At 39.8% G+C, this 72,089-nt stretch overlaps 1 protein-coding gene and 3 non-coding genes across 4 annotated transcripts; 3 read left to right on the top strand and 1 right to left on the bottom strand.

The window, feature by feature from the left end:
• Positions 1-4,113: 4,113 nt before the first annotated feature.
• Positions 4,114-4,221, bottom strand: LOC148574469 (small nucleolar RNA R71). Its single transcript, XR_015906014.1, has one exon. It is a non-coding gene; the product is annotated as a small nucleolar RNA R71 (small nucleolar RNA).
• Positions 4,222-19,962: 15,741 nt separating this feature from the next.
• On the top strand, positions 19,963-20,066 carry LOC148574468 (small nucleolar RNA R71). The gene has a single exon (XR_015906129.1). It is a non-coding gene; the product is annotated as a small nucleolar RNA R71 (small nucleolar RNA).
• A 29,498-nt stretch (positions 20,067-49,564) lies between these two features.
• On the top strand, positions 49,565-49,671 carry LOC148574467 (small nucleolar RNA R71). Its single transcript, XR_015905752.1, has one exon. It is a non-coding gene; the product is annotated as a small nucleolar RNA R71 (small nucleolar RNA).
• Positions 49,672-68,625: 18,954 nt separating this feature from the next.
• LOC107610974 (uncharacterized) lies at positions 68,626-69,318 on the top strand. Its single transcript, XM_016312947.1, has one exon. It carries the CDS (start codon positions 68,626-68,628, stop codon positions 69,316-69,318), a length of 693 nt encoding a protein of 230 aa, XP_016168433.1.
• Positions 69,319-72,089: the final 2,771 nt, after the last annotated feature.

The following is a 72,089-nucleotide window of genomic DNA, read 5'->3' as shown; positions in this document are numbered from 1 at the left end:
ATTTGTCGCGCGTTTGATGATTACAACGAATACCCGTGACTCCACCCACAATACCCTACTACCGTAAACATAGACGCATCACACTCCGAAAATGGAGCACACAAATGTCGGCATTTGCAAGGATCTTTGCAATTAAATAAACCCACCTACCCTTCTAAACCACCATTATTCGAAACCCAAACAACAATGGGCGACAAAGAAGCACGCTCGAGCTCCAACGGTGACACAGACAACAGGTTAAACAAGTTTCGTTTATGACTTTTAGAATACAACAAAATGCAGTACTGATGAGCGGATAATTTATACGCTTTTTGGCATTATTTTTACATAGTTTTTAGTATGATTTAGTTAGTTTTTAGTATATTTTTATTAGTTTTTAAATAAAAATAACATTTCTGGACTTTACTATGAGTTTGTGTGTTTTCTGTGATTTCAGGTATTTTCTGGCTGAAATTGAGGGACTTGAGCAAAAATCTGATTCAGAGGCTGAAGAAGGACTGCAGATGCTGTTGGATTCTGACCTCCCTGCACTCGAAATGGATTTTCTGGAGCTACAAAAACCCAATTGGCGAGATCTAAATTGCGTTGGAAAGTAGACATCTAGGGCTTTCCAGAAATATATAATAGCCCATACTTTGCCCGAGTTTAGATGATGCAAACTGGCGTTTAACGCCAGCTTTCTGCCCTATTCTGGCGTTAAGCGCCAGAAACAAGTTGCAAAGCAGAGTTAAACGCCAGAAACAAGTTACAAACTAGCGTTCAACTCCAAAAAGAGTCTCTACACATGAAAGCTCAATGCTCAGCCCAAGCACACACCAAGTGGGCCCGGAAGTGGATTTCTATATCATTTACTTATCTTACATAACCCTAGCTACTAGTTTAGTATAAAAACTACTTTTAGTGATTTATTTTATATCTTTTGATCATCCTTGATCAGGGATCAGTCTTTTGACCACCTTTAGGGTCTTGGTTATTCTGTTCCCTCTCTAGGGCCGAAGCCAATGAACACTATTATCACTTATGTATTTTCAACGGTGGAGTTTCTACACACCATAGATTAAGGTGTGGAGCTCTGCTGTTCCTCATGAATTAATGCAAAGTACTATTATTTTTCTAATCAACTCAAGCCTATTTCTTCTCTAAGATATTCATTCGCGTACAAGAACATGATGAATGTGATGATTATGTGACGCTCATCACCATTCTCACCTATGAACGCGTGCCTGACAAACACTTCCGTTCTACATGAAAACAAGCTTGAATGCATATCTCTTAGCCTCCTGATCTACGATCAGAGTCTTCGTGGTATAGGCTAGAATTATTGGCGGCCATTCTTGAGATCCGGAAAGTCTAAACCTTGTCTGTGGTATTCCGAGTAGGATTTGGGAAGGGATGGCTATGACGAGCTTCAAACTCGCGAGTGCTGGGCGTAGTGACAGACGCAAAAGGATTACTGAATCCTATTCTAGCATGATCGAGAACCGACAGATGATTAGCCATGCGGTGACAGCGCATTTGGACCATTTTCACTGAGAGGACGAGATGTAGCCATTGACAACAGTGATGCCCAACATACAGCTTGCCATGGAAAGGAGTATGAAGGATTGGATGAAGGCAGTAGAAAAGCAGAGATTCAGAAGGAACAAAGCATCTCCATACGCTTATCTAAAATTCTCACCAATGAATTACATAAGTATCTCTATCTTTATTTTACGTTTATTTATCTTTTAATTATTAAAACTCTATAACCATTTGAATTCGCCTGACTGAGATTTACAAGGTGACCATAGCTTGCTTCAAGCCGACAATCTCCGTGGGATCGACCCTTACTCACGTAAGGTTTATTACTTGGACGACCCAGTGCACTTGTTGGTTAGTTGTGCGAAGTTGTGAAAAAGAACTAAGATTATGAATGTGCGTATTAAGTTTTTGGCGCCGTTATCAAGGAATGAACGATCACGATTTTGTGCACCAAGTTTTTGGTGCCGTTGCCGGGGATTGTTCGAGTTTGGATAACTGACGGTTCATCTTGTTGCTCAGATTAGGTAATTTATTTTAATTTTAATCTTTTTGTTTTTTTTTTATTTTCGAAAAAACATCAAATGTTTTTAAGAATTTTTAAGACGGAATTCTAGAGTTTCATGAGATATGTTGAATGCTGGCTGGCTGTTAAGCCATGTCTAATCTTTTGGACCGAGGTTTCACTTATCCTTAGAGAAGAGCTTCTTTGTCTTTCTCAGCAATTTAGCTGTTGTATGTAATGATCTGCTAAAGCCTGGCTGGCCATTGGCCATGTCTAGTGTTTTGGACCAGAGCTTTCACTGAAAGCTTGGCTGGCTAATAAGCCATGTCTAATTCCTAGACCGGAGTTTTAGACTAACATTACATGATTCCTGGAATTCTCATTAAAAATTTTGAAATCCTTATTTTTCTTTTCCAATTAACTTTCGAAAAATCCAAAAAAAAAAAAAATAAATAAAATAAAATCATAAAACCAAAAATAATTTTGTGTTTCTTGTTTGAGTCTAGTGTCAAATTTAAGTTTGGTGTCAATTGCATGTTCTAATTTTTCATAAAAATTTTCGAAAACTCATGCATAATGTTCTTCATAATCTTCAAGTTGTTCTTGATGATTTTTCTTGTTTGATCTTTGTATTTTCTTGTTGTGCATCTTTTCTTGTTTTTCATATGCATTTTAGAATTATTAGTGTCTATAGAGTAAATTTTTTTTAAGTTTGGTGTCTTGTATGTTTTCCTTTTCTTAAAAATTTTCAAAAATAAGTTCTTGGTGTTCATCTTGATCTTCAAAGTGTTCTTGGTGTTCATCTTGACATTCAAAGTATTCTTGCATGCATTGTGTGTTTTGATTTATAATTTTCATGTTTTGAGTCTTTTTGTTGTTTTTCTCTCTCTTCATAAAAAAATATCTTTCCCTTATTCTCTCATAAATTTTCGAAAATTTGGTTTGATTTAGTCAAAAAGTTTTTAAATTTAATTGTTTCTTATGAGTCAAATCAAATTTTCAATTTAAAAATTCTATCCTTTTCAAATCTTTTTCAAAATAAATGTCAATCACATCTTTTTCAAAATCAATTTCAAAATCTTTTCTAACCTCTTATCTTTTCAAAATTGATTTTCAAATCTTTTTCAAATTAATCCTATCTTTTTGTTTGATTCTTATCTTTTTCAAAACTACCTAACTAATTTTCTCTCTCTAATTTTCGAAAATCACTAACCTCTTTTTCAAAATTTCTTTTCATTAACTAATTATTTTAAATTTTAATTTTAATTTTATTCCTTTTCGTATTTTCGAATTATAACTAATATTTAAAATAAAAACAAAAATATTTTTATTTTATTTTATTTAATTTTCGAATTCTTCTCCCTCTCATCTCCTTCTATTTATTTATTTATCTACTAACACCCCTCTTTTACTCAAAAATTCGAACCCACTCTTCTCCTCTGTGTTTGAATTCTTATCTTTTCCTTCTTCTATTCTTCTCTTCTTATACTCATATAAGGAATCTCTATACTGTGACATAGAGGATTCTATATTTTCTTTTCTGTTCTCTTCTTTTTCATATGAGCAGAAACAAGGATAAGAATATTCTTGTTGAAGCTGATCCTGAACCTGAAAGGACTCTGAAGAGGAAGCTAAGGGAAGCTAAAGCACAACTCTCTGGAGAAAATCTGATAGAAATTTTTGAAAAAGAAGGAGACATGGCTGAACTCAACAACAATGCAAGGAAGATGCTTGGTGACTTCACTGCACCAAATTCTAACTTACATGGAAGAAGCATCTCAATTCCTACCATTAGAGCAAACAATTTTGAGCTAAAGCCTCAATTAGTTTCTCCGATGCAACAGAATTGCAAGTTTCATGGACTTCCATCAGAAGATCCTTTTCAGTTCTTAACTGAATTCTTGCAGATCTGTGATACTGTTAAGACCAATAGGGTTGATCCCGAGGTCTACAGGCTTATGCTTTTCCCGTTTGCTGTAAGAGACAGAGCTAGAATATGATTGGACTCTCAACCTAAAGATAGCCTGAACTCTTGGGATAAGTTGGTCACGACTTTTTTAGCCAATTTCTTTCCTCCTCAAAAGCTTAGCAAACTTAGAGTAGATGTTCAAACCTTCAAACAGAAAGAAGGTGAATCCCTCTATGAAGCTTGGGAGAGGTACAAGCAACTGACCCAAAAGTGTCATTCTGATATGCTTTCAGAATGGACCATCATGGATATATTCTATGATGGTCTGTCTGAATTATCAAAGATGTCATTGGACCATTTTGCAGGTGGATCCATTCACCTAAAGAAAATGCCTGCAGAAGCTCAGGAACTCATTAACATGGTTGAAAATAACCAGTTCATGTACACTTCTGAAAGGAATCCTGTGAGTAATAGGATGCCTCAGAGGAAGGGAGTTCTTGAAATTGATACTCTGAATGCCATATTGGCTCAGAACAAAGTATTGACTCAGCAAGTCAATATGATTTCTCAGAGTCTGAATGGATTGCAAGCTGCATCCAACAGTACTAAAGAAGCATCTTTTGAAGAAGAAGCTTATGATCCTGAGAACCCTGCAATCGCAGAGGTGAATTACATGGGAGAACCCTATGGAAACACCTATAATCCCTCATGGAGAAATCATCCAAATTTCTCATGGAAGGATCAACAAAAGCCTCAACAAGGCTTTAATAATGGTGGAAGAAACAGGTTTAGCAATAGCAAGCCTTTTCCATCATCCTCTCAGCAACAGACAGAGAATTCTGAGCAGAATCCATCTAGCTTAGCAAATATAGTCTCTAATCTATCTAAGGCCACTCTAAGTTTCATGAATAAAACAAGGTCCTCCATTAGAAATTTGGAGGCACAAGTGGGCCAGCTGAGTAAAAGAGTCACTAAAACTCCTCCTAGTACTCTCCCAAGCAATACAGAAGAGAATCCAAAAAGAGAGTGCAAGGCCATAACCTTACTTGGTGTGGCCGAACCCAGAGAGGAGGAGGAGGACGTGAATCCTAGTGAGGAAGACCTCCTGGGACGTTCACTGACCAATAAGAAGTTTCCCTTTGAGGAACCAAAGGAATCTGAGGCTCATCTAGAGACCATAGAGATTCCATTGAACCTTCTTTTACCATTCATGAGCTCTGATGACTATTCTTCCTCTGAAGAGGATGAAGACATCATTGAAGAGCAGGTTGCTAAATATCTAGGAGCCATCATGAAGTTGAAAGCCAGTTTATTTGGTAATGAGACTAGGGAGGATGGACCCCCCTTGTTCACCAATGAACTAAGTGCATTGATAAGGCAGACATTGCCTCAGAAGAAATCGGATCCCAGAAAGTTCTTCATACCTTGTACCATAGGTACCATGACCTTTGAAAAGGCTTTGTGTGACCTTGGGTCAGGGATAAACCTCATGCCACTCTCTGTAATAGAGAAACTGGGAATCTATGAGGTACAAGCTGCAAGAATCTCACTAGAGATGGCAGATAAATCAATGAAACAGGCTTATGGATTAGTAGAGGACTTGTTAGTAAAGGTCCCTGCTGATTTCATAATCCTAAACACTGGAAAATATGGGGATGAATCCATCATCCTTGGAAGACCCTTCCTCACCATAGCAAAAGCTGTGATTGATGTGGACAGAGGAGAGTTGGTCCTTCAACTGAATGAGGACTACCTTGTATTTAAGACTCAAGGTTCTCCTTCTGTAACCATGGAGAGGAAGCATGAAAAGCTTCTCTCACTGCAGAGTCAACCAAAGCCCCCACAGCCAAACTCTAAGTTTGGTGTTGGGAGGCCACAACCAAACTCTAAGTTTGGTATTGAACCCCCACATTCAAACTCTAAGTTTGGTGTTGGGAGGCCCCAACATTGCTCTGATTTTCTGTGAGGCTCCATGAGAGCTCACTGTCAAGCTATTGACATTAAAGAAGCGCTTGTTGGGAGGCAACCCAATGTTATTTAATTATATTTCTTTATTTTACATTGCTATTTTATGTTTTCTTTAGGTTGATGATCATGTGAAGTCACAAAAACTACTGAAAAATCAAAAACAGAATGAAAAACAACATTAAAAATAGCTCACCCTGAAGGAAGAGCTTACTGGCTTTTAAACGCCAGTAAGAAGCATCAAACTGGCGTTTAACGCCAGAAAGAAGCATCAAGCTGGCGTTAAATGCCAGAAACAAGCACCAGACTGGTGTTTAACGCCAGAACAGAGCATGGAGTTGGCATTTAACGCCAGAAACAAGCAGCAAGCTGGTGATGCTTGGAAACTTGTCTCTCAACAATTTTCCCTCGGCAAGTATACCAAATTGTCATCAAGTAAAAACTCACAATAGAGTGAGGCCGAATCCCACAGGGATTGATTGGTCAAGCAACTTTAATTGGAGGAATGTTTTAGTTGAGCTAAGCAGAATTTGATTTGAGAATTGCAGGAAATTAAATGGCGGGAAAGTAAATAACAGAAAGTGTAAATGCTGGAATTAAAGAGCAAAATATAAATGGTGGAAAGTAAATTGCAGAATCTTAAATGGGGATTTGGGGAAATGAACATAAAAGTAAATGACATAAAGTAAAGAGAATGGGTAAGATCAGAAATGGGGGATTCATTGGGCTCAGGAGATGTTGTATTCTCCGGATCAAGTTCATCTCCATCTGTTCCTCAATCAATGCATTCATTGATCTCCTTGGCAATCTTAAGTGATTGAATTCCAATTCCTTGGTAATTCAATCTCTCAAATCTTGATCAATAGCCAATTCCTTGGTCTAATTGCTCATGAGAAAAGATGAAGAGTGGTCACTGATTATACCACATGTATTCCCAAATCAAAGTGTTGGTAGGATTATATGTCACTATATCCATCCAAACCCCAATTTTGTCCAACATGAGAAAGCATTTCTAGCATGATCTCTTCATTCCACTTCCAAGGTTCTGAAGAGATCCAAGTATGAATATCTTCTTTTCCAAGACAACTACCCAATTGGATGAAGATTGAAAGCTTTCTAGTAAAATCAAGAGAAAAGAAAGAAGAAGAATAATGAAAACTATTATTGATCCATCAAATTACAACAGACCCTAACCCAATGAAAGGGGTTTAGTTGTTCATAGCTCTGGGAATGGAAAGCAAAGATGGAGAATACATTCTGAAAGTAAAACTAGAAGTTGCAGAGAAAGTAAAATTATACAGAGAGTAGTTCTCCCAATGCCCAAAAGCTACTCCTATATATACTACTCTTCTGATCTTCTAGTTGGCTCTTCAAGTCTTTGGATATGGGCCTTTGGATCTTGAGTTTGAAGCAGTTTGGAATCTTCAGTGGGCTCAGCTTTACTTATAGAGAAAGTGTGAAGTAGGCATGGACTATAGCTAGGACGTTAGTGGCGTTAACGTTAAGTGAAAATGTGGGTTCGAGAACATTAGTGACGATCACCTTTTTCACTAACGTTCCTAGCCCAAGATGGTTCATGTTAACTTCAACGTTAGTGGCACTAACGTGACCACTAACGTTGCCTCTTAGTCCATCACAAGCATTATTGGCGTTTACCTTTGCCAATAACGTTGCTTTTAGCCCCCCTTTTCTCACGTTAGAGTCCACGTTCGTATAACTAACGTGGCTCTTAACGTGGGCATGCCTTAGCCTCGAGAGCATTAATGACACTTACCTTTGTCACTAATGCTCCAAACGCCCCTTCTCACATTAGTGCCTCACGTTAATTGTCTTAATGTGGCTACTAACGTTGGCTCATCATTCCTTCCTCCATGTTAGCTTCTACGTTAATGTAATTAACGTGGCGGCCAACGTGGCTCATAGTGGCTTGGTCCAACGTTAGTGACAAAGGTGAGTGTCACTAACGTTGGCGATTCCTTGCTCCTCCCACGTTAGAGTTCACGTTAATGTAGTTAACGTGATTCTTAACGTGGCCAATTGGGCTTAGTCCAATGTTAGTGACAAAGGTGAGTATCACTAATATTGGCATGGTCTTCCTTTCCACGTTAGAGTTCACGTTAACTAAGTTAACGTGGCTCTTAACGTGGCTAATTGCCAATTTGGAGCGTTAGTGGTGTTCACTTTTACCACTAACGCTGGAGCTCCCTTTTTCTCCACGTTAACTACCACGTTAATGTAGTTAACGTGACAATTAACGTAGGCCATGATGGTCCCGAAAGCGTTATTGGCAATCACTTTTCTCATTAACGTTGCAAGTTTATTCCCATTCCACGTTAGAGATCACGTTAATTAGATTAACATGGCTGCTAACGTGGCTCTTCCTTGCTTCCTTTGTCCTAAAATCAAGCAAATAAAGTGCATCAAAGCTCTAATCCAAGTTATGAGACATGCATTATCCAATTTGTCATTCAATTCATGCATAATTCTCATAAAATCACATGAAATTCATAATGTTTGCTTGAATCAAGATGTAAGTGATTATCTACCCAAGACTTGCTTATTAACTAAGAAAATGCATGAAACTACCCTAAAACAGTAAAGAAAAGGTCAGTGAAACTGGCCAAAATGCCCTGGCATCACAACACCAAACTTAAAGCTTGCTTGTCCCTAAGCAAGTACTGAAACATAAGAATGATGAATGAAATGACAAGAGAAATGAATCATTATTGTGGAAGTCATGTCCTTGGTTTTATGGGATTTCATGCATAGCAACTTAGGTTCATTCCTTTATTGGCTTTCAGACCTTTACCATGCCCTGGAATACTCACTTGATTGCACCCTATGAGAATTTTTTAAAACATTTACGTTGTAAGTATAGTTCTTAACTTGCCAGAAATATGCTCCTCAATTTAGAAAGGTGTCACGGAAAATTGAATTTAAAATACTGGGAGTATGAATCCCAGGTCGTCTCCCAACGAGTTGCAGAAAAGTGTGCTATTTTATTAATCAGAGGTTTTCAAAAAAAAAAAAAAGGTTTGAATTGGGCAAACAAGAAATTAAATTGATGAATTTGAATAATGTAAATAAAAGTCTTGACTGGGAATTGATTAGTTGGAATCCCTATTATTGTTGGAATGCTCTCAGGATTAATTGACAATTAAAGGTTATCTTGTTTAGTTATCCTTCACTAGGTGAAGGAAAGTTAAACAAGTTGGAATGCTACGTCCGTTCACAAGTTGCAATCCACTTAATTAAAAGGGATTGGTGTTAGTGATTAGGAGGCAATCCAACCATAAACCCAATTACAGTTTTTCCTTCAAGCCTTCCAACTCAAGGGTTCCTTTCAATCAATTCCCCATCAAGTTAGGGAACTACTCACTCATTGTAAAGGTAAAATTCATAGCATATGAAAAGAAATTAAGGAAAGACATTGTAAATAAAATTAAAATCGTCAATTAAAAATAAAAGTGATCCTTGTATTAAATAACCCTAAGAATATTCCAATGGTAAAATTAAACAAAGCAAAGAACATGGAAGAGTAAGACCAAGTAAAGAAAACGAACTAAAATGACGAAGTCTTGATGAGGTGATAACTCTTCTCAATATCCCAAACTATGTATGAGTAAAGAAAAAAACCTAGAGGAGGAGTAAAACTAGATCTAAAATTAAAAATTGTGTAGAATGAATGTTGTCTTTAGTTTCTGCATATTCTCTGGCTCTAGTCTGCTGTTCCGAGCCGAAAACTGGGTCAAGATAGGGCCCGAAATCGTCCCCAGCGAATCTGCAAATTATGCAGATCGCGCACGTCACGCGATTGCGTCGCTCATGCGGACGCGTCATTCGCGTTTCTGCTTTGCCACGCAGACGCGTCATCCATGCGGCCGCGTCACTCGTGCTATTCCATGCCGCGCGGTCGCGTCATCCATGCGGCCGCGTCACTGCGATTTGATCTTCTCCGCGCGGTCGCGTCGCCCATGTGGCCGCGTCGCTTCTCGCTGGTCATCTCCTCAATTTCTTGTGTTCCTTCCATTTTTGCTAGCTTCCTTTCTAATCTCCAACTCATTCATGCCCTATAAAGCCTAAAACACTTAACACACAGATCACGGCATCGAATGGAATAAGGGAGAAATAAAATACATAATTAAAAGTCTCTAGGAAGCAAGTTTTCAACCATAAAACATCTTTAGGAAGGAAATATAAATGCATGCTTATTTAATGAATAAGTGGGTAAAGATCATGATAAAACCACACAATTAAACACAATATAAACCATGAAATAGTGGTTTGTCAACCTCCCCACACTTAATCATTAGCATGTCCTCATGCTTAATTGAAAGAGATAAATGAAATGAGTAAGAACATGTAAAACCTACGAAATGCAATGCAACCTATATATATGAATGCAACTATATGATTCTTGTCCACTTGATCAAAAGTAAGTAAGTTCTTCAAAATAATTATAAGTCAAATTCCACTAATTCAATTCTTATAAAGTAAGAGCAGATAAAAATGCAAGAGGATAGCTCATGAAAGCAGGGAACATGAAAATTCAAGCATTGAACCCTCACTGATGATGTATGTACGCTCTAATCTCTCTAGTGTATAGGGTAATCATTCTATCCTTCTCTAATCATGTTTTCTAACTTTTGTTCTTCTCCTAACTAATCAACAACAGTTAATATACCAATGCAAACATCATGAGGTCTTTTCAAGGTTGTAATGAGGCCAAGGTAGGTAGGGATACATGTATGGTCAAGTGAGCTTATAAATTGAATCTTTAATTAACCCAAGCTCCAACGTAACCTATATAACTTGCGTAATCTTAGAATTCATACCTAGCTACCCAGAATTCCCCTTTTACATTCCATACTCATGTATCAACTTTTTATTTTAATTTTTATCATATGTGCATTGACTTTTGAATTCTTAAATTGGGGTAATTTTGTCCCCTTATTTATTTATTAGATATTTTTGGATTTTTTTTACATAGAAGCATAAGAATAAATATAGCTTATCAATGCATATAAATTTTTGATTCTTATAGTTTCACATGAGTAGGTATCCAAATTCCCCTTAAATTATCATGACACATTCCCTTAATAACTTTTGTTCCCACAATTTCCCATACTTAACTAGCGCACACAATTCTATCTTAAGCTAACCAAAGATTCAATTTGGGATATACAATTGTTTTTCCGCTTAAGGCTAGTAATGTGGTGAAATATAGAACAAATGGGATTTAAAGGCTCAAAGTGGTTAACAAAAGGTAATTGAAAAGGGTAGGCTTAATTTGGATAAGTGAGTTTAAATAAATAATAGCCTCAATCATGTGCAAGCATATAAATATAATAAATATTGGACATATAGGATGAAACAAAATACAGATTACAATCATAGAGAAGTAAACACACAGGAATAAAATAATTATGGTTAAATAATGTAACCATGCATAAAGGCTCAAATCTTCATAGGTTGTGTGTTCTTTAGCTCAAACATCATGTTCCAAATATATAACTTCAAGCAAATTTATCATAAAAATTTTAAAAATTAGTGAAATTTTGTTCCAAAGATAGAGTCTTAGAAGAAACTTATTGTCTTTTCAATCAAGTAGAGCATGCATGCAACTAACCTATTACTATGCAATTTATCCTATTCTATAAAAGAAAGAAAAAAACTAACTAAAATATCCTAATTTATTGGTGCTAGGGAAGAGAAGTTACCTCCGGAAGTCAGGTATTGACCGACCTCCCACACTTAAGGCTTTGCACCGTCCTCGGTGCCATCTGTCAGGAACAGGGGTGGGCTGGTAGCAGTATCTCCACAGTCGGGACCATCATGGCTCCCTGTGCTGGTAAAAGAAGTGGAGTCTGGGGTGTCTGAGTCCTTTAATTTTTCTTTGAGTAGCTCCTTGAGGTGTTTGAATCAGCGCTCGTTACGGCGCTCTCTTAACTTCGCTTTCTGTTCTTGCCGATCCAATCTTCTGATTATCTGCTGGAGCAGTTCATCAGTTGTAGGTGCTTGTGGTGTTGAAGAAGGAATATCTTCAACTGGAGCAGTAGGAAGGCTGGTAGTGGCTGTTGGAAGTCTGAGGTACTTCCCATTGGGGACATATTGATCATCCCGTGGGAGCATGGCTTTGGTGTCTCCAGCTCTGTAGGAAACTCCGGCTGTTGAGACAAGATCTGAGACCAAGGCGGGAAAAGGTAAGTTGCCCGCAATTTGGACGTGTCCCATGGCATTCCGGATATGTCTTGGTAGATTCAGAGGCTGGTCTGTAAGGATACACCATAGTAGAACGGCTATGTCCGCAGTGAAGGAGGACTCGTGAGTGCTCGGAAAGACGTAATGGGACATGATCTGTGCCCATACGCGAGCCTCCAAGGTAAGTGCTGAAGCCAATATTCCCTTAGGGCGGGTACAATGGTATCCATAGATCCAACGGCTACCAGGTAATGCGATAACTCTGAGAACATCTTCCCAGTCAAATTGGTACTGCTGGCGCTTGAGTGCGGCTTCTTGAAAGGCGTCCAGTCCTTCTGGAATAAGGGGAAGACTTATAGCTTATCGAATGGCCTCTTCTGTAATGGGGACTTACTTCTGACGTACATAGACAGACTGCAGAGTGGGCAGGTAGAAGTTAGAGTAGAACTCGACTACCCAAGAGAGATTGACCTGCCTTGGCTGTCTCCGTAGGAAACCTCATTGTCTTCGTTCAATTTGCGGCTCAATAAAAGTAGCAATGTTAGGCGGGAGGATAATAAGGTGTTTGTTGTTGTAACTCCTCTCAGCTAGAATAGGGAACATCTGCTCACAGTAGCGATTTGGAAATCGCGCAGTGTCCTTTGCTGGAAAGGCTTTCTCCTTTTCATCAATCTTGATAATCCTCTTAACCCTTTTTGTTGAGGGCTTGACTGCAGTTGAAGAAGGCTCTGCCACTCTTTTAGTTTCTCTTCTTGCTGGAGGTTTGGGAGTAGCTTTCTCTTTTTCTTTCTTGGTGGCCATCCTGAAAGAGGGAAGAAAAAGTAAATTAAATTTAAAGAGATATATAGCAATGAAGAGAACGGAAAAAAAATGGTTAGAAATGCACATTAAAGGGTAAATAATGTTAACACATGCTCATGAGTACATGTGAAAGATCATTAATGGAAAATAGTTAGTGCATATGATGACAAGTAAATGCAAGGTGTTTATTGGCATGCCGGAAAAGGGCACGAGTAGCATAGACCAAACATTACTTTGTAACAAACCATCACGTTTGTATTGACAATTAAATTCAATTAATATAATAGTAAGGGGAATTTGTGAAAAGCAAGCATTGAATATTAGAATAACATAGAGAAGTGCATAATGCCATATGAGCTTTTTCACAAACACATAGCATGCAAGGTAAATAGAGTATAGAAAGTATTAAGGTGAACATGCAAGCAACCCTTTAAAGAAAATAATATATAATTGTCAAGCAATTTGCAACAATCCACAAGCATATAAGAAAGAATAATGACCTAAATAAAATTCTAACACCTTGTAAAAAGGAAAGAAGAAGAAAGAAAATATGAATAATGAAAAGAAAAAGAAAAGAAAAGAAAATAAAAAATAAAATAAGAAGAATGATAGAAAAGAAATGGATGAAGAAGAAAATAAAAACCTTGTTAATGGAGGTGAGGGAGAAAGAGTGAGAGGTGAGATAGAAGGAAGAAGAGAAAAGGAAGAAATAAGGAGGGAAAAAAATTAGGATTAGAGAGAAAAAAGATAAGATATTTTGGCAATTCAGGTTGAGCTGTGCGGCGCAAGCGACGCGGCCGCGTGGGGCACGCGTTCGCGTGATTGCGCTACAAGTAAGGGGACGCGATTGCGTCGGTCACGCGGTCGCGTGACCCATGTTAGGCTTCTGGCGCAAGTGCAGCCTCGCGCTTGCACAACTCTCTATTCAAATTGATGTATTTGCCAAAATTGGGGTGACGCGATCGCGTGGGGCAAGCAATTGCGTGAGTGGGAAAGTTATGGGGTACAACGCAGTGATGCTACGATTTTAAGAAATTGCACGATTGGCAAAAATTCCTTCCGGCAAGTGCACCGGTTATCGTCAAGTAAAAACTCACAATAGAGTGAGGTCGAATCCCACAAGGATTGGTTGAGTGAGCAATTCGGATTAGAAGTGTGTTCTAGTTGAGCGGAATCAAGATTTAGATGAGAATTGCGGAATGTAAAATTGCATGAATTAAAGAGCGAGAAGCTAAATTGCTGAAATTAAAAAGGGATCGGGGTGATTGCATGAATTTAATTGCAGAATGTAAAGAGAAGTGATAGATCAGAAATGGGGAATTCATTGGGTTTCAGGAGATATTGAGATCTCCGAATCAAACATTTTTTTTTATCCCTTCCTCAACCAATGCATTCATTGAATTTTGCTTGGCAATCTTATATGATTGGATCCCAATCCCTTGGCTCACCAATTCTCTCTAAAAACAAACAAATTCCCAATCCCTTGGTTTAAATGTTCATAAGAAGAGATGATGCTCGATCACTGATTATACCATACAGTTTCATGAACCACAATTTGGTAGGATTACATGTCACAATATCCATCCAAACCCCAATCCAATTCACTGTGAGAAAGCTTCTCTAGCATGAATCCTCCATTCCTTTCCCAAGGTTCCGAAGGATTCCAATTATGGATAGTTTCTTTCCCAAGACAACTAACCAATGGAATTAGATCGAGAAGCTTTCTAACAAAAATTCAAGAGAAAAGATTGAAGAAGAAGATAAAAACTATTATTGATTCATTGAATTACAATAGAGCTCCCTAACCCAATGAAAGGGGGTTTAGTGAGTCATAGCTCTGAATTCAATTACAAAAAGTATGAAAACTAGAAAAAGTGATCCCCCAAAATTCCCCCCGAGTACCAACCAACTTAAATTCTATCCTATTTATACACTTTCTAAATTGAGCTTCTGTTGTGTTTCTTGGGCTTTGAGGCCTTTCCCTGATTTCCTTTTGCTTTGGGTTTATGATCCATAATCCTGATGAGGCTGCTGATCCAATTCTGTAACATTCATTGAGCCAACTTAGTGATAATCAAGTAATGACACATGACTCAACAATTTGAAATTCCAGACTCATCAATTCTTCAGGCCCAATCCCATAAACCATGATATTCAATTGGGTTTCATACCAGAGTACGTTTAAGTTAATGTTTGTGCTCAAATGCTAACTTAAACTGCAATATCTTTGGCCCAGAAACCTTTTCAATTAGTGGCGTTTAAGTTGCAGTTTAAGCTTAAACTGCAACTTAAACGTTGGACACTCCTGGAGGTGGTATAATTCAAGCACGTTTAAGCTTCAGTTTAAGGTTAAACTGAAGCTTAAACGTGGAAATGGAAGAAGGCAAGTCTGGAGTGTGGAGTTGTCGAACACGTTTAAGCTTCAGTTTAAGGTTAAACTGAAGCTTAAACGTGGAAATGGAAGAAGGCAAGTCTGGAGTGTGGATTGTCGAACACGTTTAAGCTTCAGTTTAAGGTTAAACTGAAGCTTAAACGTGGAAATGAAGAAAGCAACCCTGGAGGAGAATGGTCGAACACGTTTAAGCTCCAGTTTAAGCTTAAACTGGAGCTTAAACGTGGAAATGGCTCCCTGGTGCATTTCTCATTTCTGACGTTTAACTTCCAGTTTAAGGTTAAACTAGAGGTTAAACGCCACTTTCAGCTTTTCCTCAGCTTTCATGATTTTGGCGTTTAAGCTCCAGTTTAAGCTTAAACTGGAGCTTAAACGCCACTGATAGTTCCCAGCATTATATGGCTTGGTAGTTTGAGTTCCAGTTTAAGCTTAAACTGGAACTTAAACTCCACATGTGATATTCAAGCTTCCTTTATTGATTTTGTTGCTTCCTTGCCTAGCCTCTTCTTCCCTGAAATCATCCAAACAACTACATCAAAGTCTTGCAAAATTTCATGAGAAATCTTCCATTCATAGCATTCAAGTAATATAACTAAAAACTCATGGAATTTGCATCAAAATCATACTGTTTGGATGGTTCATTGCTTTGTTATTCATTTAACCATTCTTGGTTACTTTAAGCTCAAGAAAATGCATAAAACAACTAAAACTAACAGAAAAATGCTAGTGAAACTAGCCTAAGATGCCTTGGCATCACAACACCAAACTTAATGCTTGCTTGTCCCTAAGCAAGTCCTGAGTTATTTGAGAGGAAAGTATGAAACAGAAAGCAATTACATTGGTTATATTAGCAAGCATTTGAAGTTCATCAAAAGGGTTTTATGCAGAAAGTTGCAGCATCACTTTTTCATTCTTATCAGGTAAGATTATCACTTTTTCATTGCATCCATCAAACACTGCTATGGCCTCTTGTTATTCTTATGTCCTTGGCACTTTTCTCTTCTTTGTTTTTCTTTTCTTTTTCTTAGAGCTCCTTTGCTCCTTGTTTGCTTAGTGTCATGTGTTGCACAAGCCTTTGGCATTTTCTTTTTCTTATCAGTGCACTACACATATCCACTACAGGCATTTTAGTTCACATTTCTTCTTGAGACATTGGTGCCCAGCACCTCTTTGTGTGACTAAATGTTTTGTATTTAGGTTGCTCTTGATAATGGACTTTTGGTTGATAATCCCGGGTTAGTTAATCCAAGTTACCAAGTGTTGAAACACTCCTCAGAACCTATTCATCCAAGCATATCCTTAATACATAAACACCACAGGCATTTGTCTCAGAAGTTCAAACCATTGGTGCCTAGCTTATTTTCTCAAAATTTTTTTTTGTTGCCCTTTTTCAGTGGCTTTTTCTTCTTCTTTTTCTTTCTTTTTCATGGCCAAAGACATTTATTCATCAAGATCCATAGACAGTATTCAAACTTCTACACAAAAATGATAATTCTACACTCAATTTCCAGTGATCTGACTAAACAATCACGCATGCATACCACCACTTAATTCTACTTGATTTGTCACTAATTGAGCCAAGCTACTTTTGTTCAAACTTTTCTTTTATTTTTGGAAACAGAACAAGCATGGCAAGCATTTGTTTAAGAAGGTGAAGTTATATCCAAACATCTAGGCATTCACTTTATTCAAAGCAGTAAACAGACAAACATACTAGAAATTTCACATAAAACTTAAATGACTTAAAATGAAAGAAAGCTCATAAAGACACTTCACAAACTATTATTTGATTATTAAGGAACAAGACCACCTCTCATTTGTTGCTTGGTTCTTCTTGACTCTTGGGGTCCTGTTTCTTCTTGCTTCTTGTCTCTCTTTGACCACTTGTACTTCCTTTGTCTTTTCTTATGAGCTTTGTCCAGAATCCAGCTTTTTTCATTGTTTCTTCCACTCTTTCTTCAAGGATCACTGCCTTTTTCATTTCTCCTTCTTTTTGAATTGTAAATCAATGATTGACTTCCTGAGCTTATAGCCGTGACTCTTGTATTTATGCACACTTATTACTGGACACCAAACTTAGTGTTTGGTAATGTCTTCTGATGACATGAAATCCATGTTGGTTGTCCTTAATGAATGTGCATAATTCTAATAAATCATAGTCACTTTGGCTCTTTGATCCTAAACAATTTTACTACCTAAAGTAATTGAAATCAAAGTATTAAAACATGCAAATGGTATACTTGTCATGAATTTCTAAATCCAGAGGAACTTCTTGCTTTTCATTAACTGTGTTCAAAGAGGAACACCAAACTTAATGTTTGGTTGTGCACTTTGAATGAAAGATTGAATACAATTTGAATAAAATTTGGGGTGCCTTCAGGCACACCAAACTTAGAAACCAATTGTATTTTACATGCAATGTTTAGTGCACTCTTTCAACAGTTGTCCTGAGGATTCAAGTTCATGCATAAGAAACCATGCTTTATTAGATGCAAAGCAAAACAATAAAGAGTAAGGATACTAAAACATGGGTTGCCTCCCATGAAGCGCTTCTTTAACGTCACTAGCTTGACGGTTGCCCCTTGTTAGGGTGGATTGTAGTGCTTGATGTCCTCTCCTCTCACTATGAAAACGTCCCCATTTGATTCCTTCATGATTTCCAAATGTTCCATAGAAAGAACTTTCCTGATTGTGAACACTTGAGGGAGCTGGGAAGGAATGGTTTTGAGGCCAGGTGGAATCAGCAGATAATGACTTGATATCACTTTATCTCCCGGAGAGAAACCTTCAGTGGGAATTTTCTTGTTTCTCCACCCTCTTGGCAATTTCTTTACAATTCTTCCCTTTCTCTTGAGGATTTCTTCATTGACCCTTATGCCAGGAGGATCCTTCTGATCTGTTTCTATTGATTCTTGTGGCTTTAACTCTTGCAATTCTTGTTTGCCTTCCAAGGACTGTTTCAGAGTTTCAGCTGCTGGATTGCTTTCCTCCAAACACAGATGGCTACTATCATCCTTAGGCTTTTCAGGTTCTGGTTCAGGCTCAGATGCAGGTTTGAAAACATTGAAAATGAGCTGTTCATCATGTATTCTCAAAATTAGCTCTCCTTGTTCTACATCTATGAGCGCTCTAGCAGTGGCTAGAAATGGCCTTCCCAGAATGATAGGGTGTAGGTAGCTTTCCTCCATGTCCAAAATGACAAAGTCTGTGGGGAAGAAATAATTTCCCACTTTCACCAGCACATTCTCAACTACCCCTTCAGCTTGCTTCTGAGTTTTGTCAGCCAGTTGTATGATTACATCAGTGGATCTCACCTCATTCAGTTGTAGCCTCTTCATAAGAGTCAGAGGCATCACATTTATGCTAGCTCCTAGATCACAGAATCCTCTGTCAATTTTTGTTTCCCCTATGATGCAGGGGATATGAAAACTTCCTGGGTCTGTTTTCTTAGAGACTATGTCCTTCTTGATGAGGGCACTGCATTCTTTGTTCATTATTACAGTTTGTCCTCCCTTTAAAACTCTTTTCTTGCTCAGCAATTCCTTTAAATACTTGATATGTGTAGGCATCTGCTGGAGAATCTCAAGAAAGGGAATATTGATATGGAGAGACTTAAATGTCTCTAAAAACCTTGAATAGGTTTTCCCTTTTTCACCTCCTCCTAACCTCTGAGGAAATGGTGCTTTTGGTTGGTATGTTTCCAGCATGCCTTTTTGCAGTTCCTTGGCTTGCTCAGTTTCACTTTCCTGCTTAGCTTCTTCCACACCTTCCTTCAAGATTTCTGGCTCCTGTTCTGAGGGTCTGATTCCTTCTTCTTCTGAGACTTCCTTCAATATGGTGATGGCCTTGCATTCTTCCCATCTCACTCCCTTTTGTTCCCCTTTAGGATTCTTTTCTGTGTCACTAGGGAACACTGCAGTTGACTTGGGGGCCTGTTGAGATAGCTCTCCTACTTGAGACTCCATCCTCTTGAGTTTTTCACCATGGTTCCTTAAGGTAGATCTCACATCATCCCTAAAGCTTTTCAACTCACTTATGTCCTGACCCATGTTTGCCAGCATTCCTTCTATCCTGTTTAATTGATCTTGAAATTGTTGGTTCAGATTAGGTTGGGTAGGTTGATTATTTTGGCCATGATATGATGGTTGGGAGTAAGTGTTTTGTGTGGCTTGGTATGATCTTTGGTTGGAGTTTTGGTATGTGGACTTGTTATGTTGGTTTTGCTGGTTTTCCCATCCAAAGTTTGGGTGGTTTTTCCAGCCTGGGTTGTAAGTGTTGGAATGTGGATCATATGGTTGCCTTTGTTGATTTCCTACATAATTGGCCTCTTCCCAATCACCTCCTTCAGTGCTTACTTCCTCTTGATCTTGTGTGTGTATTGCAGCCACTTGCTTTGTTTCTAATTTCCTGGTGAGCTCTGCTAGTTGCTTGGCAAACACCTTGTTTTGGGCTAAAATTGTATCAACATGGTTCAGCTCCATGACTCCCTTAGTGTTGTGTCTCTCTGAAGCATAGTAGTACTCATTCTCAGCCACTGTCTTAATCACTTCAATGGCTTCTTCCACAGTCTTTTTCCTGTTCAATGAACCTCCTGATGAATGGTCTACAGCCTTCCTTGATTCATAAGAAAGTCCATCATAGAAAATATGCAATTGCACCCAGTCATGGAACATGTCTGGTGGGCATTTCCTTGTCAAATCCTTGAATCTCTCCCATGCCTCGTAGAGAGTTTCACCATCTTGTTGTCTAAAAGTCTGAACCTCAGATCGAAGCCTATTGACCTTTTGTGGGGGGTAGAAACGTGCCAGAAACTTGCTTTCCACCTCATCCCAGGTTGTTAGGCTCCCCCTTGGGAATGATTCCAGCCACTTAGCTGCCTTGTCCCTAAGTGAAAATGGGAACAAGAGCAGTTTATAGGTATCTTCCTGGACTCCATTGGACTTCACAGTGTCGCAAATTCTCAGGAATTTTGTGAGATGTTGGTTTGGATCTTCATTAGCACTCCCACCAAATGAACAATGATCCTCCACAAGTGATATTAGCTGTGGTTTGAGTTCAAAATTGTTGGCCTGAATGGGTGGTTTCTGAATGCTGCTACCACAATTCCCAGAGGTTGGGTTTATGTATGAACCAAGAACCCTCCTCTCGGGAATGGCATTGTTTCCATCAGCTCTCTCATGGTTGTGAACTTCTCTATCCATGTTGAGATCTAGAGCTTCCTCAAAATTGTCCTCAGATTCTCCTTCAGATTCTTCTTCTCCCAGTACTCTCTTCCCTCTTGCTTCCCTTCTAAGTTTATGAAGGGTCCTCTCTGGTTCGGTATAATGAGGAGTTGATGTCTCTCCTCTCCGACCTATCATACAAAAACACAGCACAGGCAACAAACAAGTGAAATACTCTTGGTTAATGGAAGAGTATGGTTAGAGCAGTTGAGGAATTAATTCAAATAGTTAGTGAGTCAGTGAGTTAGTTGCTTGAATTTAAAGGCATAAAGAAAGAAAGCATGTAACAGAGTGCAGAAATTAAAATTCAACAAGTAACTTGAACTGAATTAACAAAGCAAGAAAAATGCTCAATCTAGTTAACTTCCAATTTGAGAATTGTCAATCGAAAACCAATCCCCGGCAACGGCGCCATAAACTTGATGCTACGATTTTAAGAAATTGCACGATTGGCAAAAATTCCTTCCGGCAAGTGCACCGGTTATCGTCAAGTAAAAACTCACAATAGAGTGAGGTCGAATCCCACAAGGATTGGTTGAGTGAGCAATTCGGATTAGAAGTGTGTTCTAGTTGAGCGGAATCAAGATTTAGATGAGAATTGCGGAATGTAAAATTGCATGAATTAAAGAGCGAGAAGCTAAATTGCTGAAATTAAAAAGGGATCGGGGTGATTGCATGAATTTAATTGCAGAATGTAAAGAGAAGTGATAGATCAGAAATGGGGAATTTATTGGGTTTCAGGAGATATTGAGATCTCCGAATCAAACATTTTTTTTTATCCCTTCCTCAACCAATGCATTCATTGAATTTTGCTTGGCAATCTTATATGATTGGATCCCAATCCCTTGGCTCACCAATTCTCTCTAAAAACAAACAAATTCCCAATCCCTTGGTTTAAATGTTCATAAGAAGAGATGATGCTCGATCACTGATTATACCACACAGTTTCATGAACCACAATTTGGTAGGATTACATGTCACAATATCCATCCAAACCCCAATCCAATTCACTGTGAGAAAGCTTCTCTAGCATGAATCCTCCATTCCTTTCCCAAGGTTCCGAAGGATTCCAATTATGGATAGTTTCTTTCCCAAGACAACTAACCAATGGAATTAGATCGAGAAGCTTTCTAACAAAAATTCAAGAGAAAAGATTGAAGAAGAAGATAAAAACTATTATTGATTCATTGAATTACAATAGAGCTCCCTAACCCAATGAAAGGGGGTTTAGTGAGTCATAGCTCTGAATTCAATTACAAAAAGTATGAAAACTAGAAAAAGTGATCCCCCAAAATTCCCCCCGAGTACCAACCAACTTAAATTCTATCCTATTTATACACTTTCTAAATTGAGCTTCTGTTGTGTTTCTTGGGCTTTGAGGCCTTTCCCTGATTTCTTTTTGCTTTGGGTTTATGATCCATAATCCTGATGAGGCTGCTGATCCAATTCTGTAACATTCATTGAGCCAACTTAGTGATAATCAAGTAATGACACATGACTCAACAATTTGAAATTCCAGACTCATCAATTCTTCAGGCCCAATCCCATAAACCATGATATTCAATTGGGTTTCATACCAGAGTACGTTTAAGTTAATGTTTGTGCTCAAATGCTAACTTAAACTGCAATATCTTTGGCCCAGAAACCTTTTCAATTAGTGGCGTTTAAGTTGCAGTTTAAGCTTAAACTGCAACTTAAACGTTGGACACTCCTGGAGGTGGTATAATTCAAGCACGTTTAAGCTTCAGTTTAAGGTTAAACTGAAGCTTAAACGTGGAAATGGAAGAAGGCAAGTCTGGAGTGTGGAGTTGTCGAACATGTTTAAGCTTCAGTTTAAGGTTAAACTGAAGCTTAAACGTGGAAATAGAAGAAGGCAAGTCTGGAGTGTGGATTGTCGAACACGTTTAAGCTTCAGTTTAAGGTTAAACTGAAGCTTAAACGTGGAAATGAAGAAAGCAACCCTGGAGGAGAATGGTCGAACACGTTTAAGCTCCAGTTTAAGCTTAAACTGGAGCTTAAACGTGGAAATGGCTCCCTGGTGCATTTCTCATTTCTGGCGTTTAACTTCCAGTTTAAGGTTAAACTGGAGGTTAAACGCCACTTTCAGCTTTTCCTCAGCTTTCATGATTTTGGCGTTTAAGCTCCAGTTTAAGCTTAAACTGGAGCTTAAACGCCACTGATAGTTCCCAGCATTATATGGCTTGGTAGTTTGAGTTCCAGTTTAAGCTTAAACTGGAACTTAAACTCCACATGTGATATTCAAGCTTCCTTTATTGATTTTGTTGCTTCCTTGCCTAGCCTCTTCTTCCCTGAAATCATCCAAACAACTACATCAAAGTCTTGCAAAATTTCATGAGAAATCTTCCATTCATAGCATTCAAGTAATATAACTAAAAACTCATGGAATTTGTATCAAAATCATACTGTTTGGATGGTTCATTGCTTTGTTATTCATTTAACCATTCTTGGTTACTTTAAGCTCAAGAAAATGCATAAAACAACTAAAACTAACAGAAAAATGCTAGTGAAACTAGCCTAAGATGCCTTGGCATCACGCAGCCGCGTGGGGCACGCGGTCGCGTGAGGGGGATTGCGCGTCCAGCGCCAGTCCAGCACCAGTCTAGCACAACTTTTAGCTGTGCACCCGTTTTACGTCGAAAATCAGGGCACGCGGCCGCGTGGGGCACGCGATCGCGTGGGAGGCCATTATGCCCATATGACGCGGACGCGTCAGCGACGCGGTCGCGTGGGTTGATTTGTGCCACTGGCACGCCTCCAGCCATGCTCCAGCATGACTCTCTGTTTGTTTTTATTTTTCTTTCCTCTCCTTGCCACGCGGACGCGTCGCTGATGCGGTCACGTCGCATGGCATTTTCTCTTTCTCTCTTTTTTTTTATAGAAATAATGCAGATGCAGATGCACGAAGGTACTGATAGAGAGAAGAGTTATTAAATAGGAAAAACTAAAAATAAAGAAAAGAACGATCATACCATGGTGGGTTGTCTCCCACCTAGCACTTTGCTTTAACGTCCGTAAGTTGGACGCTCCACTAGCTCAATCTTCTGCTATGTGGGGATCTTCCAAGAGGAAGATCTCAAGCTCCTTATTTTTCTATATCTTCTCGCCATGGTATAGCTTCAAACGGTGTCCATTAACTTTGATAAGTTCAGAGTGTGAAGGATGGCTTAGGTGATAAACTCCGTACGGTTCGGCCTTCTCTACTCTGTATGGACCTTCCCATCTGGATCTCAACTTGCCTGGCATGAGCCTCAGACGAGATTTGTAAAGGAGGACTAAATCCCCGGGTTGGAACTCTTTCCTCTTGATGTGCTGATCGTGTGCAGCCTTCATCTTTTCCTTGTATAGTCTTGAGTTCTCATAAGCTTCTAGGCAAAGGCTTTCCAGTTCTTACAGTTGCAACTTCCTTTCAGCTCCGGCGTTCTCCATCCCCATGTTGCACTCCTTGACTGCCCAAAAGGCTTTGTGCTCTACCTCAACAGGGAGATGACAAGATTTTCCATAAACTAAGCTGAACGGACTCATCCTAATGGGTGTTTTGTATGCTGTTCTGTATGCCCAGAGTGCATCTTGTAGCCTGGTGCTCCAGTCTCTTCTATGAGGTTTGACTATCTTCTGCAAGATACGCTTTATCTCTCTATTTGACACCTCGGCTTGCCCATTGGTCTGAGGATGGTATGCTGTTGCAACCTTATGAATTATCCCATGCTTCTTCATTAGTCCTGTTAGTCTCCTGTTACAAAAATGAGTGCCTTGATCGCTCACGATTGCTCGTGGGGATCCAAAGCGACAGATAATATGGTTTCTCACAAAGGAAACAACAGTGTTAGCATCATCAGTACGGGTCGGAATTGCTTCCACCCATTTGGAAACATAATCCACAGCTAACAATGTATAAAAATAACCATTAGAATTTGGAAATGGACCCATGAAGTCAATGCCCCAAACATAAAAAATCTCATAGAAAAGCATAATTTATTGAGGCATTTCATCCCTCCTGGATATATTACCAAATTTTTTGGCATGGGAGACAAGATTTACAAAACTCAGCAGCGTCTCTAAAAAGAGTAGGCCACCAGAATCCACAGTCTAAGACCTTTGTAGCTGTTCTTTGAGGGCCAAAATGTCCTCCACTCTCAGATGAGTGACAGGCCTCTAAGATGGACTGGAATTCTGATTGAGGCACACACCGTCTAATTACCTGATCAGTGCCATATCTCCATAAATATGGGTCATCCCATATATAATATTTAGACTCGCTTTTCAGCTTGTCTTTTTGATGCTTAGAAAAGTTAGGAGAAAATGTGCGTCTAACTAGATAATTAGCTACAGGTGCATACCAGGGAGATATCTCAGATACTGCTTGCAGGTTATCAAATGGAAAATGATCATCTATAGGAGTAGAATCATCCTTAATGTGCTCAAGGCGACTCAAGTGGTCTGCCACTAAATTCTGGTTACCACTCCTATCCTTTATTTCTAAATCAAATTCTTGTAATAGCAGTATCCAACGTATAAGCCTTGGTTTGGACTCCTTTTTAGCTAATAGATACTTTAAAGCTGCATGATCCGAATACACTACTACTCTAGTACCAAGTAAATAAGCTCGGAATTTATCCAGAGCAAAAACAATAGCAAGAAGCTCTTTCTCAGTAGTAGTATAATTGGATTGGGCAGTGTCTAAAGTCTTAGACGCATAAGCAATAACAAAAGGGTCCTTACCTTCACGCTGAGCCAGCGCTGCTCCTATTGCTTGGTAGGAAGCATCGCACATGATTTCAAACGGCTGGCTCCAGTCTGGTCCTCTCACAATTGGAGCTTGAGTTAGTGCGGTCTTCAGCTTATCAAACGCTTGCTTGCAATCTTCACCGAACTCGAACTCAATATTCTTCTGTAGTAATCTGGATAAGGGAAGTGCTACCTTACTGAAGTCCTTTATGAATCTCCTGTAAAAACCTGCATGGCCATGGAACGAACGAACTTCCCTCACAGAAGAGGGGTAAGGTAAACTAGAAATAACATTCACCTTTGCTGGGTCTACAGAAATGCTAGTATTAGATACCACATGTCCTAGTACAATCCCTTGTTTTACCATAAAATGACATTTTTCAAAATTCAATACAAGGTTTGTATTAACACATCTATCTAATACTCTAGATAATCCATCTAAGCAAAGGTTAAAAGAATCACCATAAATGCTAAAATCATCCATATAAACCTCCATACAGTCCTCGATAAGATCAGAGAAAAGACTCATCATGCACCTTTGGAAAGTAGCTGGTGCATTGCACAAGCCAAAGGGCATTCGTTTGTAAGCATAAGTCCCAAAAGGACATGTAAAAGTGGTCTTTTCTTGATCCTCAGGAGCTATATAAATCTGGAAATAACCTGTGTGACCATCTAAAAAGCAATAATGTGATTTACCTGACAGGCGATCCAGCATTTGATCAATGAATGGAAGTGGATAGTGATCCTTACGGGTTGCTTGGTTGAGACGCCTGTAATCAATGCAGACTCTCCAAGCATTCTGAACTCTAGTTGCTATGAGCTCTCCATGCTCATTCTTCACTGTAGTGACTCCAGACTTCTTGGGCACCACTTGTACTGGGCTAACCCATTCGCTGTCTGAGATGGGATAGATGATATCTGCTTCCAATAGTCTGGTCACGTCCTTTTTGACAACTTCCAAGATAGTGGGATTCAATCTTCTTTAGGGTTGACGGACAGGTCTTGCTCCCTCTTCTAAGAATATTTTGTGTTCACATACTTGAGGGTTGATGCTTACTATGTCTACCAAACTCCACCCAATTGCCTTCTTGTGCTTCCTCAGTACGTCAAGTAACTGCTCTTCTTGTTGAGAAGTAAGTTCCCTTGCAATGATGACCGGAAACTTCTGCTCATCTTCAAGATAAGCATATTTGAGATGTGGAAGGAGGGGTTTCAACTCTAAATTCTGATCATGGGCAGGCTCTGGATTATCTGGAGCTTGTGAAAATGGCGAAGTGCCCTCATTGTCAGTTAAGAGGGTCCCCACACTTGGACCTTGTCCAGTGTGCCTCTTTTCTAATTCTTCCTTGTGAACTGCAGCTACAGTTTCATCTATGACATCACACTGGAAGATAGATTGATCTTCTGGAGGGTTTTTTATGACTCCATTCAGATTGAAGATTACTATGCGGCCATCTATTTCAAAAGAGTATGTTCCTGAAAAAGCATCCAATTTGAATTTTGATGTCTTCAGGAATGGTCTTTGATGGGAAGCAGAAGCTGGTGAATTAAAAATTTATTAAATTGGTTACGTTGCAGGCATAGTTCTTAACTCACCGAGAATCTGCTTATCAATTTAGAAATATGTCACAGAGAGTTTAAATTAAAATTACTGGGAGTTTTAAGTCCCAGGTCGTCTCCCAACGAGTTGCAGAAAAGTGTGCTGTTTTATTAATCAGATGTTCCAAGAAGTTGAGCTAAGTAAATTGGAATTTAAATTGAGGATTTTTAAATAATATAAATAAAAGCCTTGACTGGGAATTGATTGGTTAGAATCTCTATCATTGATGGTGTGATTGTAAGATTAATTTATAATTAATGGTTGTTCTGTTTGGTTATCCTTTACTAGGTAAGGGAAAGTCAAACAAGTGGGAATGCCAGATCTGTTCACAAGTTGCAACCCACTTAGTTCAAAGGGATTGGCGTCGGTGACAGGATAGCAATCCAACATTCAACCCAATTACAAATTTTCTTTCAATCCTTCCAACTCAAGAGTTCCTTTTAATCAACTCCCCATCAAGTAAGGAAACTACTCACGCATTATAAATAAAGAATCCATAGCGCATGTAAGGGAATTAAAAGAAGACATGATTATTGGAATTGAAATTGAATTAAAAAGAAATAATCCTTGCATTAAATAATCATAAAAGTATCTGAATGACAAAATTGAACATAACAAAGAACATGGAAGAATAGAACCAAGTTAAGAGAACAAACTAGAATGATGAAGTCTTGATGAGGAAATAACTCTTCTCACTATTCCAATGCTAAGACCAATTGAAAATTAAAATTCTAAAAACTAAAGAGAAAAACCTAAGAGAGTGAAAAACTAGATCTAAAACTACTGAATGAATGTGTCCCTTGTTTCTGCATATTCTCTGACTCTAGTCTGCTGTTCCGGGCCGAAAACTGAGCCGAAATAAGGTCCAAAATCGCCCCCATCGAATTCTGCAGATTATGCAGATCGCGCATGTCACGCGATCGCGTCGTCCATGCGGACGCGTCGCTTGCGCTTTTTCCTCTCCACACGTTTGCGTCGTCATCGCTACCGCGTCGCTTGTGCTTTCCAATCTGCGCGGTCGCGCAAGCCATGCGGCCGCGTTACTGCGAATTGCGCTCCTTCGCGCGGTCGCGTGAGCCATGCGACCGCGTCACTTCTCGCTGGTTATCTCCTCAAATTCTTGTGTTCCTTCCATTTTTTGCTAGCTTCCTTTCCAATCTCCAACTCATTCATGCCCTATAAAGTCTGAAACACTTAACACACAGATCACGGCGTTGAATGGAATAAAGGAGAATTAAAAATAAATAATTAAAGTCTCTAGGAAGCAATTTTCAAACATGTACTGAATTTAGGAAGGAAATCTAAATGCATGCTAAATTGATGAATAAGTGGGTAAGGATCATGACAAAACCACACAATTAAACACAATATAAACTATAAAATAGTGGTTTATCAACCTCCCCACACTTAAACATTAGCATGTCCTCATGCTAAATTGAAGGAGACAAGGAAATAAGTATGAACATGCAGAAACTCATGAAATGCAATGCAGTCCTACATATATAAATTAATGCAACTATATGATTATTGTCCACTTGATCAAAAGTAAATAAGCCTTTCAAAACAGTTACAAATCAAATTCCACTAATTCTATCATCATACAATAAAACTGATAAAAGTGCAAGAAGATAGCTTATGAAAGCAGGAAACATGAGAATTCAAGCATTGAACCCTTACTGATAATGTATGTATGCTCTAATCTCTAGTGTATATGGTAATCACTCTATTCTTCTCTAGTCATGTTTTCCAGCTTTTGTTTTTCTCTTAACCAATCAACAACAGTTAATATACCAATGCAAACATCATGAGGTCTTTTCAGGGTTGTAATGGGGCCAAGGTGCAGGTAAGGATATACATATGGCTAAGTGAGCTTTATAAATTGAATATTTAATTAACCTAAGCTCTCACCTAATATACATATATTCTATATACTTTTAAATTCATGCTTAGCTACCCATAATTCCCTTTTTCAACCCATACTCAGGTTTCAACTTTGTGTTTTAATTCTATCATATGTGCATTGATCTTTGAATTCTGAATTTAACATTGGGGTAATTTTGTCCCCTTATTTCTTGATTTTTTTTATGGAATACATAAAGCTTATCAATGCACATAGATTTTTCATTCTTATATTTTCACATGATTAGGTATCCAAATTCCCTTTAAATTTTCATGACATATTCCTTCAACAACTTTTGTTCCCATAATTTCCCATACTTAACTAACACACACAATTCTATCTTAAGCTAACCAAAGATTCAATTTGGGATATATAATTATTTTTTCGGCTTAAGGTTAGTAATGTGGTAAAATATCGAACAAATGGGAATTAAAGGCTCAAAGTGGTTAACAAAGGTAATTGAGAAGGGTAGGCTTGATTTGGATAAGTGAGTTTAAACAAATAATGGCCTCAATCATGTGCAAGCATGTAAATATAATAAATATTGGACATATAAGATAAAACAAAATATAGATTACAATCATAGAGAAGTAAACACACAAGAATAAAATGATTATGGTTAAATAATGTAACCATACATAAAGGCTCAAATCTTTCACAGGTTGTGTGTTCTTTAGCTCAAACATCATGTTCCAAATACAACTCAAGCAGATTTATCATAAAAATTTTGAAAAATTAGTGAAATTTTGTTCCAAAGATAGATTTTTAAAAGAAACTTATTGTCTTTTCAATCAAGTAGAACATGCATGCAACTATTCTAACCTATACAATTTATTCTATTCTATAAAAGAAAGAAAATCTAACTAAAATATCCTAATTATTGGTGCCAGAGAAGAGAATTTACCTCCGGAAGTCAGGTACTGACCGACCTCCTTACACTTAAGGCTTTGCACCGTCCTCGGTGCCATCTGTCAGGAATAGGGGTGGGCTGGTAGCAGTATCTCCACAGTCAGAACCATCATGGCTCCCAGTGCTGGTAAAAGAAGTGGAGTTCGGAGTGTCTGAGTCCTTGAATTTGCCCATGATCAGCTCCTTGAGGTATGTGAATCGGCGCTTGTTACGGCGCTCTCTCATCTTAGCTTTCTGTTCATGCTGATCCAACTTTTCAAGTAACTGTTGGAGCGATTTCTCAGTGGTAGATGCTTGTGGTGTTGAAGAAGAAATATCTTCAACTGGCTCAGTAAGTGGCTACTGAAAGTCTGAGGTATTTCCCGTTAGGGACATATTGATCATCCCGTGGAAGCATGGCTGTGGTGTCCCCAGCTCTGTAGGAGACTCCGGCTGCTGAGACAAGATCTGAGACCAGGGCGGGAAAAGGTAGGTTGCCCGCAATTTGTACGTGTTCCATAGCATTCCGAATATGTCTTGAGAGATTCAGAGGTTGGTCTGTAAGGATGCACCATAGTAGAACAGCCATGTCTGCAGTGAAGGAGGACTCATGAGTGCTTGGAAAGACGTAATGGGACATGATCTGTGCCCATACGCGGGCCTCCAAGGTAAGTGCGGAAGCCAAGATTCCCTTAGGGCGGGTACAGTGGTATCCGTAGATCCAACGGCTGCCAGGTAAAGCGATGACTCCAAGAACGGAGTCCCAGTCAAATTGGTATCTCTGGCACTGAAGGGTGGCTTCTTGAAAGGCGTCCATTCCTGCTGGAATAGCGGGAAGACTCAGAGCTTGTTGAATGGCCTCTTCTGTGATGGGGCCTTGCTTCTGCCGGACATAAATAGACTGCAGGGTCGGTATGTAGAAGTTGGAGTAGAACTCAACTACCCAAGAGAGATTGACCTGCCTCGGCTGTCTCCGTAAGAAACCCCATTGTCTTCGCTCAATTTGCGGCTCAACAAAGGCGGCAATATTGGACGGGAGGATAAGAAGGTATTCATTGTTATAGTTCCTTTCTGCTAGGATAGGGAACATCTGCTCACAGTAGCGATTGGGAAATCGCGCAGTGTCCTTTGCTGGAAAGGCTTTCTCCTTGTCGTCCACCTTTATTATCCTCTTAACTCTTTTTGTTGAGGGCTTGACTGCGGTTGAAGAAGGCTCTGCCACTAATGCTCTTTTAGTTCCTCTTCTTGCTGGTGGTTTGGAAGTAGCTTTCTCTTTTCCTTTCTTGGTGGCCATCTTGAAAGAAGGGAAGAGAAAGGAAATTAAATTCAAAGAGATAAAGCAAGGAAGAGGGTATTGTAAGTGATAGTCAATGCACAATAAAGATAAATAGCATTAACACATGGTCCAAATTACATGTGAAAAGCTCATCAATGGAAATATAGCAAGTGCATGTAGGACAATGGAATGCAAGAGGTTTATTGGCATGCAGGCAAAGGCATGAGTAGCATATATCAAACATTCAATGTCCAGTTTAGATTACCATTTGTAACAAACTATCACGTTTGTATTGACAATTAAATCTAATTAATAAAATAATAAGGGAAAGTTGTGAAAAGCAAGCATTGAATAGTATAGCAACATAGAGAAGTGCATAATGCCACATGAGATTTTTCACAAACATATAGCATGCATGGTGAATAGGGTATAGAAAATATGAAGATAAACATGCAAGCAATCCCTTAAATAGGAGAAAAATAATTGTCAAACAATTTGCAATAATCCACAGGCATATAATGGGGGATGATGACTCAAAAGATTTCTAACACCATGTTAAAGGAAAAGAAGAAGAAGAAAAATAAAAGTTTGAAAAGAAAAAAGAAAAGAAAAAGAAAATAATAATATATATACATAATAGAATAAGAATGATAGAAAAGAGAAGAAGGAAGAAGAAGGTAAAACCTTGTTAATGGAGGAGAGAGAGAGAGAGTGAGAGGTGAGATAGAAAGGGGAAGGGGGAAAAGAAAAAAAAGGAGGGAAAAGAAAAATTAGGATTTGGAGGAAAGAAAGATAAGATAATTTGGCAATTGGGGTTTAGCTGTGCGACGCATGCGACGCGGCCGCCTGGGGCACGCGTTCGCGTGGGGATTCGTCAGGGAAGGGGATGCGATCGCGTCGGTCACGCGGTCGCGTGACCTGTGTTGCGCTGCTGGCGTGAGTGCAGCCTCGCTCCAGCACAACTCTCTGTTCGATTCATTTTAATTGCCAAAATTGGGTGACGCGATCGCGTGGGTCACGCGATCGCATGAGTGTGCGTTATAAAATAGGGGACACGGCCGCGTCAGCGACACGGTCGCGTGACAGGGATTGTGCTTCCAGCACCAATCCAGAACCACTCTCGCGCAATATAGCGTTGTGCACCCTTTTACGTCGAAAATGCAGGGCACGCGGCCGCGTGGGACACGCGGTCGCGTGGGAGGCCATGATTCCTATGCGACGCGGACGCGTCAGCGACGCGGTCGTGCGGGGTAACTTGTGCCATTGGCACGACTCCAGCGCTCCTCCTGCGTAACTTTCTGTTCATTTTTGTTTTTCTGTACTCCCCATGCCACGCGGACGCGTCGCTGGTGCGATCGCGTCGCGCGGCAATTTTTTTTTTTTTTAGGGAAAGATATGTAATTGAAAGAGCACGAAAGTACTAATAAAGAGAAGAGTTATTAAAGAAGAAAAACTAAGAGTGAAGAAAAGAACGATCATACTGCGGTGGGTTGTCTCCCACCAAGCACTTTGCTTTTACGTCCGTAAGTTGGACGCTCCAATAGCTCAATCTGCTGCGATGTGGGGATCTTCCAGGCGGAAGATTTCAAGCTCCTTATTTTTCTGCACTTTCTCACCATGGTATAGCTTCAGGCGCTATCCATTAACCTTAATAAGTTCAGAGCTTGAAGGATGGCTTAGGTGATAGACTCCGTACGGTTCAGCCTTCTCTACTCTGTATGGACCTTCCTATTTTGATCTCAACTTACCAGGCATGAGCCTCTGTCGAGATTTGTAAAGGAGAACAAAATTTCCAGGTTGGAACTCTCTCTTCTTGATGTTTTGATCATGCACAGCTTTCATCTTTTCCTTGTACATTCTGGAGTTCTCATAAGCTTCCAGGCGAAGGTTCTCCAGTTCCTGCAGTTGCAACTTTCTTTCAGGTCCAGCATTCTCAGTTCCCATGTTGCACTCCTTAACTGCCCAGAAGGCTCTGTGTTCTATTTCAACTGGGAGATGGCAAGCTTTTCCATAAACCAAGCGGAAGAGACTCATCCCAATGGGTGTCTTGTATGCTGTTCTGTATGCCCACAGTGCATCTTGTAGTCTGGTGCTCCAGTCTTTTCTATGAGGCTTTACTATCTTTTGCAAAATACGCTTAATTTCTCTGTTTGACACCTCAGCTTGCCCATTAGTTTGGGGATGGTAAGCTGTTGCAACTTTATGGATTATCCCATGCTTCTTCATCAAGCCTGTTAGTCTCCTGTTACAAAAATGGGTGCCTTGATCGCTCACGATCGCTCGTGGTGATCCAAAGCGGCATATAATATGGTTTCTCACAAAGGAAACAACAGTGTTAGCATCATCAGTGCGGGTAGGAATTGCTTCCACCCATTTGGAAACATAATCCACAGCTAACAATATATAAAAATATCCACTAGAATTTGGAAATGGACCCATGAAGTCAATGCCCCATACATAAAAAATTTCACAGAAAAGCATATATTGTTGAGGCATCTCATCCCTCCTGGATATGTTACCAAATTTCTGGCATGGGTGACAAGATTTACAAAACTCAGGGGCATCTCTAAAAAGAGTAGGCCACCAGAATCCACAGTCTAAGATCTTTCTAGCTGTTCTTTGAGGGCCAAAGTGTCCTCCACTCTCAGATGAGTGACAGGCCTCTAAAATGGACTGGAATTCTGATTGAGGTACACAACGTCTAATTATCTGGTCAGTGCCACATCTCCATAAATATGGGTCATCCCATATATAATATTTAGACTCGCTTTTCAGCTTGTCTCTTTGATGTTTAGAAAAATGTGGAGGAAATGTGCGGCTAACTAAATAATTAGCAACAGGTGCATACCAAGGGACTACCTCAGATACTGCTTGCAGGTTGTCAAAAGGAAAATTATCATCTATAGGAGTAGAATCATCCTTAATATGTTCAAGGCGACTCAAGTGGTCTGCTACTAAATTTTGATTACCACTCCTATCCTTTATTTCTAAATCAAATTCTTGTAACAGCAGTATCCAACGTATAAGTCTTGGTTTGGATTCCTTTTTAGCTAATAAATACTTTAGAGCTGCATGGTCCGAATACACTACTACTCTAGTACCAAGTAAATAAGCTCAGAATTTATCCAGAGCAAAAACAATAGCAAGTAGCTCTTTCTCAGTAGTAGTATAATTGGACTGGGCAGTGTCTAAAGTCTTAGACGCATAGGCAATAACAAAAGGGTGCTTACCTTCACGCTGAGCCAGCGCTGCTCCTACTGCATGGTTGGAAGCATCGCACATGATTTCAAACGGCTGGCTCCAGTCGGGTCCTCTCACAATTGGGGCTTGAGTTAGAGCAGTCTTCAGCCTATCAAATGCTTGTTTGCAATCTTCACTGAACTCGAACTCAATGTCCTTCTGCAGTAATCTGGATAAGGGAAGTGCCACCTTACTAAAGTCTTTAATAAATCTCCTGTAGAAAGCTGCATGGCCAAGGAACGAACGGACTTCCTTCACAGAAGAGGGGTAAGGTAAACTAGAAATAATATTCACCTTTGCTGGGTCTACAGAAAGGCCATTATTAGATACCATATGTCCTAATACAATTCCTTGCTTTACCATAAAGTGGCATTTTTTGAAATTCAGTACATGGTTTGTATTAACACATCTATCTAATACTCTAGATAATCCATCTAATCAAAGGTTAAAAGAATCACCATAAATTCTAAAATTGTCCATAAAAACTTCCATATAGTCCTCAATAAGATCAGAGAAAAGACTCATCATGCACCTTTGGAAGGTGGCTGGTGCATTGCACAAGCCAAAGGGCATTCTCTTATAAGCATAAGTCCCAAAAGGACATGTAAAAGTAGTCTTTTCCTGATCCTCAGGAGCTATATGAATCTGGAAATAACCTGTGTAACCATCTAGAAAGCAATAATGTGATTTACCTGACAGGCGATCTAGCATTTAATCAATGAATGGGAGTGGGTAGTGATCCTTACGGGTAGCTTGGTTGAGACGCCTGTAATCAATGCAGACTCTCCAAGCATTCTGAACTCTAGTTGCTATGAGCTCTCCATGCTCATTCTTCACTGTAGTGACTCCAGATTTCTTGGGCACCACTTGTACTGGACTTACCCATTCACTGTCTGAAATGGGATATATGATACCTGCTTCCAATAGTCTGGTCACTTCCTTTTTGACAACTTCCAAGATGGTGGGATTCAATCTTCTTTGTGGTTGACAGACCGGTCTTGCTCCTTCTTCTAAAAATATTCTGTGCTCACATACTTGAGGGTTAATTCCCATAATGTCTGCCAAACTCCACCCAATTGCCTTCTTATGCTTCCTCAGTACATCAAGTAACTGCTCTTCTTGTTGAGAAGTCAGTTCCCTTGCAATAATAACCGGAAGCTTCTGCTCATCCTCAAGATAAGCATATTTGAGATGTGGAGGGAGAGGTTTCAATTCTAACTTTTGATCATGGGCAGGCTCTGGATTAACTGGGGCTTACGAAAATGGCGAAGTGTCCTCATTGTCAGTTAAGAGAGTCCCCACACTCGGACCTTGTCCAGTGTGCCTCTCTTCAAACTCTTCTTTTTGGACTTCAGCCACACTTTTGTCTATGACATCACACTGGAAGATAGAACGATCTTCTGGGGGGTTGTTAATGACTCCATTCAGATTGAAGATCACTATGCGGCCATCTATTTCAAAGGAGTATGTTCCTGAAAAAGCATCCAATTTGAATTTTGATGTCTTCAGGAATGGTCTTCCAAGTAGGATTGATAATGGCTTATCTGAATCATTATGGGGCATCTCCAAGATATAAAAATCAGTGGGAAATGTGAGTCCTTTAATGTTCACCAAAACATCTTCAGCAACTCCAGCCACTGTAATAATGCTTTTATCTGCTAACACAAAACGAGCTGCCGACCTTTTTAAGGGAGGGAGCCTTAAAACATCATATATAGACAAAGGCATTATACTGACACATGCTCCTAAATCACACATGCAATCATAAATTACTACACCACCAATAGTACAACTAACTATGCAAGGACCTAGATCACTACATTTTTCAGGTAATCCTCCCATTAAAGCAGATATAGAACTACCTAAAGGAATAGTTTCTAATTCATTAATTTTGTCTTTATGGATACATAAGTCTTTTAGAAACTTTGCATATTTAGGTACCTGCTGAATAACATCAAAAAGGGGAACAGTTACCTCAACCTTTTTGAATATTTCAACCATTTTAGGATCAGGTTCCAGCTGCTTCCTGGGCTTCCTTGCAAGTTGTGGAAATGGAATGGGAGTAGTGTTTTCTGTGGTGCCTGTGCCTTTTTGTGCTTCTTCCTGTGGTTGAGCTATCTCTTCTTCAGCTATGTCCTGTATGTCCTCTTCCTCTTCAACATCTTCGATTTCTACCACCTCTTTAGCTGAGGCGTATTCTGGTGAGCTTGGTTCCTCCTGATTCCTCTCCTGCAGTGTGGTTCCGGACCTCAGGGTGATGGCATTAATGCCTCCCTTTGGATTTGGTAATGGTTGAGAGGGGATTCCAGTGGTGCTTGAAGGTTGGTTACTGGAATTTTGTGCTGAACCAAGTTGTGTCATAAAAGCTTGCAGAGTAGAGGTGAAACCATTCAGACTGGCATTAATACTGTTCACGATGGTATTTTCCATGGCCAGTTGTCTTTTCTCAAAAGCTTGTAATAAATCTTCATTAGAAGATACAGAAGAATGAGTAAATTGAGAGGTTTGCTGCTGATTGTTCGGTGGTCCTTGGTTTTGCCTCAGGTGAGGTGCTCGGTAAGGTTGATTTTGTTGCCTGTTGTTGTTATTATTCCACCTCTGATTTCCCTGGTTATCTCTGCCTCCCCTATTATTGTTGTCTCTCCAATTTTGGTTTGAATTGTCCTGCCATCCATGGTTATTATTTTCACTTTGATTGTACCCTTGGTTGGGGCGATCATAGAAGTTGTGAGTGGATGCCACCATGTTGTCTTCTTGTTGGAGCTGCGGGCATTCATCAGTGTAATGGCTGTAATCAGCACAAATTCCGCAAATTCTTTGTGGAACTAGTTGTTGGTTTTGCTGTGGTTGAGTTTGCTGAGCTTGTTGACTCAACTGCATTTGCTTCAGCAGGTTGGTCATCTCACAGATGCTTCGATTTAGAGCAGCAGTCTCTATGCCAGAAGATACTTCTGCAATGGCTTTTGAACGGCCTTACTTCTGTCTGTGGTTCCGAGTAGATTCAGCTAAATCACTGATCAATTGCCAAGCTTCATCAGTGGTCTTGTACTTCTTCATAGACCCATTGCTGGCACTTTCCAATGTGGTCTTATCTTGGGGCCTCATACCTTGTGTGATATAGCTGAGTAGCACGATCTTGTCAATCATGTGGTGGGGGCATGCTTCCAGAAGATTATTGAAGCGCTCCTAGTATTCAAAGAGAGTCTCATTGTCATCCTGAACAATTGTAGAGATATCCTTCCTCAGTTTATCAGTAACTTCGGATGGAAAGAATTTCTCCAGAAACTCCTTTCTGAGCGTATCCCAGTTGGATACATTTGCTAGAGGTTGAGTGTAGTACCACTCTCTTGCTTTTCCCTCAAGAGAGAACGGAAAAGCTTTCAACAGGATTGAAGTTTCATCAGTGCCATCACGCCTGATAGTAGAACAGGCTGCCTGGAAGTCTCTCAAGTGCTTGATAGGCTCTTGAGCAGGTAGGCCATGAAACTTGGGCATCAAATTTAGCAGTGCGGTCTTTATTTCAAAATCCATAGCTACCGCTGGATGATGCGCTTGAAACGGTTGCATTGTAAAATCAGGAGCTCCTTCCTCCTGAATGGTAACTCTTCTAGCTGCCATGTTTTCTGCACATAAAACAACTGAATCAGTAGAACGGGGGCTGGTTTCTTCCTCAGATTCACTTTCAGATCCGCCCTCAGAGCGGGCTAACCTACGCTGTTCTTGCCTTATTCGTGAAATAGTCCTTTCAATTTCAGGATCGAATATTAGCAAGCGCGGATAAGGAAGTGAACGCATCATTTGAAGGAAGAAACATGCAGCTCATAGTAGTAAAATTAAATAAAATACAAATAAATAAATTCTAATTAATAAAATTAGCACTCTATTGGAACTCCCCGGCAACGACGCCAAAAATTGATGGGAAGCAGAAGCTGGTGAATTAAAAATTTATTAAAATGGTTAGGTTGCAGGCATAGTTCTTAACTCACCGAAAATCTGCTTATCAATTTAGAAATATGTCACAGAGAGTTTAAATTAAAATTACTGGGAGTTTTAAGTCCCAGGTCATCTCCCAACGAGTTGCAGAAAAGTGTGCTGTTTTATTAATCAGATGTTCCAAGAAGTTGAGCTAAGTAAATTGGAATTTAAATTGAGGATTTTTAAATAATATAAATAAAAGCCTTGACTGGGAATTGATTGGTTAGAATCTCTATCATTGATGGTGTGATTGTAAGATTAATTTATAATTAATGGTTGTTCTGTTTGGTTATCCTTTACTAGGTAAGGGAAAGTCAAACAAGTGGGAATGCCAGATCTGTTCACAAGTTGTAACCCACTTAGTTCAAAGGGATTGGCGTCAGTGACAGGATAGCAATCCAACATTTAACCCAATTACAAATTTTCTTTCAATCCTTCCAACTCAAGAGTTCCTTTTAATCAACTCCCCATCAAGTAAGGAAACTACTCACGCATTATAAATAAAGAATCCATAGCGCATGAAAGGGAATTAAAAGAAGACATGATTATTGGAATTGAAATTGAATTAAAAAGAAATAATCCTTGCATTAAATAATCATAAAAGTATCTGAATGACAAAATTGAACATAACAAAGAACATGGAAGAATAGAACCAAGTTAAGAGAACAAACTAGAATGATGAAGTCTTGATGAGGAAATAACTCTTCTCACTGGTCCAATGCTAAGACCAATTGAAAATTAAAATTATAAAAACTAGAGAGAAAAACCTAAGAGAGTGAAAAACTAGATCTAAAACTACTGAATGAATGTGTCCCTTGTTTCTGCATATTCTCTGACTCTAGTCTGCTGTTCCGGGCCGAAAACTGGGCCGAAATAAGGTCCAAAATCGCCCCCATCAAATTCTGCAGATTATGCAGATCACGCATGTCACGCGATCGCGTTGTCCATGCGGACGCGTCACTTGTGCTTTTTCCTCTCCACGCGTTTGCGTCGTCCACGCTACCGCGTCGCTTGCGCTTTCCAATCCGCGCGGTCGCGCAAGCCATGTGGCCGCGTTACTGCGAATTGCGCTCCTTCGCGCGGTCGCGTGAGCCATGCGACCGCGTCACTTCTCGCTGGTTATCTCCTCAAATTCTTGTGTTCCTTCCATTTTTTGCTAGCTTCCTTTCCAATCTCCAACTCATTCATGGCCTATAAAGTCTGAAACACTTAACACACAGATCACGGCGTCGAATGGAATAAAGGAGAATTAAAAATAAATAATTAAAGTCTCTAGGAAGCAATTTTCAAACATGTACTCAATTTAGGAAGGAAATCTAAATGCATGCTAAATTGATGAATAAGTGGGTAAGGATCATGACAAAACCACACAATTAAACACAATATAAACTATAAAATAGTGGTTTATCAGTCTTCCAAGTAGGATTGATGATGGCTTATCTGAGTCATTATGGGGCATCTCCAAGATATTAAAATCAGTGGGAAATGTAAGCCCTTTAATGTTCACTAAAACATCTTCAACAACTCCAGCAATTGTAATAATGCTTTTATCTGCTAACACAAAATGAGCTGCCGACCTTTTTAAGGGAGGTAGCCTCAAAATATCATATATAGACAAAGGCATTATACTGACACATGCTCCTAAATCACACATGCAGTCATAAATTACTACTCCACCAATAGTACAACTAACTATACAAGGACCTGGGTCACTACACTTCTCAGGTAATCCTCCCATTAAAGCAGATATGGAACTACCTTAAGGAATAGTTTCTAATTCATTAATTTTGTCTTTATGTATACATAAATCTTTTAGAAACTTTGCATATTTAGGTACTTGTTGAATAACATCAAAAAGAGGAACGGTTACCTCAACCTTTTTGAATATTTCTACCATTTTGGGATCGGGTTCCAGCTGCTTCCTGGGCTTCCTTGCAAGTTGTGGAAATAGAATAGGAGTGTTGTTTTCAGCAGTGTCTTCGCCTCTTGGTGCTTCCTCCTGTGGTTGGACTTCTTCTTTTTCAGCTATGTCCTGTATGTCCTCTTCCTCTTCGACATCTTCTATTTCTACTACCTCTTCAGCTGAGGTGTGTTCTGGTGAGCTTGGCTCCTCCTGATTCCTCTCCTGTAGTGTGGTTTCGGACCTCAAGGTGATGGCATTAATGCCTCCCTTTGGATTGGGTAATGGTTGAGAGGGGATTCCAGTGGAGCTTGAAGGTTGGTTACTGGAATTTTGCATTGATCCAATCTGTGAAACAAGAGCTTGCAAAGTAGAACTCAGACCATTCAGGCTGGCATTAATGTTATTCATAATGTTATTTTCCATGGTCTGTTGTCTCCGCTCAAAAGATTGTAGTAACTCTTCATTAGGGGATAAAGAAGAATGAGTAAATTGAGAGGTCTGCTGCTGGGTATTCTGTGGTCCTTGGGATTGCCTCAGGTGAGGTACTCTGTAAGGTTGGTTCTGCTGCCTGTTGTTATTATTATTCCACCTCTGATTTCCCTGATTATCTCTGCCTCCTCTGTTATTGTTGTCCCTCCAATTCTGGTTAGAATTGTCCTGCCATCCATGGTTATGATTTCCACCTTGATTGTGCCCTTGGTTGGGGTGGTCATAGAAGTTATGAGTGGATGCCACCATGTTGTCTTCCTGTTGGAGTTGCGGGCATTCATCAGTATAATGGTTATAATCAGCACAAATTCCACAAACTCTCTGTAGGACTAACTGTTGGCTTTACTATGCTGGAGAAGGTTGAGCTTGCTGAACTTGTTGTTGATTCAATTGCATTTGCTTCAGCAAGTTGGTCATTTCACAGATACTTTGAGTCAGAGCAGCAGTCTCTCTGCTAGAGGATACTTTTGCAACGGCTTTTGAACGGCCTTGCTTCTGTCTGTGGTTCCTAGTAGATTCAGCTAAGTCGCTGATCAATTGCCATGCCTCATCAGTGGTCTTGTACTTCTTCATAGACCCATTGCTAGCACTTTCCAATGTGGTCTTATCTTGTGGCGTCATACCCTGTGTGATATAGCTGAGTAACACTATCTTGTCAATCATGTGGTGGGGGCATCCTTCCAAAAGATTATTGAAGCGCTCCCAGTATTCAAAGAGAGTCTCGTTGTCATCTTGAACAATCGTGGAAATGTCTTTCCTCAGTTTATCAGTAACTTCAGCTGGAAAGAACTTCTCCAAAAACTCTTTTTTAAGCATATCCCAGTTGGATACGTTTGTTAGGGGTTGAGTGTAGTACCACTCTCTTGCTTTTCCTTCAAGAGAAAACGGGAAAGCTTTCAGCAGAATTGAAGTTTCATCTGTACCATCACGCCTGACAGTAGAACAGGCTGCCTGGAAATCTCTCAGGTGCTTGATGGGCTCTTGAGCAGGTAAGCCATGAAACTTGGGCATCAAATTGAGCAGTGCGGTCTTTATTTCAAAATCTATAGCCACTACTGGGTGATGCGCTTGAAACGGTTACATTGTAAAATTAGGGGCTCCTTCCTCCTGGATGGTAACTCTCCTAGGTTCTGCCATGTCTTCTGCACGTGAATCAACCGAATTAGTAGAACAGGAGCTGGTTTCTTCCTCAAGTTCATTTTCAGATCCGCCCTCAGAGCGGACTAACCGATGCTGAGCTCGCCTTATTCGTGAAATAGTCCTTTCAATTTCAGGATCGAATATTAGCAAGCGCGGATCAGAAAGTGAACGCGTCATTTGACGAAAGAAACATGCAGCTCATAGTAGCAAAATAAAATAAAATACAAATAAATAAATTCTAATTAATAACTTTAGCACTCTATTGCAACTCCCCGGCAACGGCGCCAAAAATTGATGGTGTGCAGAAATTGGCAAATTAAAAATTGTTAAAACATTTACGTTGTAAGTATAGTTCTTAACTTGCCAGAAATCTGCTCCTCAATTTAGAAAGGTGTCACAGAAAATTGAATTTAAAATACTGGGAGTATGAATCCCAGGTTGTCTCCCAATGAGTTGCAAAAAAGTGTGCAATTTTATTAATCAGAGGTTTTCAAAAAAAAAAGGGTTTGAATTGGGCAAACAGGAAATTAAATTAATGAATTTGAATAATGTAAATAAAAGTCTTGACTGGGAATTGATTAGTTGGAATTCCTATTATTATTGGAATGCTCTCAGGATTAATTGACAATTAAAGGTTATCCTGTTTAGTTATCCTTCACTAGGTGAAGGAAAGTTAAACAAGTTGGAATGCTACGTCCGTTCACAAGTTGCAATCCACTTAATTAAAAGGGATTGGTGTTAGTGATTAGGAGGCAATCCAACCATAAACCCAATTACAGTTTTTCCTTCAAGCCTTCCAACTCAAGGGTTCCTTTCAATCAATTCCCCATCAAGTTAGGGAACTACTCACTCATTGTAAAGGTAAAATTCATAGCATATGAAAAGAAATTAAGGAAAGACATTGTAAATAAAATTAAAATCGTCAATTAAAAATAAAAGTGATCCTTGTATTAAATAACCCTAAGAATATTCCAATGGTAAAATTAAACAAAGCAAAGAACATGGAAGAGTAAGACCAAGTAAAGAAAACGAACTAAAATGACGAAGTCTTGATGAGGTGATAACTCTTCTCAATATCCCAAACTATGTATGAGTAAAGAGAAAAACCTAGAGGAAGAGTAAAACTAGATCTAAAACTAAAAATTGTGTAGAATGAATGTTGTCTTTGGTTTCTGCATGTTCTCTGGCTCTAGTCTGCTATTCCGGGCCGAAAACTGGGTCAAGATAGGGCCCGAAATCGTCCCCAGCGAATCTACAAATTATGCAGATCACACACGTCACGTGATCGCGTCACTCATGCGAACGCGTCATTCGTGTTTCTGCTTTGCCACACGGATGCGTCGTCCATGCGGCCGCGTCACTCGTGCTATTCCGTGCCGCGCGGTCGCGTCATCCATGCGGCCGCGTCACTGGGACTTGATCTTCTCCGCGCGGTCGCGTCGTCCATGCGGCCGCGTCGCTTCTCGCTGGTCATCTCCTCAATTTATGTATTCCTTCCATTTTTGCTAGCTTCCTTTCCAATCTCCAATTCATTCATGCCCTATAAAGCCTGAAACACTTAACACACAGATCACGGCATCGAATGGAATAAGGGAAAAATAAAATACATAATTAAAAGTCTCTAGGAAGCAAGTTTTCAACCATAAAACATCTTTAGGAAGGAAATATAAATGCATGCTTATTTAATGAATAAGTGGGTAAAGATCATGATAAAACCACACAATTAAACACAATATAAACCATGAAATAGTGGTTTATCACTTTTATTTATTGATCCCTTTTTCTTTTCAGGGTTTGATTGTGTTCTTTAGACTAGGTGCTTTGTAAGGGGGCGACTCTTTAAGATAAGCTTTCAGCCAGCACTCTCGAACCAGTTGGTCTAAGGTGCTGGGTGTTAAGACACCCCTAAGGACTTACTCCCTCAAGTCTCTTTCCCCCATACATATACACCACAGGCACATGGTTTGTTATTTTCTTACTTGAGGCCTTGGTGTCCAGTACCTCTTTGGGTTACTAAGTGTTCTGTAGCAAAGGTTACTCTTGATAGTGGACTTTCAGCTGATAATCCCGGGTTAGTTAACCCAAGTTACCAAGTGATAAGGCACCCCTAGAGCTTATTCATCCAAGTATATCCTTTGCACAGGAGCACCACTGACACATGCCTTAAGATTCAACCCTTGGTGCCTAGCCTTATTTCTTATTCTTTTTCTTTATTTCTCAACTTTCATTTTTCTTTCTCTTTTTCTAATTAGGATCTTGTTATGTAGCTAGTCTCATGGGGTGTGTTTCAAGCATATGATTTAGGACAGATAGTTGCCTTCCTACCTTGTTGGTGAACCAACTTAGCTAAGTAATTACTACACCACAAGCTTAAGAACTTTAATCCACAAATTGAACATCACTCTGGTCTTTCATAACATTTCTTTTTATTTGACTTCAAAGGACAAGCATACAAGTAAAAAAGGTGAAAATGCAGCAGATTATTTGGCACAGCTAGCATAGACCTAAGCAGGGGAAAACAAACATTAAATTCTAGTGATTTAAACTAAAGAGTAACTAATAATTCAGGGACACATTCAGATTTCCCATCTTTTTGAGCATTTCCAAGCATATAGAATCAAGTAACAATACAACCTTTTGGTGGTGTCTTCTAGCTATCTCTTTGTTGTCATCATCCTCCTTGGATGACGGTGTACTATTTTTCCAGAAGGTTACTTGAATCCCTGCAGAGTTATGGAAAGTTGCTTGTTCCCCAAGCACTTGAGAAATAGTCAGCATGCATGTATACTCATGAATTTCTGAACTTCATTTGGTGTGTGAACACCAAACTTAGTTCCTTACCTAATGCAACAGATTGAATACATGCAGAGAACCTCATCTGCTTTTATTAATAAAACGAATATGAACTAGAAACTAAACTGTTGTTAAGTGGTTTCCCTAATTGGTTGGGGCTAGCAATATGCCCCTTGAAGAGGTGTAGTGTGATTCTAACTGAAATCTTTGATGGAACACCAAACTTAGAATTACGCATTCACTTTTGGATTGTTTTGGTGTGCAACACCAAACTTAGCTCCTTACAATACAGGGAAAACTACTTGTAACTTTTATTGAAAAGATCATGAAAAGGAAACTACCTTAGGTTGGGTTGCCTCCCAACGAAGTGCTCTTTTAACGTCACTAGCTCGACGATTTCTCCATCAGTTGAGATGATACTTCATTTTGGGGTTTTCCCCCATGTTTCCCATGTAGTGCTTGAGCCTCTGTCCGTTCACAGTGAAAGTCCTCTTTGAACTTTCCTCCATAATTTCTATGTGTCCATGTGGTGAGACCTTTGTGATGAGAAAGGGTCTAGACCACCTTGATTTGAGTTTCCCAGGGAAGAGTTTCAATTTGGAGTTGTAGAGGAGCACTTGCTGTCCTTTTTTGAAGCTCCTGGGTGTCAGATTGAGGTCATGTCTTCTCTTTGCCTTTTCTTTATAGATCTTGGCATTTTCATAGGCTTGAGATCTAAACTCTTCCATTTCCTGCAGCTGCAAGACTCTTTTTTCACCAGCAGCAATGCTATCAAAATTTAGTAGCTTGAGAGCCCAGAGGGCTTTATGTTCCAGCTCCAGTGGTAAATGACAGGCCTTTCCATACACCAGTTGATACGGGGACATCCCAAGAGGTGTTTTGAATGCCGTTCTGTATGCCCAAAGAGCATCATCTAGCTTCTTCGCCCAGTCTTTTCTTGATGCTCCTACAGTCTTCTCCAGAATCCTTTTTAGCTCTCTGTTAGATATCTCGGTTTGCCCACTTGTTTGGGGGTGGTAAGGTGTGGCAACCTTGTGTTTCACCCCATATCGTAAGAGAAGAGCTTCTAGTGGTCTGTTACAGAAATGGCTTCTTCCATCACTGATGAGTGCTCGTGGGACTCCGAACCGGCTAAAAATATTCTTTCTGAGGAAGTTTATGACCACCTTGTTATCATTTATTGGGGTTGTAATAGCCTCTACCCACTTGAAAACATAATCCACTGCTACCAAGATATACTTGTTTGAATATGAGGTTAGGAATGGTCCCATGAAATCGATCCCCCATACATCAAACAGTTCCAGCTCTAAGATGAAATTCTACGGCATCTCATTTCTTTTGGGTAGGTTTCCAGCTCTTTGGCATTTATTGCAGTTCTTTGCTACTTCCTTGGCATCCTTGAAAAGGGTGGGCCAAAAGAATCCACTCTGTAATACCTTGGCTGCAGTTCTTTCCCCTCCAAAGTGGCCTCCATAGCATGAGCCATGACAGTTCCATAGGACCTCTCTTCCCTCTTCTTCTGAAACACATCTTCTCAGGATTCCATCTGAACACTTCTTGAAGAGATATGGCTCATCCCAGACAAAATATTTTGCATCATTGATGAGCTTTCTTTTTTTATGTTTGTTGATCTCTGGAGGTAAAGCCCCAGTTGCCTTAAAATTGGCAATGTTTGCAAACCAGGGTGCTTTGTGAACCGTCATTAACTGCTCATCTGGGAAACATTCATTCACACTTGTATCATGTGTTCCACCTTTGTCATGAGGGATTCTAGATAAGTGATTGGCTACCTTGTTCTCCACTCCTTTCTTGTCTCTAATCTCAATATTGAATTCCTGCAACAATAAGATCCATCTTATCAGTCTTGGTTTTAATTCCTGCTTGGCAAACAAATATTTAAGTGCTGTGTGGTCTGTGAAAACAATCACTTTGGCACCAATGAGGTATGATCTAAACTTGTCAAATACAAAAACTATTGCCAGCAACTCCTTTTCAGTAGTGGTATAATTTCTTTGAGTGTCATTGAGGACTTTGCTGGCATAGTATATCACATGGACTAAGTTATCTTTCCTCTGCCCAAACACTGCCCCAACTGCAAAATCAGATGCATCACACATCAGTTCAAATGATAAGTTCCAGTCAGGTGGGGAAATGATTCCTCTTCTTTAAATTTTTTAATGCTAGCATGCATTTTTCATCAAAGACAAATGGTGTATCAGATACAAGGAGATTGCTTAAGGGCTTGGCTATCTTTGAAAAATCTTTAATAAACCTTCTGTAAAAGCCAGCATGCCCCAGAAAGCTCCTAATTGCCTTGACATCACTTGGTGGGGGTAATTTTTCAATGAGTTCCACCTTAGCTCTGTCTACCTCAATGCCTTAGTTAGAAACCTTATGGCCAAGAACTATTCCTCCTGTCACCATAAAGTGACATTTTTCCCAGTTCAAGACCAAATTAGTCTCTTGACATCTTTTTAATACCAGGGAAAGGTGATTTAGGCAATTAGGAAAGGAATCTTCGAATACTGAAAAGTCGTCCATAAAGACTTCAATGAATTTTTCTATCATATCTGAGAAAACGGAGAGCATGCAGCGTTGGAAGGTTACAGGTGCATTAGATAGCCCAAATGGCATGCGCCTGTAGGCAAACACTCCACATGGGCAAGTGAATAAGGTTTTCTCTTGGTCTCTCGAATCAACCACTATTTGGTTATATCCTGAATAACCATCGAGAAAACAGTAATATGCATGTCCTGCAAGTCTTTCCAGCATCTGATCCATGAAAGGAAGGGGGAAATGATCTTTTCTTGTAGCTTCATTGAGTTTTCTGTAGTCTATGCACATCCGCCATCCTGTGATGGTCCTTGTAGGGATCAGTTCGTTCTTCTCGTTGGGGACTACAGTGATTCCTCTTTTTTTTGGGATAACTTGCACGGGACTGACCCATGGGCTGTATGAGATCGGGTAAATTACCCCTCCCTACCATAACTTCATGACTTCTTTCTGTACCACTTCCTTCATGACTAGATTCAGCCTCCTTTGGGGTTGAATGGATGGTTTGGCATCCTCTTCCAACAGTATCTTGTGCATGCATATGGCCGAACTGATTTCCTTCAGGTCAGCAAGGGTCCATCCAATGGCATCCTTATGCTTTCGCAATACTTGGAGTAGTTCATCCTCTTGATCTTGGCTGAGGGCTGAGTTTATGATCATTGGGTAACTTTCATTCTCTCCTAAATACGCATATTTGAGAGTGGGTGACAGTGCTTTGAGTTCAAGTTTGGGTGCTTCTTTTCTTTCATCCTCCTCTTTTAGTGCACCCTGAACATGAATCTCCACTGTTGCAGCCTCTTCGCTAGATGCTGATACTTCTTCTGTTAACCCTTCAAGTTCTTCTTCTTCAAAAATTTCTTGTACTGCATCTTCCAGTGAATCTAACCTCATACACTCTCCTAATAGTTCTTATGAGTAGCTCATGGCCTTGAATACATTGAATGTCATCTTCTCATTGTGTAATCTCAGGGTGAGTTCACCTTTTTGGACATCAATGATAGCTCCAGCAGTGGCCAAGAACGGTCTTCCCAGGATGATGGAGGGAGGCCTTGGCTTCCTCTTTCATGTCCAGCACTACAAAGTCTGCTGGGAAGATAAAATCTCCTACCTTCACTAGCAAATCCTCGACTATGCCATGAGGAAACTTGAACGATCGGTCTGCCAGTTGTAGGGACATTTTTGTTGGCTTAGCCTCCTCAATCCTCATTTTTCTCATCATAGCTATTGACATCAGATTTATGCTGGCTCCTAAGTCACATAGAGCCTTCTCCACTGTGATTTCCCCTATAATACAAGGGATCTGGAAGCTCCCAGGATCCTTCAATTTCTGGGGTAGCTTGTGCTGAATGATGGCACTACATTCTTCGGTTAGTATCACAGTCTCATTTTTCTTCCAGCTTCTCTTTTTGGTCATCAATTCCTTCAAGAACTTGGCATAAAGCGGCATTTTCTCTATTACTTCAGCAAAGGGTATGTTGATTTGTAGTTTCTTGAAGATTTCCAAAAACCTTAAGAACTGGTTGTCGTCCCACTTCTTCTTCAATTGCTGAGGGTATGGAGCTTTTGGGACGTCTGGCTTTAGCATTTCTCCTTTTTGCTGTGAACTGGGAATGGGAATTTAGACTTCATCTCGCTCCTTTTCCCTTTCATTTGAGTTCTTCTCTTGTGAATCCTTGAAAATTTCCTTTAATTCCTTCCCACTTCTAAGGGTGATAGCCTGACATTCCTCTCTTGAGTTTGGATCGATATTGCTGCACAGGTCATGGCTGGGAATTTGCTTGAATAGGTAGCCAATTTGTGTCTCAAGTTTTTTGATGGCAGCATCTTAATTCTGCATATTGGAGCGCTCTTCCTCCCGGAACATTTTACTGTCTTGAACTTCCTTGCATATACGTTCAAGTAGAGTCTCAATCCTTGAGAGTCTATCTTCAGATGTTGATGAGTTGGAGTTGGATGATGAGAAGGGCCATTTTGGCTTTGGTGTGGATGTTGAGGTGTGTTGTTAGGTAGGTGCTGATATGATCTCTGTGTGGAATGTTGGTGGGCTGCATTGTTATTGGGGTTGTGGCGTCTCTGATCTTGGCCTTGATCTTATTGATTTCCCCACCCAAAGTTTAGGTGGTTCCTCCAACCAGTATTATAAGTTTTGGAATATGGATCATGGGTCTGCCTAGGTGAGTTTCCAATGTAGTTGGCTTGTTCCTGATCACCCCCTGCCTCTGCATTTACTCCTTCTTGAGTTGCTGATGAGGTGGTGATTGCTGCTACTTGGTTCCTCTCCATCTTTTTGGTAAGGTCAGCCAGCTACTTGGTAATCAGCTTGTTTTGGGCCAGTAGTGCATCCACATTATTTAGCTCCATTACTTTTCTAGTGTTGCCTCTTTCAGAAGCATAGAAGTAGTCATTCTTGGCTACAGTCTCAATAACATCTATGGCTTCTTCAATGGTCTTCTTCTTGTTCAGAGATCCCCCAGATGAGTGGTCTACTGCCTTCTTTGATTCGTAAGAAAGACTCTCATAGAAGATGTGTAACTGCACCCATTCGTTGAACATATCTGGTGGGCACCTTCTTGTCAAGTCCTTAAACCTCTCCCATGCTTCATATAGAGTCTCACCATCTTGTTGCCTGAAGGTCTGTACCTCAGCTCTCAACCTGTTGATCCATTGAGGAGGATAGAATCTCGCCAAGAATTTGTTCACCACATCTTCCCAGGTTGTTAAACTCTCCTTCGGGAAGGATTCTAGCCATTTGGATGCTTTGTCCTTGAGTGAGAAGGGAAACAAAAGCAGTCTATAGGTGTCGGGATGAACACCATTAGACTTCACAGTATCACATATCCTCAGGAATGTGGTTAGATGTTGATTGGGGTCTTCTTGGACACTTCCTCCGAATGAACAGTTGTTCTGAACAAGGGTGATGAGCTGTGGCTTTAGTTCGAAGTTATTGGCATGTATGGTTGGCTTTTGAATGCTACTTCTACAGTTTCCTGGGTTTGGATTGATGTAAGATCCCAGAACTCTTCCCTCTTGCCCAGCATGATTTGCTGGACCTTCTCTGCCATGGTTGTGAGCCTCTTCTTCATGATGGTTCTCCATATTCTAATCCATGTCTGGTTCAAAGTACTCTTCCTCTTCCTCAGAACCAACATTTCTCTTTCCTCTTGCTTCCCTCCTTAGTATAAGGAAGGTCCTCTCAGGTTCGGAATCGAAGGAAGTTAAAACCCCGCTTCTTCTACCTGTCTTACAACCAACAAGGCCAAAGCAAAAGGAAGATAGAGAGTATTCTTTGTTAAAAAAAATGCTGTTAGTATGAGTGATACAATATATCAAATAGTTAATGGGTTAGTGAACTAAATTGTAACAACTACGAGAACACCACTAACGGGTAGGGGTAAAGGGAAGGAAATAACTAAAATAGAAAGTAAATTACTCAAACAGAATTTAAATCAAACAAAAGAAAAATGCTCAATCTAGTTATCCACCAATTTAATCATTGTTGATACAAAATCAATCCCCGGCAATGGCGCCATAAACTTGATACTCAAAAACTTGTCTCTCAACAATTTTCCCTCGACAAGTATACCGAATTGTCGTCAAGTAAAAAGTCACAATAGAGTGAGGTCAAATCCCACAGGCCACAGGGATTGATTGGTCAAGCAACTTTAATTGGAGGAATGTTCTAGTTGAGCTAAGTAGAATTTGATTTGAGAATTGCAGGAAATTAAATGGCGGGAAAGTAAATAACAGAAAGTGTAAATGCTGGAATTAAAGAGCAAAATATAAATGGCGGAAAGTAAATTGCAGAATCTTAAATGGGGATTTGGGGAAATGAACATAAAAGTAAATGGCAGAAAGTAAAGAGAATGGGTAAGATCAGAAATGGGGGATTCATTGGGCTCAGGAGATGTTGTATTCTCTGGATCAAGTTCATCTCCATCTGTTCCTCAATCAATGCATTCATTGATCTCCTTGGCAATCTTAAGTGGTTGAATTCCAATTCCTTGGTAATTCAATCTCTCAAATCTTGATCAATAGCCAATTTCTTGGTCTAATTGCTCATGAGAAGAGATGAAGAGTGGTCACTGATTATACCACATGTATTCCCAAATCAAAGTGTTGGTAGGATTATATGTCACTATATCCATCCAAACCCCAATTTGGTCCAACATGAGAAAGCATTTCTAGCATGATCTCTTCATTCCACTTCCAAGGTTCCGAAGAGATCCAAGTATGAATATCTTCTTTTCCAAGACAACTACCCAATTGGATGAAGATTGAAAGCTTTCTAGTAAAATCAAGAGAAAAGAAAGAAGAAGAATAATAAAAACTATTATTGATCCATCAAATTACAACAGAGCTCCCTAACCCAATGAAAGGGGTTTAGTTGTTCATAGCTCTGGAAATGGAAAGCAAAGATGGAGAATACATTCTGAAAGTAAAACTAGAAGTTGCAGAGAAAGTAAAATTATACAGAGAGTAGTTCTACAAAAGCTACTCCTATATATACTACTCTTCTGATCTTCTAGTTGGCTCTTCAAGTCTTTGGATATGGGCCTTTGGATCTTGAGTTTGAAGCAGTTTGGAATCTTTAGTGGGCTCAGCTTTACTTGCAGAGAAAGTGTGAAGTAGGCATGGACTTTAGCTAGGACGTTAGTGGCGTTAACGTTAAGTGAAAATGTGGGTTCGAGAACGTTAGTGACGATCACCTTTTTCACTAACGTTCCTAGCCCAAGATGGTTCACGTTAACTTCAACGTTAGTGGCACTAACGTGACCACTAACGTTGCCTCTTAGTCCATCGCAAGCATTATTGGTGTTTACCTTTGCCAATAACATTGCTCTTAGCCCCTCTTTTCTCACGTTAGAGTCCCTGTTAGTATAACTAACGTGGCTCTTAACGTGGGCATGCCTTAACCTCGAGAACGTTAGTGACACTTACCTTTGTCACTAACGCTCCAAACGCCCCTTCTCACGTTAGTGCCTCACGTTAATTGTCTTAACGTGGGTACTAACATCGTGGTGACAGCCATCTCCAGTGTCACTAACGTTGGCTCATCATTTCTTCCTCCACGTTAGCTTCCACGTTAATGCAATTAACATGGCGGCCAACGTGGCTCATAGTGGCTTGGTCCAATGTTAGTGACAAAGGTGAGTGTCACTAACGTTGGTGATTCCTTGCTCCTCCCACGTTAGAGTTCACGTTAATGTAGTTAACGTGACTCTTAACGTGGTCAATTGGGCTTAGTCCAACGTTAGTGACAAAGGTGAGTGTCACTAACGTTGGCATGGTCTTCCTTTCCACGTTAGAGTTCACGTTAACTAAGTTAACGTGACTCTTAACGTGGCTAATTACCAATTTGGAGTGTTAGTGGTGTTCACTTTTACCACTAACGCTGGAGCTCCCTTTTTCTCCACGTTAACTATCGTTAACGTGACAATTAACGTGGGCCATGATGGTCTCGAAGGCGTTATTGGCAATCACTTTTCTCATTAACGTTGCAAGTTTATTCCCATTCCACGTTAGAGGTCACGTTAATTAGATTAACGTGGCTGCTAACGTGGCTCTTCCTTGCTTCCTTTGTCCTGAAATCAAGCAAATAAAGTGCATCAAAGCTCTAATCCAAGTTATGAGACATGCATTATCTAATTTGTCATTCAATTCATGCATAATTCTCATAAAATCACATGAAATTCATAATGTTTGCTTGAATCAAGATGTAAGTGATTATCTACCCAAGACTTGCTTATTAACTAAGAAAATGCATGAAACTACCCTAAAATAGTAAAGAAAAGGTCAGTAAAACTGGCCAAAATACCCTGGCATCAGCTGGCGTTTAACGCTAGACATGCATTCTAAGGGCGTTTGCATGCCTAAATGGAGCATGGATGCTAATTCTTTGACCCCTCTGGATCTGTGGACCCCACAAGATCCCTACCTACCCCACCTCTTCTTCTCTCCTCTTCACACCTTTTCATAACTCTCTTCCCCAAATACCCTTCACCAATCACCTCCATACCTCTTCCCCAAATACCCTTAACCACTCACATCCATCTACTCTTCTCCATAAACCCCACCTACCTCCAAAATTCAAATTCTTTTCCCTCCCAAACCCAACTCTTGGCCGAATACACTCTCTCCCTCCATCTCCTCCATTTTCTTCTTCTTCTACTACTTTCTTTCTTCTTTTGCTTGAGGACGAGCAAACCTTTTAAGTTTGGTGTGGTAAAAGCATTGCTTTTTGTTTTTCCAAAACTATTTATGGCACCTAAGGCCGGAGAAACCTCTAGAAAGAGGAAAGGGAAGACAAAAGCTTCCACCTTCGAGTCATGGGAGATGGAGAGATTCATCTCAAGGGTCCATAGCTCAGTAGTAGAGCATTTGACTGCACAACAAGAGAGCCCACTCATGGATCTCAACAAGAGCATGAGGAATTCCCTCACCAAGAAATCCCTGAGATACCTCAAGGGATACATTTTCCTCCACACAACTATTGGGAGCAACTAAGGATAGGAGCACCAAAATCACTAGGGATGAAGCAACAAAGGCAAGGAAGAGACATAGAGGAGCTCAAGAGCACCATTGGTTCTTCAAGAAGAGGAAGACGCCACCGTCACTAAGATGGACCCGTTCCTTAATCTCCTTGTTCTTATTTTCCTGTTTTTCAATTTTTGAGCCTTATGTTTTATTTATGTTTGTGTCTTTACTATATGATCATTAGTGTTTAAGTGTCTATGTCTTAAAGCTATGAATGTCCTATGAATCCATCACCTCTCTTAAATGAAAAATATTTTAATTACAAAAGAACAAGAAGTACATAATTTCGAATTCATCCTTGAAATTAGTTTAATTATTTTGATGTGGTGACAATACTTTTTGCTTTCTGAATGAATGCTTGAACAGTGCATATGTCTTTTGAATTTGTTGTTTATGAATGTTAAATTTGTTGGTTCTTGAAAGAATGATGAAAAAGGAGAAATGTTATTTGATAATATGAAAAATCATAAAATTGATTCTTGAAGCAAGAAAAAGCAGTGAATACAAAGCTTGCGAAAAAAAATGGCGAAAAAAAAGAATGAAAAAGAAAAAGCAAGCAGAAAAAGCCAAGAGCTCTTTAAACCAAAAGGCAAGAGCAAAAAGCCAATAGCCCTTAAAACCAAAAGGCAAGGGTAATAAAAAAGGATCCAAGGCTTTGAGCATTAATGGATAGGAGGACCCAAAGGAATAAAATCCTCGCCTAAGCGGCTAAACCAAGCTGTCCCTAACCATGTTCTTGTGGCCTGAAGGTGTCAAGTGAAAAGCTTGAGACTGAGCGGTTAAAGTCAAGGTCCAAAGCAAAAACAGAGTGTGCTTAAGAACCCTGGACACCTCTAATTGGGGACTTTAGCAAAGCTGAGTCACAATCTGAAAAGGTTCACCCAGTTATGTGTCTGTGGCATTTATGTATCCGGTGGTAATACTGGAAAACAAAGTGCTTAAGGCCACGGCCAAGACTCATAAAGTAGCTGTGTTCAAGAATCAACATACTGAACTAGGAGAATCAATAACACTATCTAAATTCTGAGTTCCTATAGATGACAATCATTCTGAATTTCAAAGGATAAAGTGAGATGCAAAACTGTTTAGAGGCAAAAAGCTACTAGTCCCGCTCATCTGATTGGAGCTAAGTTTCATTGATATTTTGGGATTTATAGTATATTCTCTTCTTTTTATCCTATTTAATTTTCAGTTGCTTGGGGACAAGCAACAATTTAAGTTTGGTGTTGTGATGAGCGGATAATTTATACGCTTTTTGGCATTATTTTTACATAGTTTTTAGTATGATTTAGTTAGTTTTTAGTATATTTTTGTTAGTTTTTAAATCAAAATCACATTTCTGGACTTTACTATGAGTTTGTGTGTTTTTCTGTGATTTCAGGTATTTTCTGGCTGAAATTGAGGGACTTAAGCAAAAATCTGATTCAGAGGCTGAAGAAGGACTGTAGATGCTGTTGGATTCTGACCTCCCTGCACTCGAAATAGATTTTCTGAAGCTACAGAAACCCAATTGGTGCGCTCCCAATCCAGGGCTTTCCAGCAATATATAATAGTCTATACTTTGCCCGAGTTTATACGACACAAATTGGCGTTTAACGCCAGCTTTCTGCCCTATTCTGGCGTTAAACGCTAGAAATAAGTTGCAAAGCAGAGTTAAACGTCAGAAACAAGTTACAAACTGGCGTTTAACTCCAAAAAGAGTCTCTACATATGAAAGCTCAATGCTCAGTCCAAGCACACACCAAGTGGGCCCGGAAGTGGATTTCTACATCATTTACTTATCTTACGTAACCCTAGCTACTAGTTTAGTATAAAAACTACTTTTAGTGATTTATTTTATATCTTTTGATCATCCTTGATCAGGGATCAGTCTTTTGACCACCTTTAGGGTCTTGGTTATTCTGGTTCCCTCTCTGGGGCCGAAGCCAATGAACACTATTATCACTTATGTATTTTCAACGGTGGAGTTTCTACACACCATAGATTAGGGTATGGAGCTCTGCTGTTCCTCATGAATTAATGCAAAGTACTATTATTTTTCTGTTCAACTCAAGCCTATTTCTTCTCTAAGATATTCATTCGCACACAAGAACATGATGAATGTGATGATTATGTGACGCTCATCACCATTCTCACCTATGAACGCGTGCCTGACAAACACTTCCGTTCTACATGAAAACAAGCTTGAATGCATATCTCTTAGCCTCCTGATCTATGAGCAGAGTCTTTGTGGTATAGGCTAGAATTATTGGCGGCCATTCTTGAGATCTGGAAAGTCTAAACCTTGTCTGTGGTATTCCGAGTAGGATCTGGGAAGGGATGGCTGTGATGAGCTTCAAACTCGCGAGTGCTGGGCATAGCGACAGACGCAAAAGGATTACTGAATTCTATTCTAGCATGATTGAGAACCGACAGATGATTAGCCGTGCGGTGACAGCGCATTTGGACCATTTTCACTGAGAGGACGGGATGTAGCCATTGACAACGGTGATGCCCAACATACAGCTTGCCATGGAATGGAGTATGAAGGATTGGATGAAGGCAGTAGAAAATCAGAGATTCAGAAGGAACAAAGCATCTCCATACGCTTATCTAAAATTCTCACTAATGAATTATATAAGTATCTCTATCTTTATTTTACGTTTATTTATCTTTTAATTATTAAAACTCTATAACCATTTGAATCTGCCTGACTGAGATTTACAAGGTGACCATAGCTTGCTTCAAGCCGACAATTTCTGTGGGATCGACTCTTACTCACGTAAGGTTTATTACTTGGATGACCCAGTGCACTTGCTGGTTAGTTGTGCGAAGTTATGAAAAAGAACTAAGATTATGAACGTGCGTATTAAGTTTTTGGCACCGTTATCAAGGAATGAACGATCACGATTTCGTGCACCAAGTACGTTGCGTATGCATGGTAGACGAATATTCCCATTAACAACCACGTACAGGGTACATGCAGGGACATATGCGAAGAGGTCCACAATGCAGATACAGTTGAGCAGTCGTAGCCTCTGTAAGCATCTGAGGTAAATCTTCTGCTCAGGTGTACTTCACACATTCTTTCAACAAATAACTGATTTGTTGGAACCCTTTTGTCTTGATATGTAGCTTCCCGGTGGACCCAAAGCTGCCTCCGAAACCTCAGACGAAGCTCCACAGCCGGAGGATGTTACTATGGTCAAAGGTGCTCAGATCCAGCCGGAGGAGGACTGGTCGTTTCCGAAGATCGGTCTCATCGTCAAGGACTTGATGAGGGGCCTCATGGAAAAGGTCCAGGTTAGGATTTACTCCTTGGCCATGTATGTAACGTGTCTTGTTGGTGTCCCTTATCCTAAACAGGTTTAGCTTACACTCTGACAGAGGGACCTCGAGAAGGAAACTGACAACCCAGCTGCTGCAATCCCTGAAAAAACCATCGTGTTGTTGGACTCCGATGGGGGAGACGGATGAACAGTCAACCCCACAGTCCATGAAAGTTGCATCTGGCATCATAAGTGGAACTCCGGTTGCCCCAGATTCGGCTGAAAAGAGTACTCCTCCCTTGACAGGAACCAACAGCATCATGCGAAAGTTGTTTCGCACACCACCATCGGCCACAAGGATCGCCAATCGGCCAGTTCTGGTGAGGGAACGGATAGATCTGTGCGATCTGGCTCCAGCAGCGGAAAGTCTACCCATTCAACGAGCAAGAAGGTAAATAATCGGTTAGTTAGTTTAACCCCAAATGCGACTACCGACTGACGTTAGACAAACCTGTGTCGTAGATGAGATTAAAGATCACTTCTGCCATGGACTTCAACAACCGACAGTCGGCCTTATTCGCGTATGTGTTCGACGGGAATCTTGATCCATGGTAAAACTTGAGCTTCTGTGTGTTTAAACCTGCCTATCATGGTTATTTTAACGCCTTAACACTTTCCTCCTACTGTAGCGAGGAACTTGTTCGTATTGGAGTCAAGTCGGCGGACAGAGTTGATTTACATAGCTTACTACCGGGAAATGACGTTGACGACAATGTATGGCACTTGTTTAGGCTTGTTTTGACGAGGAAAAACACATATAGGGTATCGCGAGACATCATCAGATTTTTGTTTGCTGTTCCTTGTTACCAGATCATCCATATGGTTGCCATGACAATGACTAGTGCTGAGATCCTTGCCACGTCCCCCTCGTACTGGTGCCTTCCGCCGTCTGTCTTGGTAACTTAACTCTGTCTGATGTTGGTACTCGAAATGAATCATTGTGCCATTAACGATCATTGATAGTCGTTGGCGCTCGGATATATATAGAACAGAACTTATTTTATTCGTCAACGTTGTCTTTGTAGGATGATATTTTGAACGGGGAGACGACAGAGCTAATGCTCAATCGTTACATGGAGAAATGGATGATGCCATCCAGATTCCTTGAACTTGTCTGTTGATGGAGAACTATTTGTTAATTGAAACCCAAACCACGAACAAGTTTCTTCAGTGTATTAACTATACGTGTTTATTTTGTGCAGATTTATGTCCCCATGCTGGACGTGTTGGGCCACTGGTTTTTGATGCTCGTGTCTTTCAAAGACCGGGCAATTTACAACATTGATTCATCGCCGAACCAGTTCGAGACACCGCACCAGAAAGACCGGATCCGGAAAACGGTTACCAGACAATTTTGATTGTAGTCTTTACTTTAAATTTGGCATACCATGCAACAATTTTAATTGTAGTCTTTACTTTAATTTGGCATACCATGCAACACGACGTGCATAAAAGCGTTCTAACTTATGTTTCACGGTTCGTGTAGGCAAGGGTCTTATACGACATGACACAGGCAGTATACGAGAAGCACTTAATGAACTTACCATGCAACTTCGGAGATTTCCCGATAAGGAGCCCCATAGGGATACCAAATTGTGGGCAGAGGTACGTTATCACCCAGTAAAACATGCATGTATGACATCTAAGCATTTCACGGGTTATCCATAATACGTACTGACGGTTACTGTCTATTCATCCGAACAACATTCAACATGAACTCTGGGATATGGGTCATTGGGTAGCTCAACATGGGGGACAACTTCAACCCGATCATGGACGGGATTGTAAGTACTGATGCACCACTATTTCGTGGTACATCTTGTGCTTAATTGAGTGGATTTTATCTACTATTCTCACATTTATTCATGTAATTGCATGTTTTACATTTTTCTTTCTAACCTTGTGCTATGATTGAAAACATGCTTCTTTGGCTTCAATTTCACTAATTTTAATACTCTCTTATTACCATTCAATGCCTTGATATGTGTCTTAAGTGATTTCAGAGTTTATAGGACAGGAATGGTTTGGAGGATGGAAAGGAAGCATGCAAAATTAGAAGGAATACAAGAAACTAAAGGAACTGCTAAAGCTGTCAAGCCTAACCTCTTGCTACTAAATCGACCATAACTTAAGCTACAGAGGTCCAAATGAGGCGGTTTCAGTTGCGTTGGAAAGCTAACATCCGTAGTTTCCAAATATATATAATTTGCCATAGCTTCCCTGAAGATAGGTGATGTGCACGCGTGGATCACGCGTACGCGTGACCTGGAGAAAATTCAATCCATACGTACGCGTGGACGACGCGTACGCGTGACTTTGCCGTGTGCTGGACGTATCAGAAATCGTTGGGGGCAATTTTTGGGCTATTTTTGACTCAGTTTTCAGCCCAGAAAATACAGATTAGAGGCTATAAAGTGGAGGAATGCATTCGTTTATTGACACAACTTTCATAATTCACAATCTTAGGTTTTTAGATGTAGTTTCTAGAGAGAGGCTCTCTCCTCTCTCTTAGGTTTTAGGATTTAGGATTTCTCTTAGTTTTAGGTTTGATTCTTCTTCTCAATTTTAGGTTCAATGTTCCTTTAATTTAGTTTCTCTTCTACTTTTAATTATTCTATTACTTTAGTTGTTTATTTTTCCAATTTGGTTTATGAATTCTTATGTTTAATTTGATTTTCTATTTAATACAATTTGAGATATTTCAGAATTAAGATTGCTTTCTTCAAATTCACGTTATTGATGCTTTTAGTTTAATTTAGATTTCTCCCCCTTGGCTTTGGTTGAGTAATTGGTGACATTTGAGTTATCAAACTCCTTTGTTGATTGAAAATTGGAATTTGCTGATTGATTTGGATCTCTCTAAAGCTAGTCTTTCCTTAGGAGTTGATTAGGACTTGAGGAATCCCATTGATTAGTCCACTTGAATTTCCTTTATTTAGTAAGGGTTAACTAAGTGGGAGCAATAAACAATTCTCATCACAATTGATAAGGATAACTAGGATGGGATTTCCAGTTCTTATACCTTGCAAGGGTTTTCATGATTATTAATTTACTTTCTTGCCAATTTATTTCCTTGTTCCCTATTTCAAAAACCTGAAAAGATACTTTTCCATAACCAATAATAAATCATACTTCCCTGCAATTCCTTGAGAGACGACCCGAGGTTTAAATACTTTGGTTATAAATTTATTGGGTTTGCTTTAGTGACAAACAAGTTTTTGTACGAAAGGATTATTGTTAGTTTAGAAACTATACTTACAACGAGGATATATTTGTGAATTTCTTTACCGATAGAAATTCCAAATCATCAAAATGGCGCCGTTGCCGGAGAATTGCAAATGTGTGCCTTATTATTAGTTATTGTAAATATTTGCTTTTTCGTTTCTTTGTTAGTGTTTCTAGTTTTAGGAGTTTATTTTCATTAATTTTTATTTGTTTTAGTTTTTATTTTCTTTAGCTACTATGAATTCTCACCCATCTGGCTTTAAGTTTGGTTCCAATGTTGTTGTAAGGAATGGAAGCTATAATGAGAACAGGCATCAAGGTTGGAAGAATCAAAGATGGGAGGAGCCATAAGGATTTGATCAACCCTCTTGGTAACAACCCCCTCTAATGCGCTATAACCAACAACCATTCTGTGATGCATACCAAGACAACAGTTATGGTAGACCCTTTCGTGACAAACCACCTCCACCAAATTACTATGGTCAAGAGCTATTCCAGGGAGCGTACCAAGATGATGAATATGGTGGACCCCCTTTTAGTTACCAACAAGCCCCACCATATGCTTATGAACTACCTCCCCAACATACCTTTGAACCACCATACTCACAAGCCCCTTTACACCATTCACCTCCATATGATCCCAACCCTTATCCACCATACCAACCACCATATGAACCGTATGAATCATAAATAGAGCCACCCCAATTCCATCCCAATTACTCCCAAGAACCACTACCTCCATATACACCATGTCTATATCCATCAATCAAAGAGCACTGTGATCCTACTTATGATAGACGAGCACAACAAGAATCATAGGATCGTCTCACGGAAACAGTGGATCAATTTCATGCAACCCTTCATCAACTGGAGCAAGCGATAAATCAATTAGCATCTCGACGTTCGGGCACTCAAGGAACCCCCATGGATTCATATGGAGAATCTAATGAAGAACGTAGCATAAAAGAGACACTAGAAACTTCGGTGGATAGTAAGGAGCATGACTTTGTACTGGAACAAGTGGAGGAAGCCGGAATTATTGAAGAGGAAGAAGTGGTCGAAGACTTAGGAGATGCGGAACGTCCATGGGAAAGTCCAGTCATAGAGCCCCCTTCTAAGGAGTTTGAATTTGATGTTGAGGAGGGTGTACAACCTCCAAGGCATATCATGGTTGAAGACTTTGAAGGGGATGATCAAGAGATGGATTCAATCATTGATGAATTCTTATCTACATTTGAATCCTCTCCCATTGGACTTGACATGGAGATTAAAGAAGAAGAAGCACAACCTCCCATACCCTTGGTGAACAATGAAGAAGAGATCGAATTGGAAGAAAACTACCAAGAGGAAGAGGTTGATATTGAAGAAGCTTGCAAAGAGGTGGAAGTTGTCAAAGAGGAGTCCAAGGGAATGGAGCTGGAGATCACCTTGCCAAGGTTGTTGGAGACTTCTCCCCCAAAGCCATTACCATCCATCCCTTCATTCAAGTGGGTTAATCTCTCATCTCTAACCTTAATTAGCCCACTTGAATATACTTTGCTTGAGATGGATGGGCAACTTAGAGCTCTTTGTGGCTATAAGAGTAAGAGGGAGATGGTCAGTGGTTGGCAACACAATCCTAGGTTCATTGTGGTAGGAAGCTCGCGGATGAATTATCATGGTTGGAAGAATACTAAATTGTATGGGTCTAGGAAGCTGTTTGGATGCCTCAGTGAGAATTCGGATTGCTTACACCTGGTTGGAACAAAGATGGTCAACAAGAAGACGGGTGCAAAAGCAAGGTTTGGGACCCCGAAATTCAGTCTAGCAATCAACACTCTCGGGGCCTTGTCACTTGCTTAATCTTGCTTGAAGGCTCTTTATGCCTAGTTTGGGATCTCGGAGGCCATTGGAATTACAAACATTGGTGGGGATTCCTGGATGAGTTCAAGCACAAGCCACCATAACAAGGGATTCACCAAATGACCAACTTAAGGCCTTTAACTAAAAGTGCTAGGTGGGAGACAACCCACCATAGTATATTCTTTCTTTTTTGTTCTTAGTTTTATTTTATTTTATTTTCATTCGTGTTCATTCATAATTTCTGCATAGTCATCTGCATTCTGCATACTGCATAAGAAAAAAAAATTCGCACACGACGCATAAGCGTCGCTGACGCGTACGCGTCATAAGTGCATGCAAAACAAAGAAGAATGAAACAGAGAGTTACGCGGGAGCATGGCTGGAGGCGTGCTTTAGGCACAAACACACCTAGGCGTACGCGTCCCTGACGCGTATGCATCCCTTGCAAAATCAGCCCTCCACGCGTGCGCGTCACCCACGCGTACACGTGACCCTACAAATCGGCGTAAATGGGTGTATGGCCAGAGAGTTATGATGGTGTGGGGCTGGAATTGTACTGGAAGCACAAGCGCTATCATGCATACGCATCATTTTTCCAATTCAAGCCATTCACGCGTGCGCGTCACTGACGCGCACGCGTCACCTCAAAATTTTGACAAGTGTGTGTATTAAACAGAGAGTCGTGCGTGCGCGAGGCTGCCTCCGCGCCAATTGCACAACCCTTGTCACGCGTACGCATCGCTTGAAAATAGTGCGATCCACGCATACGCGTGATGTACGCGTACGCGTCGCAAGTGACGCACAGCTAAACCACCTCAGCGCCTGATTTTAAATCTCCCACCCTCCAATCCTACTTATCTTTGTATTATCATTCTTTCTTCTTTCTTCTATCTTTTCTTATTCTTTCTTCCTCCCTTACTTTCTTCATCTTCATTTCTTTAACCTTCTTATCCTTATTCTCTTTCTTTCTATTTTCCTTATTGTATTTGTATACTTTGATTCATTGCATTTTAACTTTGTTCATGATTTTATTTTCTTTTCTAAGTCTATTATTTTTCCGTTGGTGTTAATTGTTCTTATTCAACTGTTGTATCTTCTCTGGTATTATTTTGGTGCTTCGTGACTTGTTCTTAACTGTTGGGTAATATTATTTAAGTCAATACTAATCTTTTATGATAATTGTACTCCTTTTGCATTGACATGAATTTATATTGTCTTTCATTACCCATTATCTCTCCCCATTGTTGCAGTTTTTGCACTATTTGATATGCCATTTGCTTTTACTATTTTCTCACTTGCATGTTGTAGCTACCATGTAGTTGAGACCCTCATTAATTAGCATTCACCCACCCATATTTTCTTTGTTTTCTATCTTTGTTTTTGGGTTACTTTTCTCCTTTATCCTCTCCTTTCAGGATTGCCACCGAGAAGGGAAAGGGAAAGCTTCTCAATGGGGCAACAGACAAGTCCATCTGCACAATCTTTGGAGAAAAGCATCAGTTGTAGCAGCCCGTCCACTTGCACATCTTAGCATGCACCGAGGACGGTTCAATATTTAAGTGTGGAAAGGTCGATACCGACTTCCGTGGGTTAGTTATTTTCCTCTCAACACCAATGTTTTATTTTCTTTGTTAGTTCATTGTTGCATTTGCATGTTTGATTGCATATTTGTTTGATTTTGTGCATATTTTACCACCACTTGGTTAAAGTAATATTTTCTTTTTCAAGAAACTTTTTATAACATTTCACTAATTTGATTTAAAATTTTTGATAAACTTGCTTGAAGAATTTTATTTTGGAACATGGTTTAGAGCTCGAACACACAAAACCTAGTAAGATTTTGAGCCTATTTGATTGGTTGCATTTTATCAACCAATATTTTAGTTTTGGTGTGTGTTTTTCTCTTTAAAAATTGTGATCTTTGTCTTGCTTAATTCTATATTTCCATTTGTTTGATGTATGCATGCACTTATATGATTGAGGCCTTTGTTTCACTGAGCTTACATACCCATATGGCCTTACCCTTTCATTATACTTTGCAAACCAATGTTGAGCCTATTATACCCCATTTATTCTTTACTTTAGCTCATCAGTAACTCTAAGCGAAAAACAATAATGTCCTTAATTTGAATCCTTGGTTAGCTTAGACTAGTGAGAGTGTTCATGATTTAAGTGTGGGGAAGTTGAATTTGAAAACATTTGGTTTAAGAATTGGGTGTTATATATCTTTATGAAAATGTGAAAGAAATGTTTAGGACATGTTCATGCATTCAATAATTTAATCATATGCATTGAGAAAAAAAAGAAAAAAAAGAAAAAAAATATAAAATAAAGGAGAAAAAGAAAAGAAAAAGATCAAACAATAAAAAGGGGACAAAATGCCCCAAAGTAAACGATAGCAATGCATATGTACTGTACTCAAAATCAGATGCATGAATATGTGGTAAACATAGTAAATGGGTAGTTAGATTTTATATTATGATTACATGGACTGTCTTAAATTATGTGGAAAGTTTAAGTTAATTAAGGATTCAGATTTTAGTCAACTTGACCAAATACAATCCTACCTTGACTCTAACCCTATTACAACCCTTAAAAGACCTCTTGATATGTGTATTTGTGCATTAAATTTCTGTTGATTGGTAGAAGAAGAGCAAGCCTTAGAAAGCAAGGTTAGTAGAGAATTGAGAGATGGAACCTTAAACATCTGAACGATTAGAGTGCATACACTTCCAGTGAGGGTTCGATGCTCGATTCCTTGTTCTCAGCTTTCATGAGCTATTTTCTTCTGCAAGTTCACTTGTACTTTATTTTGTGATTTGAATTAGTAAAATCCAGTTCATATTTTTTCTTAAAATATTTGTTTACTTTTAACCAAGTAGGTAGAAACAATTTGCATGTAGTTGCATTCATATAGATAGGTTGCATCTCATACTTTTTACCATTCCTCTTCACTCTTATAGTTTCTCTTGGGCTTAGCATGAGGACATGCTAATGTTTAAGTGTGGGGAGATTTGATGCACCACTATTTCGTGGTACATCTTGTGCTTAATTGAGTGGATTTTATCCACTATTCTCACATTTATTCATGTAATTGCATGTTTTATATTTTCCTTCCTAACCTTGTGCTATGATTGAAAATATACTTCTTTGGCTTCAATTTCACTAATTTTAATCCTCTCTTATTACCATTCAATGCCTTGATATGTGTGTTAAGTGATTTCAGGGTTTATAGGGCAGGAATGGTTTGTAGGATGGAAAGGAAGCATGCAAAAGTGGAAGGAATACAAGAAACTGAAGGAACTGCTAAAGCTATCCAGCCTAATCTCTTGCTACTAAATCGACCATAACTTGAGCTACAGAGGTCCAAATGAGGCGGTTTTAGTTGCATTGGAAAGCTAACGTCCAGGACTTTGCAAAGATATATAATTTGCCATAGCTGCCTTGAAGATAGGTGATGCGCACGCGTGGATCACGCGTACGCGTGACCTAGAGAAAATTCAATCCACGCGTACGCGTAGACGACGCATACGCGTGATTTTGCCGCGTGCTGGACGTATCAGAAATCACTGGGGGTGATTTCTGGGCGGTTTTTGACCCAGTTTTCAGCCCACAAAATACAGATTAGAGGCTATAAAGTGGAGGAATGCATTCATTCATTGACACAAATTTCATAATTTACAATTTTAGGTTTTTAGATGTAGTTTCTAGAGAGAGAGAGGCTCTCTCCTCTCTCTTAGGTTTTAGGATTTAGGATTTCTCTTAGTTTTAGGTTTGATTCTTCTTCTCAATTTCAGGTTCAATGTTCTTTTAATTTAGTTTCTCTTCTACTTTTAATTATTCTATTACTTTAGTTGTTTATTTTTCCAATTTGGTTTATGAATTCTTATGTTTAATTTGATTTTCTATTTAATACAATTTGAGATATTTCAGAATTAAGATTGCTTTCTTCAAATTCATGTTATTGATGCTTTTAATTTAATTTAGATTTCTCCCCCTTGGCTTTGGTTGAGTAATTGGTGACACTTGAGTTATCAAACTCCTTTGTTGATTGAAAATTAGAATTTGCTGATTGATTTGGATCCCTCTAAAGCTAGTCTTTCCTTAGGAGTTGACTAGGACTTGAGGAATCCCATTGATTAGTCCACTTGACTTTCCTTTATTTAGTAAGGGTTAACTAAGTGGGAGCAATAAACAATTCTCATCACAATTGATAAGGATAACTAGGATGGGATTTCCAATTCTTATACCTTGCAAGCGTTTTCATGATTATTAATTTACTTTTTTTCCAATTTATTTCCTTGTTCCCTATTTCAAAAACCTAAAAAGATACTTTTCCATAACCAATAATAAATCATACTTCCCAGCAATTCCTTGAGAGACGACCCGAGGTTTAAATACTTCGGTTATAAATTTATTGGGTTTGCTTTAGTGATAAACAAGTTTTTGTACGAAAGGATTATTGTTAGTTTAGAAACTATACTTACAATGAGGATATATTTGTGAATTTCTTTACAGATAGAAAATCCGAATCATCAAGTACGCTCAAATAAAAAAAAGTAGATTATGGCTATTATATTATACGGGCACATTAAACCCGAGTGTTGACCATTTTATAGTTACAGGAGAACGAGATGAGGGCAACAACTGCGGTGAACCTGACGAGCACACCATTCAACAAACTCAGGGAGCGTGTGTTGAGCAAGGCAGAGTTATGGAGGATGAAATAAAAGAAAAACATCTAAGTCAACCGCCTTGTACTGCATAGGATACATGGTTCAACCAGCTATGACGCTAATGGCCCCCCAAGTTAGTATTAGGTTGCTTCTTTCTTTAGTTTTTATTTGGGTACACTGCGAGCATGTGTGGCAATTCAAGTTTGTCTTACTCACAAATTAGGACTTTGTATGTTTACGGCCTTTCCCTTTATGTTTCGTCTTTCGTGCATGGACATCTGTTGCAATTTCCAAGACTGATTTTCCTTAATTATATATATATATATATATATATATATATATATATATATATGAATGCGATGATGATTAGTTAAAATATATTTTATTTAGAGGATTTTATTTTAACCTTCCTAGCCATCGACGAAATACACACCAGCGAGTAAAGACAAATCTAATACATGCCCTCAATTAATAATGTTATTTATATTTGCAATGCAAGTGCATAGAAGCCTTTTTTCTTTGAAAAAAATAAAAATGGATTTCACCGAGGATAAGATGCGACGGTTATGGCTGAGGGAACTAGATTCCAAAGGGCACAGTTAAACCATAAATATACTAGCAGGCGTATTCTCAACACCACTGGATAACACCGTCTTAAGCATATACACTGCCAGGCCCTCGTCCAACGAAAAGTTACAATGGAGTGTTTGTCTACCGCCGTCGAACTACCCCATGACGTTTGGTTAGCCATAGCCATTAAAGTCGCGAAAAACTCCATTGAGGACCTGTGCAGGTTCCGTATGGCGTGTTGCGTTGCGCGCGATGTAGGCGACGAGGAGACTGTGCTCAGGATGGTTGTCATACTACCCCCGCATGAGATGAATTGGTGGTAGATACGAGACCCGGTAGGCGAAGATTTTTTGAGAGGTGTTTTGAGATTGGTCACCCAGAGCTTCTGTTTCGGGAGGCACTGTGGGAGCTCTACATACGACGTAACCATGCCATCGGATGGGAAATGTGTAGAATGCAGCAAGCAATGGGTTGGATGCTACCAAGTATGCACTTTCAATGGAGTTGCTCATCCGAAGGGACGACAGCGAGGCCATAAAAAAGGTTTGGAACTATTTCGCACGCTTGAAGCGGGTGGCTTACTCCCCGCATGTTACTCGAGTTGCTTCACGGTCCTCACAATTTCTTGGCCGGATGAAGTCTAAATGCCGAAAAAGGGAGAAGAACACACGGTCTGTAACTTGACCAGATGCTTGACTCGAGGCCACATGGGTCTTCTGTATGACTACCGCCGAAGGCCGGCAGAGCGGGGCTCCGTCCATGGTGTCAGAGGCGCCGATCATATTCGGTGCATCTGCTGTCGTGCCGACTATGAGGTGGAACGATACATAGACATTCCTAGGGTTTAGGATTGTCATGCATATTGCGTTTAGTATTGACGTATAATTAAATATTATATTGTTTATCGTGTAATTAATGCTATGTTTTTTATATATCCATGATGTAAATATTTGACAGCGATTTATATTATCTACCCGATTACTCGTTTATAAATCCCAACAAATAACAGGCAAACCGTGTCTTGGTTAAACCGATACTTATTATATATATATTGACCGGATACTACAACACAAAAAGAGCAAAAAAAAATGGGAAACCTTAAGCGACAAAATGGAAAAAACGGAAGTGAAAAAGAAAGTTATTGACCGGAAATTTAAAAAAAATCAAAAATAAAAAATAATCTGAATACAAGGGACGTGTTTGCTAAGGAAGCCGTGTGTGAGGCGACGGGAAACTGAATCGGCACGCTCCCTAATCGATGTGAGTGTGGCTGAGTTGGTGTAGAGGCACGGTACATAACTGATGGGATACCATCGCAAACGGCACCGGGTGGCTATAAAGACACCGTAAACAACAGCCATTGACATAACTACTTGGAGCATTTGTGTTGTCCCCTCCTTATACATAACTGCACATTCAACTATTGCATCAGGCACTCAACATAAGGATAGGAAATGGAGCGTCCGACAGGAACCGCCAACCTTCCCCACAATATTTGGACTTTAATTACCGCGAGGATCGAAGCACAATCCGTCAGGGACTTGTGCAGTCTCAGGATGTCGTGCACCGCTGCACGCAATTCAGGAGATGAGGATTTCGTATACCGATGCGTCTCGATTCCAATTTTTGACCAACGATGGTGGAGTTTCAGTTCGATGCACCAAGGGCGGAGGGACTTCTTAGCGCAATGCAGGCAGAGCGGGCACCTGGAAGTTCTGTTTCGGTCTGCTGTGTCTGACCTTTTCCTCGGCGGGTGTCGTTTTGCTGGGATGGAAATGATGCACGTTGTCGCAGCCCACGGCCATTCGGCCGCCTGGTACATAGTGTTAATGATGTTGATGCTACGTGATGACACCGAGGCAAAGAACAAGGGCTTGGAAACATTTCGTGGGCTTGAGGCGGCCGGTGCCCTAACAACCTACAAATTGGTGTTCCGTGGCGTTATCCAAGGGACGTGGACACACCTGCGTTGCGTGCCAATGCTAAACACAGAGAATCTAGTTTATTCTTCGTATGCATGTCCAAGCCGTGGAAATATGGGTGCTATTTACCACCATCAACGCTATAGAAGAGGGTGGCACGTAACGACGGTGATGGAGGTGCTGCTCATCTTCTGTGCGTGCATTGTCGGGCAGACTATGATTTGATCATGTTTGTCCACCTCTTTGACTGATAGGATAGGATTGGGTTCACCATAATTTTTTTGGTTATCCTATCTAATATATGTATTATGTAAGGGTTTTTCTATTATGTGAGTCGTGTTGCTATCATTTTATTTATGTGTTTTGTGTTTTGTATTAAAAATTTATTTATAAAAAAACAATTTTCCCTATTATTGACCTCCCATTCGGTGATTCCCCATTGCCTCTACAATTAATCGTTTTTGTATAAACTCACCGTCAGTCCCGTCTACCACATTATTCATAGCAGTCCATAACCCTTCTGCCCTTCATGTCTATTCTAACGTCACATTGTCAAGTTTTGCATTTATTGCAAATTCTGCGCAATCAGTGCAGCACACGTTTCCCTAGGTTTTTTCTTCGTTTACCGATAAAACCGCCAGGGGCATTATTATCTTCGTTTTTCAAGGAATAGCAGACGTACATTAATTAAACACATTAAAATGTATTAATTTATTTATTCGTAACTAAAATTTTGATTAAAAAATGTATATTAATGCACAAGTAAGTCCGTCATAAGTCATAACCATTCGTCAGTTCTTATAATCCGTACCTTCTTCTCTAACCTCTCTGCCGAGAGAAAAATTATTGCTTTAAGGGCCTTCATCGTCTAGTAGACCTCCCCGTCTTCATCTGAGAAAATGTAACACAAATCCCTCAACGACCACGCCGTTAGTCCCGACGACCTCGCGGAACTTCCGACTGCAGATCTAATCGACACCCTCCAATGGAGGATGAGGTTTTTGAGGGATAGTCTTCAAATGACACAAGAAGAACTAAGGCAGGCGAGGATGGAGATAATCACCACGAAGTTCAGGGCGAGTATAAGGAAGCATGAACTAGAGGAAGGTTGTCAGTTGCAAAAGAAGTTGCGCATGGAGCTGGAACAGCATCAAACGACCATTCACGAACTGGATGACAAAGCAAACGAATTGAAGGCGAAAATTGCCGATCTTCGTCAAAGGTAACAACAAAAAATGGCACCGTGGCGTGAAATGGAAGGCAGGCTCGAGGTTGTGGAGATCAAGCTAGGGTTATTGGCCCGCCAATTGTATGGTCAAGCTCCGGTAACGGAACACGACTCTAACTATCAGGAGCCCGCTGGGCAGAATGGAGACCATGTCGGGGGTATATGACCTATGGCTTCTATGTTCCAAATCTTTATTTGCTTTGTTTCTTTAGCCATTCTTTTGATGTTCTGTAATCCCTACATAAAACTCGATTTTATTAATTATATTTAATTTCTGCAGCATTTGAATTTTCTCTGGTTTTTTTTTTCTCGTTCCGGATGAAGCTATGTAATAATGCGTGAACAACAATGTGAAATAGATTGTTAACAAATTGCCAGTTGCTCGCCACTGTTTTGGCAGATTGCATAAAGATAACCCCACAATAGTTCATTCGGGTGCAGATTGATAAGAGTGATAAACAACCACGTTCACTAAAATCTAAACATCTCAAGGAAAACCCTGAACTCGTAATCCGCCAGGCAGTGCACACACAAGACACGGGACACATCATTCACACAAGCCATGGTGCCGCGGGTAGTGCAAGTGGTGGACCGACAAGCCACGACATGTCTCGGATCCGATGGTCTCTTGTCAACCTATCGCTCCCAGAAATTGTCCGCGAAGAACTCCCTGCACCTTTTGACCTCTCCAGAAGTGAGGATAGACTCTAACATTTCAACACCCCTGTGCACTTCTTCTTGGTTCTCGTGATCACACAGTAGCAACACAGCAGACAGGTAGCCTGCTTCGACGATGCCCTCCGTCGAGGCCTTAGAAAGCAGTTCTATCCCAATGCCACGGCGGGCAATCCAGAAATACTCTGTCAACCGCTATCGGAGTATAGCATTAGCATTTTCTGCTTCAACGCAGCGATCGAGGAACCTCCTTTCCGGCCGGTCAAGGTAAAATAAAAAGGACATTAACGGTATAACCCGCACCGTCGCATGTTGGTACACAGCTTCGGAACTCGCTGCATCCAGAAAAACCTTGCAACTCGCCTGCATGTTGAACAGATCATGAATCGAATTCGATGCAACCTTAGTGGCAATCCTTACCCATATATCGTGAAAAAGAAGATTCAGCGGACATTCATGCTCGACGGGCACGTTCCCTTCCTTTCTATTTGTCTCGGAAGATCCAGCCATTTGCAAGGGCTCGGCAGAGGCTGGAGGGGGGTTGTTGAGGGATTATCGAAAATTATTAACAGGAGAAACGACCGCCAATTAAGAGACGGAATGTAAGCTTTTATATATTATTATTATCATTTAAACTTATCGGTTATCGCGATAATACCAATTTCCAAAACGTGTATATCGAGCCCTCAACTATAACATTTATATATTTTCTATCCTATAAAAGTTAATTTAACTATAAATATATTTATATAATATATCACATTATCGGTCAGAAAAAATTATATATTATATTATATACTGACATTAATTAATTATTATGGCTTAGCGCGTCAGACGTTTCGTTGCCCAATATTATGGATAATACCAGATAATTAATACATTTAATATATGTACTTATACCCATATTTATCTATACGTACAAGTAGAAGTGTCTTTCTTCTGCCAAATGGTAGTGGACAGTCTCGTTTTCATTTTCCAATTTGCCTCAATATCCGGAAATGGGAAACGTGAATGACGTTTTGGTTGTTTTGCAGTTAATTTCATTCATTTTAATATGTTGATTGACAAAACAAACTTTTTTTTCTATCTAAGT

Source organism: Arachis ipaensis, chromosome B2, assembly GCF_059453495.1.
Source record: "Arachis ipaensis isolate K30076 ecotype BB chromosome B2, ASM5945349v1, whole genome shotgun sequence".
Taxonomy (NCBI): Eukaryota; Viridiplantae; Streptophyta; class Magnoliopsida; order Fabales; family Fabaceae; genus Arachis; species Arachis ipaensis.
This window is presented reverse-complemented; position numbering and strand designations above follow the sequence as displayed.

Excerpts from the sequence above, each read along its gene's own strand:
- LOC107610974 (XM_016312947.1), top strand. The coding sequence starts at position 68,626 with ATGGAGCGTCCGACAGGAACCGCCAACCTTCCCCACAATATTTGGACT.